The sequence below is a fragment of the Papaver somniferum genome, chromosome 6, assembly GCF_003573695.1.
Source record: "Papaver somniferum cultivar HN1 chromosome 6, ASM357369v1, whole genome shotgun sequence".
Taxonomy (NCBI): domain Eukaryota; kingdom Viridiplantae; phylum Streptophyta; class Magnoliopsida; order Ranunculales; family Papaveraceae; genus Papaver; species Papaver somniferum.
This window is the reverse complement of record NC_039363.1, coordinates 86,795,799-86,867,887: the sequence shown is the minus strand read 5'-3', so window position 1 is coordinate 86,867,887 and position 72,089 is coordinate 86,795,799. Positions and strand designations below refer to the sequence as shown.

Sequence of the window (72,089 nt, the reverse complement as noted above, 5' to 3'; positions counted from 1 at the left end):
GCACAAGTTCAATTAAGAACTCTCCCCTATAAAATGTCATTCCCGAAAGAACAACAAGAGTGACCTTATTTTCGAAAGAAAAGAAGGCTTTCGTTGGACATAACAAATCACATACGAGTATGAATTTGAATCCAAAAATACTCAACTAAATTAACCAAAACAGAACCTATGATTAATTTAATCGGAAATGCTCAACATAAATGAACTTATGGAGACTAAAAAATACTCAATTAGATTAATCACAAGAGAACCCATAATTAATCTAATCGGAATACACAATCAAACTAATCACAAAAAATAATCAATTTAATTGGTCATGCTCGACATAAAGAACCTCACAGAGCAACAACTAAGCTAATCATAAGAAAATAATAAACTCAGTCGATAGTGCTCAACATAAGACACCTTACGGAACAACACGGTATATACAAAAAATATGGATCAGGGAAGATCAATACTAAGGAATACACAAGGATTCATTCTATTTTCAATCACTATTGACAAGTGTCAATAAATTTAAATCAACAACCATGGGTTAGATATTCTAATTGATTGATCTTAGCGCACAACCTGTGATATTTCAATTATATAAAAAAATATAATGTGGAATAGAAATAACACAGACACCATAAATTTTGTTAACGAGGAAACCGCAAATGCAGAAAAACCCCGGGACCTAGTCCAGGTTGAACACCATACTGTATTAAGCCGCTACAGACACTAGCCTACTACAAACTAACTTCGGTCTAGACTGTATTTGAACCCTAATCAATATCACATTGATTCAAGGTACAGTTGCACTCCTTACATCTCTGATCCAAGCAGGATACTACGCACTTGATTCCCTTATCTGATCTCACCCATAACCAAGAGTTTCTACGACTCAAAGTTGAAGACTTTAATAAACAAATCTGTATCACACATAAAATTCTATGATAATAAAATAAATATGTCTCCCACAGATAAACCTAAGATTTTTGTTCCGTATTTTGATAAAATCAAGGTGAACAAGAACCAATTTATAACCCGAACTTATATTCCCGAAGAACATCCTGGAATTATCAATCACCTCACAATAATCTAAATCGTATCGTAGCGAAACTAGATATTGTGGAATCACAAACGATGAGACGAATATGTTTGTGATTTCTTTTTATCTTGCCCTATCGGAGATATAATATCAAGTCAATTATTCAATTGAAATCGTATGATAGAAAATGGCAAGATCAGATCGCTCAACTACAAGAGAATTAGTTTCGTTTGGCTTCACAATCCCAATTATGTTTTTCAGTCGTTAACCTACAGGGTCTCGAGAAGAAACCTAAGGTTAAAGGAGAACCGACTCTAACAAAATCAACTAGTGTCACACAGGAGGTGTGGGGATTAGTTTTTCCAGTTGCTAGATGTCTCCTTTATATAGTTTTCAAATCAGCGTATGCAATCTAAGTTACCTTGGTAACAAAGCATTCAATATCCACCGTTAGATGAAAAACCTGATTCAACCAAGCTAATATCTTTCAACCGTTAGATCGAAAACTTAGCTTGTCACATACAAATGAAATGTATTCATTTAGGTTTGAGTAACCGTACCTAAACGTGTACACTTAGTTGGTTCACAAATAATTAACCAATGGTTAGCCATATGGGTACTTTCATATTAACCGTATTCATCTTTCTCATAACTAGTTCAAATGACTCATAAGAACTAGTTGAAGAGTTGTTCAATTGCTTAGGTCTTTATTCATAGACACAATTGAAATAAAATCGGTTTGATCCAATTGAATCAATTCATGAACAATATAGCCACGGTTTGCAAAGATTGCATTCCTTATAATTTATTGTTTTAAGTTTATGAACTACCGATTTGAGAAATATAACCATCTTGGGTACGCGTATGGGTATGTGTACCTTAGATACCGGATTTGAGTTGGCTTTGGTTTCCAAACTCAGTAGAATTTTTAGGGTAGAAAAGTTCCGTCAGTACGTACCTAAGGTGAATGGTTTATGAGTTCGTAAAATTCAAACTCAGCAGAATTTTCCTGGAGGATAAGTTCCGCCAGTACGCGTATGGGTACGCGTACCTAACCGGTCTCCTTCACCAATACCGCATGCACACACTTGGTTTCCGGCACATGGATTTATACACTAATGTGCGAACACACTATATATATATATATATATATATGCTTATATCCATAGATGGTAATCTCAACTCTACATTTCAATCATTGAAACATTCTTCTATAATGTTATAACAATCGTTATTCACGACTATCGTCATCAAAGCTATTTTCAAGATTGAAACGTCATCATGAATTTCATCATGGGTAAAGATGAAAAGTGGTTAAAGCGAAAGCTTAGCAACACATATTTCGAGAAAAAGATAGGCGAGTAAACTCACCTTGAAATAGCAAATGTGTATGTATGAAAACTATCATACTTATACGACTTTGTCTCAAGAGTAGGAGATGGAGTAGACTTTTGAGTGATAGATAAGTTCAAGTCTCCATATACCTTTTAGTCGGATGAAGTTCCACTGGTTCCTCAAGTATTTCTTCGTCTTCGTAAGATGATCGCCATGGAGTCTGGAGCTCAATTACACTAAACTTTCATAAACCGAGACGCAACTATAAGTAGTCTAAAAATCAAGACATATAGTTTTGACAACTAAACTTGACAAACATGCTTGAGACAGCAACGAATGCGAGTTCGACCGAGCAATGCTCTAACAATCTCCCCCTTTGTCAATTTTAGTGGCAAAACTATCAATACACATGGATTACAAAATAAATAAAACTTCGTAGCTTCTCGTCCACATGCTTGATCTCCTTGGTGCTTCAACATTACTCGAAAACTTCGTATTTTCCAATTACTCCCATGATTCCATATATTTTCAATTCAGCATCATAGTTTTTGAAGATCCATAGCCATAACAATGAGAAAACAAAATCTCTCAATCATTGTTATACAGTGTCATAGTATTATTACACAGTATCAAAGTTCTTATATCACAACTTCGACAATAATACTATGGTGATATGTATCACTCCCCCATAGTCAATACTTTCATCTCAACATGAAAACCACTCCCCCTTACATAATGATCCGTAAAACACGTAAACCATATGTATTTGTAGTGTGAACTACATATTAATTCTCCCCCTTTTTGTCAATAAAATTGGCAAAGGTACGAAAACGGGATCCTAATGAAATTTTCATGGAGACGCTTCAAGACCAAAGGAAAGAAACATATATACTTGTTTAGATGCAATCATAAAGCCGAAGCTAAATGCATTCATCACGGAGTTTATAAAGATACAAGATAACTCCTCAAATGTTCCACATCCACACTCCCCACAAAGATATGGAAATTAAGCGCAAGTTCAAAAGAACTCTCCCCCATTTGATGTCATTCCCGAAAGAACAACAAGAGCGACCTTACGTTTACAAGAAAATAAGGATTTCTTTGGACACCAAAAACCACAAAATGAATTTGTATCCAAAAATTCTCAATTAAACTAATCACAAGAGAACCCGTGATTAATTTAAACGGAATACACAACCAAAATAACTACAAACGAATCTATGATTAGTCTAGTTGGAAATGCTCACACAAGAAAACTTATGGATCCACACAATATATACATAAAATATGGATCAGGGAAGATCAATACTGCGGAATATACAAGGATTCATTCTATTTTCCATCACTATTTGCACAATGACATACAATAGACATAATCCTCGTAAACAAAAGATTTTAACCTATCTTCCATAAAAGAATTGACATAATATGGTAAAATTTTGTTTGTCAAAAGCTCATCGATCTTGTATCAATACATGCATATCGACATATAAAAGAGATAACTTTTGACATTGTATGGGACAATAATAGCTCATGGACGCAAACATACATATCACATAACATATTGCAATATATAAAACCATAAAGATTAATACTGCAAACATCATCTTCCAAATCACTTTAGAATTTAAATAAATAAATCTAAAAACATTGCAAGATGAAAACGTTGGACATAGCTATGTGTACTCACAATAATGGCTATTCCAAACCCTAGTTATCCTTCTTAAACAGAAAACAAGAATAAAATTTCTCTTAAGAAGTTTCATTAGACATTAAGATCTTTGAAAAATTCCTTGTCCTCCCCGAACTCCTTGTCGTCAACAGCCATTGGAACATATGGTTCATGGAGGAAGGAGTCAATACCAATAAAACTTCTTGGATGATGATGTCGAACCAGGGCCTTCTGAATTTCCAATGATCTTAAAACACAATCCTTTATTTGTTGAATCTCTTTTCTTGCCAGCTTCAGCTCTTCAAGAACAACAGAAAACTTCTGAGAGCTTGAAGGAACAACCCTTGGCTTCTTCACATTCCTTATTTTTCTTTTTAAAGTTGGATACACATGAGATTTCTCTTTTTCCTTAGTGATTGATGGCTTAACAATCATATTGATATCTTTCCCATCAGAAGACATGGTGCTTGGAATATCCATGAAAGCACGGTTTTATGAGAGGAGTTCACAATCAAATATCAACAAGCAGTCTTAAGATATAAATAGCATAAGAGAAGGAAAAAGGAATGTAGGGTTTCCAAACCTTTAAAAGGGTTTGTGTACGCACAGCTCATAACCCTATAAAGAGTGGAATTGTCGATAATAACCCTCTACTTTTGGCAAAACGGTCCTTTCCAATATCAACAGTGATATGGAGGAATTCCAAAAACCAAATAACACAAAGCTAAAAACAAAACTAAAAAAAATAATATTTTTAAAGCATGAGGTGTGCAAGATCTTGTCTCTTTTGAACAGGCATATGAGACAAGATGCACATGACAACACAATCAAGTTGTGATGTAGTGAACAACAATTTGTCCACCATGACCCTTTTGGTTGGAATTCATGGAACCCTGCCTTTCCTTATGTTTAGACCATTATTTATTCTCTAATGGTATAAATTTATCTTTGGAAACTAATTTCTTCGATGAAGATAATATCTTACATACCTCAGTTGTTTTTTCCGCTAATTTAAGCTTGGTAGCTAGACGATATGCTCTTCGTTAAATCTTGTTGACATATCTCATCTTGTGTTTGTACTTAAAACACTTTGAAAGTTCATGACCCTTGAGAGAAAAATAGGAGCATATCAATGCATAAGATGATTCAGGCGCCTGTGAAGTGCAAGCTGCTAGGCACAAAGAAGATCCTGAAACATTAAAAATAGAGTTTCTAAAAGAAGGGTCAATTGATTCTTCCATCTTGATTGGGTTCTCTTCTAAAAGATTATCAAGATTGATGTATGTATTGATACAATTATCAAAATCAATATTTTCACATAGAAGAACAACAATTGGTTTTTTATCTTCATCATAATCATAATTTTCAGACATCTCATCAAGTGTCGCAGCAAGACCTTTGTTCCCAGTGTATTTTCTATGATTTGGGCACTCGTTTGCAAAATGACCAAAACCTTTACACTTAAAGCACTGAGGCATATCCTCGTCATCAGTTTCATCAGTGTCACTGTTTTTAGGGGGAATACGATTATGAGGTTTGACTGATGCTTTTGGCTTATCTCTGGAGAACTGTTTACTTCTCTTCAACAGAAGATCTCTAAACTGTCTTGTGATCATCGAGACTGATTTCTAAAGATATTCATCTGATGAATCCGTCTCAGAGTGATCATCTTCAGAGATATACACATTTTTACTTTTATCCAATAATTTTGTGTCTTTCAGTGCTTTGAACGCAATATACTTAGATTTGGATGAATGCTCGTGATCAAAGATCTTAAGCTTACCAACCAACGTATTTCTGGAGAGATTATCAAGGTTATTTCCCTCAACGATGGCATGCTTCTTAGAATCATATCTAGATGGCAGCGATATGAGAATTTTCATCACAATGTCCTTTTCAGGAATAGTCTTACCCAATCCAAAATATGCATTAACAATTTCAGACACTTTGTGATTAAACTCATCAAATGAATCTTCATCTGCCATACGAAGTTTTTCTCAATCGGAATTTAGGTTTTGAAGCCTGGCTTCCTTTTCACTGGTATTTCCTTCGACTATGGTTTCTAAGATATACCACGCATCTTTAGACCTAGTGCAATTTGACACATGGTATTGAAGATTTGGGGTAATGGCATTCAAACCGTCGGAGTTTTGCTTTGCAGCAAGTATCTCAGAAGCATCGTATTCGCCAATATTCTTTGGAACATTAGTGTTACCTATTGCCACAACCGGAGCATCATAGGAATTAACAACATATACCCATGATTGAAAATCACGTGCTTGAAGAAAAGCTCGCATACCAATTTTCCACCATAAGTAGTTTGAGCCATCGAATACTGGTGTACGTTAATAGAGATAGCATCTCTGTCCATAGAGTCAGATCGCTACAAACACAGACTTTTGAGGTCTTAAACGTGTTTGCCTGCTCTGATACCAATTGAAAATGCGGGGGGTCTAACAACCTCACCCAATATTTTGATTAGCAATCTGTATGGACTAACTCCAATATACTTTATAGAGAATCAACTAGACAGTCAGACTCAATCTAGATAAAAGTATATCAAAGAGTTAATATATATCTCAATATATCGATTTGATGTTTACTCAAGCAAATGGAAATATGCGAGTCTTTATCAAATACTAGAGAGATAAACTTGGATGGTACCGAAGACCAATATCCAAGTGTCAATCAAATTAAATCAACAACCAAGGGTTGTATATTCTAATTGATTGATCTTAACGCACAACCTGTGATATTTAAATTATATAACAAAATATAATGCAGAATAGAAATAACACAGACACCAGAAATTTTGTTAACGAGGAAACCGAAAATGCAGAAAAACCCCGGGACCTAGTCCAGATTGAACACCACACTGTATTGAGCCGCTACAGAAACTAGCCTACTACAAATTAACTTCGGTCTGGACTGTAGTTGAACCCTAATCAATGTCACACTGATTCAAGGTACAGTTGTGCTCCTTACGTTTCTGATCCCAGCAGGATACTACGCACTTGATTCCCTTAGCTGATATCACCCACAACCACGAGTTGCTACGACCCAAAGTCGAAGACTTTAGTAAAAAAATCTGTATCACACGGAAAAATCTATGATAATAGATAAATCTGTCTCCCACGGATAAACCTAAGAGTTTTGTTCCGTCTTTTGATAAAATCAAGGTGAACAGGAACCAATTGATAACCCGGACTTATATTCCCGAAGAACATCCTAGAATTATAAATCACCTCACAATAATCTAAATTGTATGGTAGAGAAACTAGATATTGCGGAATCAAAAACGATGAGACGAAGATGTTTGTGATTTCTTTTTTTCTTGCCCTATAGGAGATATAATCTCAAGTCAATTATTCAAATGAACTCGTACGATAGAAAATGGAAAGATCATATCGCTCAACTACAAGAGAAGTAATTTCGTCTGGCTTCACAATCCCAATGAAGTCTTTCAGTCGTTAACCTATAGGTCTCGAGAAGAAACCTAAAGTTAACTGAGAACCGACTCTAGCAAAACCAACTAGTATCACACAGGAGGTGTGGGAATAAGCTTTTCTAGTTGTTAGATGTCTCCTTTATATAACTTTCAAATTAGGGTTTGCAATCTAAGTTACCTTGGTAAACAAAGCACTCAATATCCGTTGTTAGATGAAAAACCTGATTCAACCAAGCTAATATCTTTCAACTGTTAGATCGAAAACTTAGCTTGTCACACACAAATGAAATGTTTCATTTAGGTTTGAGTAACCGTACCTAAACGTGTACACTTAGTTGGTTCACAAATAGTTAACCAATGGTTAGCCATATGAGTACTTTCATATTAACTTTATTCATCTTTCTCATAACTAGTTCAAATGACTCATAAGAACTAGTTGAAGAGTTGTTCAATTGCTTAGGTCTTTATTCATAGACACAATTTAAACAAAATCGGTTTGATCCATTTGAATCAATTCATGAACAATATATCTACGGTTTGCAAAGATTGCATTCCTTATAATTTATTGTTTTAAGTTCATGAACTATCGATTTGAGAAATATAACCAGCTTGGGTACGCGTACCTTAGCTACCGGATTTAATTTGGCTTTGGTTTCCAAACTCAGCAGAATTTTTCGGGTAGAAAAGTTCCGGCAGTACGTACCTAAGGTGACTGGTTTATGAGTTCGTAAACTTCAAACTCAGCAGAATTTTCCAGGAAGAAAAGTTCCGCCAGTACGCGTACTTAACCTGTCTCCTTCACCAATACTGCATTCACACATATGCACGCACTTTGTTTCCGGCACATAGATTTATACACTAATGCGCGAGCATACTATATATGCTTATATCCATAGATGGTAATCCTAACTCTACATTTCAATCGTTGAAACATTCTTCTATAATGTTATAACAATCACTTATTCATGACTATCGTCATTAAAGCTATTTTCAAGATTGAAACACCATCATGACATTCATCACGGGTAAAGATGAAAAGTGGTTAAAGCGAAAGCTTACCAACATATATTTCGAGGAAAAAGATAGGCGAGTAAACTCGGCTCGAAATAGCAAATGTGTATGTATGAAAACTATCATACTTATACGACTTTGTCTCAAGAGTAGGAGATGGAGTAGACTTTTGAGTGACAGATAAGTTCAAGTCTCCACATACCTTTTAGTCGGATGAAGTTCCACTGGTTCCTCGAGTAGTTCTTCATCTTCGTAAGATGATCGCCATTGATTCTGGAGCTCAACTACATTAAACTGTCCTAAACCGAGACTTAGAAATAAGTAGTCTAAAAATCAAGACATATAGTTTTGACAAATAAACTTGACAAACATGCTTGGGATATCAACGCATGCGAGTTCGACCGAGCAATGCTCTAACAACTAGTTGTACACTTAGTTCTTATTTTATAGTACTATTAGTGGAACTCTAGTACGTTAATTTTAATTCAAAACAGTGAACTTTAGATTTCATGCCATAACATTGCAGTGAATTATTTTCTCAGAGGTAGTTGTAACTTGGATAGGACAATCTCTTATTTCCTTTATGGCTAGAGTGTGGTATACTAATCCGACTAAGTAAACAACAAATTAGTTAAGAGCTTTAGAAAAGAAAAGAATCTTAGATTTGATTGTTATTTGTTCATATTCTTGTACACTGGGTCATTTGACCTTTTTTTTTTTTTTTTGATTTTAGCTATTGCATCTTGTTATTTCTATATTACTAGCCTTACTGCCTTTAGTTGTTCCATAACATGTTTTTTCTCTTCTTTTTCAAGATTAGATTATCTAGCCTTAATCTTGCTTTCCCTTCTCTTATATTTGGTGTTTTTCATTTGAATTTAATGTTACCATCCCTATATGATATGTTCTGTGTCTATGTGATTTTAGTTTGAAAGTTAATCTATTTTTGGGTTTATTATTTGACTAGGAAAATGAAGGCTCTTTTGAACCATCATGATGTTGAAACCAATGCTGGATATGTTATCCTGGTTTCTTTTTGGGCTGGTGATCCAAAAGGTGGTATTTTATCGAAGATACAACCTCAACACTCACCAATTAAATCCTCGATTAGCAAGACTCCTTCCTGGACAGGTCGACGTGACACTTCTATCATGCTCGCTAGAAGGGCTTAGGAACCCATCTTGATATCGCTATCTCGAGCAACGGTGCTCACGAAGCATTCCTAGATCTCTGAAATTCAATTATTGTATTGGTTACTCCTGTATGCTTATGTCTATTATATCTTTTAGGACTTGTCGTGTTGTACTCTTTTCCTTCGCCAATCTCCTCGGCAAGGTTTTTAACGAGGCAACATATGTGTGTCCAACACCGCTCCATGTCCCTTTCGATGTTAGTGGTTCTACATTTTACTGCTTTTCTTTGTTTTGTTTTCTTTCTTGTAATAACTCTAAGTAATTCGGCATATTCAATAAATTTCTTTCTTATCAAAAAAAAAAAAAGGCTACCAGTCACCACTCTCCTATAAGGACCGACCGGCTCACCTTTGATGTACATGAAAATCTCCTGGAAGCTTCCTTAAGATGGCTGGTCGCGCTCCTTTTAAGACATTGAGTTTCGCGACTAACCAAGACAGGATCTATACAACGATGCTTCATGAGCCTCGATTATTTTGAGTTGCTTGCTTAAAATCGATGCTTTACATGCATCAATTATAAACGATATTTTATAAATATCAATTTCCCAAAATAACTTAATTACTTAACCTAAAAGCATTACATGTTATTTCCTGCGGCAAGTCTCACAACTTGACTTGTAACATATGACCTCCCGCCTCCTAGCTTGCGCGTGATTGATCAAAATAATTAGGTATCGCAGGCAAGACCCACTCAGCAGCCTGCTACATATTTTCTACAAAAATAATCGAGACATCATGTCACAAGATGGGGGATGTTCATCATGGTATTGGTCTGGCAGTTTACAGCGTGGGGAGTTCAACACGTCCATTATGAGAAAGTGTCAGGAAAGACGGACTGTTAGTGGCAGCAGAGAAGTAGTGGGTGTAAACCGACCTATCTTCCCCTCATAGTAGGGACGTGGTTTTCAACATTTTACACGATGCCCACTTCTCCATCACTCAACTACTTCCACTTCCTATGAGATCAGGGTGCGTTCAACTATGACTTGTATAAATAGGTTTTCAACCTATTTCAAAAAACAAGGTTATCAACACAAGTATCCAGAAAACATAAAAAGAACTAACATCTTACATTCTGCAAGCAAGTTCCACATTCTGATACAATTCATAAAACAACCACACCTTCATAGTTAACCATTCTGATCTCAACACCTTCTTCGCTTCCCTCCCTAAGATCAACCCTTCTCCTTCATTTTGTGACCGAAGCAGGATTGGAACGACCTTTCTTGGTTTAGGCCGGAATTGTACGCATTGATCTATCGAATCTAAAGTACTCTTGTGCAGTACATTTGTTTAGGGTTTAGATTCGTTTCTCGGCAGAACATCCAAATTTACCATTTCCAACAAAATCTGTTTTTATCCCAAAACACCAGTTGCTAGAGTTCTCCCTTATGTAGTCTTAAAATAAGAGTTTGCAATCAATATTACCATGGTAACAATGCATTCAATATTCACCATTAGATGAAAACCTGATTAGACTCAAGCTAATATCTTTCAACCTTAGATCGAACTTAGCTTGCTACAAACAAATGAAAAGTGACTTCATTTAGATATGAGTAACCGTACCTAAACGTGTACACCTTGTTGGATCAACAATAGTTAACCGAAGTTAGCCATATGAACACTTTCATATCAACCTTTTTCATCTTAACCATAACTAGTTCAAATGACTCAAATGAAACTAGTTAAAGAGTTGTTCAATTGCTATATTCTCACAGAAGTATACAAGACACAATTGAAGCAAAATCGATTTTGACTCACTCGAATCAATTCATGAACATTATAGCCACGGTTTTCAAAAAATTGTATTCCTTGATATATAAATGTATTAGTTCATGAACAAACCGATTTTAGAACATAACCTACTCAAGTATGCAAACGGGTACGCATACCTAAATGGACGGACTTATTTTGGGTTCGCTAGTATGCAAACGGGTAAGCATACCTCCAAACTCAGTTGAATTTCCGGACATGAAATTTACGCCAGTACGCATACGGGTATGCATACTAAGTTCCCGGAATTTCATTAAACCAACCAGTACGCATACGTGTATGCATACTGTGGTTCCCAGACTTGGAATAACATGCAACAGTTAGCATACAAGTACGCATACTATGTTATATCCAATCATGGTTAATTGTTCTAAACTACCATTTCAATCATTGAAACATTCTTAGAAGACGACAATAGCTGTCTCACACAAACTATTAGATTCAAAGCAATTTTCAATTGATCGAATGATCAATTCGAAACATTCCAAGTCTACATCAAATTACTGTATCACACAAATCATGTAAGATGTTACTAGGCGATTTTCACATGATAATCTTTTGACTTTCGTAAAGAATATAAGATGAACTTGGTTAAATCGAAAGCTTACCAACTCATATTTCGAGAAATACGTAAGTAAGTTAAACTCAGCTCTAAATATCAAACGTTTATAATCGAAGTCTACATAGCTATACGACTTTTGTCTCAAATAGGAGATATAGTAGATAGACTTTTGAGTGATAGATGAGTTCAAGTCTCTACATACTTTTTGTTGATGAAGTTCCACAAGCTCCCCTTAGTAGTTCTTCGTCTTCAATCGATGAATGCCGTGAAGTCTAATGCTCAACTACAATTATTATCCTAATCTGATACTTAGCTATAAATAGACTAGAAATCAAGACTTATAGTTTTGGAAACTAAACATGACAAACAAGCTTGAGATAGCAACACTTGCGAGTTCGACCGAGCAGTGCTCTAAAACTCTCCCCCTTTGTTAATTTTAATGACAAAACTATCAATACATATTACAAAATAAATAAACATTGTAGCTTCTCATCCAAATGCTTGATTTCCCTGGTTCTTCAACATTACTCGAAATATTAGTCACTTCCAAGTACTCCAGTGATTCTGAACGTGTTCAACTCAGCATCATAGTTGTTGAAAATCCGTAACTATAACAATATATAAAAACAAGATATTTTCGTGTTGTTATACAGTGTCATAGTATTATTACACAGCATCAAAGTCCAATTGTATCACAATTTTTACAATAATACTATAGTGATATATATCACTCTCCCTTAGTCAATACTTCATATCATATGAAAACCACTCCTCCTTACATAATGATCCGTAAACCATATGTATTTGTAGTGTGAACTACACATTAATTCTCCCCCTTTTTGTCAATATAAATTGGCAAAGGTACGAAAACTAGTGGGATCATAATGAAATTCTCATAGAGATTTTTCATGACTAAAAGAAAACATATCAACTTTGTTTCGATGATTTCACATAGTCGTAACTTAGTGTATTCATCAAGAAGTTTATAAAGATACAAGAAAACTCCTACAATATTCCACAGCCGCACTCCCCACAAAGATTTGGAAATTAAGCACAAGTTCAATAAGAACTCTCCCCCATGAAATATCATTCCCGAAAGAACAACAAGAGCGACCTTACTTTTGCAAGAAAATAAGGATTTCTTTGTACATTAACAAATTATATGAAACATGAATTTGTATCCATAAAACTCAATTAACTTAACCACAAGAGATCCCATGATTAATTTAATTGGAAATGCTCAACATAAGAGAACTTACGGAGCTGCACAGTACTTTCACATAGAAGTGGATTAGGGAAAGATCAATACTGCCGAATATTCAAAGATTCATTCTAATATTTGCATAATGATATCATATACTTAATCTTTGTAATCAAAAGTTCATCCTATCTTCCACCAATATTTGCATAATGACACAATATGTTTAACTTTTGACATATATGGGACAATCATAGTTCATGGACGCAAACACACATATCCCATAACAATTTTTGCACTATATGAAATCAATAAAGATTAATACTGCAAAATCATTTTTCAAATAAACTTTATAATTTAAACAAATAAATTTAAAAACATTGCAATATGAAAAACGTTGGCAATACCTATGTGTACTCACAATAATTGTTATTCCAAACCCTAGTTATCCTTCTTAAAACACAAGAATAAATTCTCATAAGAAGTTTCCTAGACATTAAGACATGACAAGAGAGAGAAGTTAATCATCATCTTCATCATCGAAATTCATCCAAGATGCTTGAACTTTTTCCATTTCTTCCTTGATTTCGGGAAAATTTGTAGAAATCACAAGTATTTGTTTTTGCACACATTTTAAATTTGCATTGATCTTACGCACACCCTTGTGAATTTGATGAAGAAAACTCAAGGTGGTAGGATTACAAGAACCGTCAAGGGAATCACGTCTTTGTCTTTTGCAAGCACTCTCCTTCACAAGTTTGAAAGTACAAGGACGGACAAGTTTGCGAGTTCCAAGAGAGTTGCCAATGGGATCAATGGAATGTGCATGACTAATTTGCTCGATTAAGAAAGGAAAGCCTAACTTATTATTGGATGACGTCATCGATACCATTTGAAGAATGATAAATCCACAAATATCAAGACAAGGAGTACCCAGTTCAAGGAAATAGACCAACTCCGCAAACTCACGACTCCACCGAGAATTCTCAATTGTAGAGGGACAAAGAATACCAAGTTTTCCGAAAGACATCAAGGCAAGAATAAGATAATTAGTAGGAAATTTCCCTTCAATCCAATCAACACTCTTGCCACAAAGATCATATGATGGTCTTTCTTTCCTTGGTCTTGGAAGACGAAAGTTACCCAATGGAATTTTGGTAACCCTTGAAACCATATCTCTATCAGCAAGAATCCTTTTTCTATTTATCATGGTCTTGAATTTCATGTCATTAAGATCAACATCATGGATGTTGGCATAGAAGATTCTTGTAAAGGTGTCAAATCCTTCACCAAAACCATTAAAGATGTTTCCAAGATCATATTTTTCAGAACAAATCAAATCTTCTTTATGACCACTAACCAAATCCAATTCTTTTCTAGAATAACACAATTAGAAGAAATTCTTTCAAATATCTTACTACTACAATCACTAACAAATCTAATTCTAGTAGATCTTGGTCCTTAGGTATGATCATGCTAGAAAAATCATGAATTTTTGACATCTTCTTAGAATCCTTATCATCATGATTAATTTTCCCCATGAACCCTAAAATTGAGAGAATAAGAAAGAGAAAATCTTACTTGAAATGCTCCTTGAGAATGATGATAAGCTTTTGTCCCTTATTGAACTCCACAAGTAAATTAATTGAGTAAACTCGTGAACCCTAGAAAATCCCTTGCTCACGAACTCGGACAAAAGGAAGAAGACGAGGAGCACTCGTACACGTACAAGAACTCTTATATACACATTGATGGGCTTGGACCCATTCAAGAACCGCAACTCACGAAAAGAAAGTAGGATTTCCAAAAACGTTCATCAACCAAGGTTTGCACACTGCGAAGAAACATAGTGCAGTAAAAGGATAGTAGTAGAACTACATCACTTTATTTAACCTCAGGTGGACATAAAACTTCTGTCGAACTGGCTTTTTTCTTCAAGGAAAAATAAATCTCAAAAATAAGGCTAACCCATAATACAAAGACACAAAACAAATGAGACAGTTACTTGACCCACTTCCAAGTTATATACAAATGGGGTGAAGCCAATTTTGTTACCAAAAGGCAAGATGAGCAGAGGACTCCTCATGCATCTTCTCCGGTGGATATTTGTGAAATGTGCCAGAAGTATAATCATAGTAATGATGATACTTAGGTTTATTTGAAATTTTTTTCTCCTTTTTCTTATGATTAAAGGAAGAATTCCAATGGCTGGAGCTTGCAACACCACATGTAGGAAACTTTTTATCGTTTTTGACTGAGTTGTTTCCAAAACTTAAACGAGTGTCACGAATGACAGAATTGGAATTTTTACCAGCACAAGCCTTTTCCTTAATCAAGACAAGTCGTCTCAGATATTTAAAAACGTTTTCAAAAGCCATAAATAGATATTTGTCAATTGATCCATCTCGATATAATTCCTCGAAAAGATTAATAAGAAGTCTAGTGAGGTTCCATATCCTTGAGCTTTTATTCACACGTTTCCTGCAACGAACCCTTTTAAGGAATCTTTAACTTTTCCTTTAGATTGTTTTTCATCATCTAGGATTTCTAAAGTCTTAGATGATGTGAGATTATATTGAGAGATCACAAATCTAGACAAGAATAAACTCTGAACAATCTTTGAAGATTTCTGGTATGTGCGACAGATGCCCATAACAAGTTTCCCAAGGAGATTTCCCATAGGGACAGTTTTTGGGAACAATGAAACACAGACTTATTAGGTTTATCGTGTTTTCCTGCTCTGATACCAATTGAAAAAAAGGGTGTCTAACAACACTACCCAATATTCGTTTAGCCAATCTGTATGGACAAACTCCAATATAATTCCAAGAGAATCAACTAGACAGTCAGACTCAATCAATGAAAAGATATCTAATAGTTGTATCTCAATTTCTCAAATCAATCTGCAATCGAACAGATAGAATCTGTGAGCCGGATTAATATGAGAAATAACTTGGATGGTACCAAAGACCAATATCCAAGTGTCAATCAATTTATATTAACAATCAAAGGTTGAATTATAATTGATTGAACTACGCACAAACTGTGATATTTCAATTATACAAACAAATATAATGCGGGAAATAAATAACACGGACACCAGAAATTTTGTTATCGAGGAAATCGCATATGCAGAAAACCCACAGGACCTAGTCCAGATTTGAACACCATACTATACTAAGCCCTTATGACACTAGCCTACTCCAAGTTAATTTGGGACTGGGATGTAGTTTATCCCTAACCAATCTCACACTGATCAAGGTACAGTCGTGTTCTTTGAATCCCAGAAAGACTCTGCTCACTTGATTCCCTTAGCTGATCTCACCCATAACTAAGAGTTACTACGACCCAAAGTCGGAGACTTGATAAACCAATATGTCTCACACAGAAAAGTCCATTGAATAGATAAATCTGTCTCCCACAAAAATACCTATGAGTTTTGTTCCATCTTTTGATAAATCAAGGTGAACAGGAACCAATTGATACACCAGATTTATATTCCCGAAGAACAGCCTAGTAATATCAATCATCTCACAATAATCTTAATTGTATGGTAGCGAAACAAGATATTTTGGAATCACAAACGATGAGACGAAGATGTTTGTGACTACTTTTATCTTGCCTATCAGAGATTAAATCTCGAGCAAATCTTAGAAAAGATAGTACTCAATACTATAGAATAATGCAAGATCAGAACACGTAACTACATAGAAAATAGTTGGGTCTGGCTTCGCCATCCCAATTAAGTCTTCAAGTCGTTAACCAACAGGGTTTTGGAAAAAACCTAAGGTTAAAGAATAATCGATACTATTCGCAACTAGTATCACACAGGAGGTGTGGGGATTAGGTTTCCCAGTTGCTAGAGTTATCCCTTGTATAACATTCAAATCAGGGTTTGCAATCAATGTTACCTTAGTAACAAATCATTCAATATTCACCGTTAGATGAAAACTTGATTAGACGCAAGCTAATATGTTTCAACCGTTAGATCGAACTTAGCTTGCTACACACAAATAAAAAGTGATTTCTTTTAGATATGAGTAACCGTACCTAAAAGTGTGCACCTTGTTGGCTCAACATAGTTAACCGAAGTTAGCCATACGAAAATTTGCATATCAACCTTATTCATCTTAACCATAACTAGTTCAAATGACCCAAATGAAACTAGTTCTAGAGTTGTTCAATTGTTTATATTCTCATAGAAGTATACAAGACACAATTGAAGCAAATTCGATTTTGATTCACTCGAATCAATGCATGAACATTATAGCCACGGTTTGCAAAAGAGTGCATTCCTTATTATATAAATGTATTATTTCATGAACAAACCGATTTTAGAACATAACCTACTGAAGTGGTCGGACTTAGTTTGGGTTTGCCAGTATGAGAACGGGTACGCATACCTTCAAACCCAGTTGAATTTCCGGAACCTGAAACTCACGCCAGTATGCATACTAAGTTCCCAGACTTTCATTAACCAACCAGTACGCATACGGGTATGCATACTATGGTTCCCGGACTTGGAATAACTTGTGACAGTTAGCATACAAGTACACATAACATGTTATATCCAATCATGGTTAATTTTTCTAAACTCCCATTCCAATCATTGAAACATTCTTAGAAGACCACAATAGTTGTCTCACACAAACTATAACTTCAAAGCAATTTTAAAGTGATCGAATGATCAATACGAAACATTCTGAGTCTGCATCAAATGAATGTCTCACACAAAACATATAAGATGTTACAAGGCAATTTTCACATGATCATCTTTTGACTTTTGTCAATAATATAAGATGAACTTGGTTAAAGCAAAAGCTTACCAACACATATTTCGAGAAATATATAAGCGAGTTAAACTCAGCTCGAAATATCAAATGTGTATAATTGAAGTCTATATAGATATACGAATTTTGTCTTAAATAGGAGATAGAGTAGATAGACTTTTGAGTGATAGATGAGTTCAAGTCTCCACATACCTTTTGTTGATGAAGTTCCACAATCTCCACTTAGTAGTTCTTCGTCTTCAATCGATGAACGTCGTGAAGTCTAATGCTCAACTACACTTACTATCCTAATATTAGACTTAGCTATAAGTAGACTAGAAATCAAGACTTATGGTTTTGGCAACTATACTTGACAAACAAACTTGAGATAGAAACTCTTGCGAGTTCGACCGAGCAGTGATCTAACAATCTCCACCTTTGTCAATTTTAATGACAAAACTATCAATACATATGGATTTCAAAATAAATAAACTTTGTAGCTTCTCATCCAAATGCTTGATTTCCTTGGTTCTTCAACATTATTCGAAATCTTCGTCACTTCCAAGTACTCCAGTGATTCCGAACGTGTTCAACTCGGCATCATAGTTATTAAAGAACCATAGCTACAACAATATATAAAAACAAAATGTTTTCTTATTGTTATACAATGTCATAATATTATTACACAACATCAAAGTCCAATTGTATCACAACTTTGACAACAATACTATGGTGATATGTATTACTCCCTCTTAGTTAATACTTCATCTCACATGAAAACCACTCCCCCTTACATAATGATCCGTAAACCATATGTATTTGTTGTATGAACTACACATTAGTTATCCCCCTTTTTGTCAATGTAAATTGGCATAAGTACGAAAACTAGTGGGATCATAATGAAATTCTCATAGAGATACTTAATGATTAAAAGAGACCATATCAACTTTGTTTAGATACAATCATATAGTCGAAACTAAATGCATTCATTAAGGAGTTAATAGAGATACAAGAAAACTCCTACAATATTCCACAACCGCACTCCCCACAAAGATTTGGAAATTAAGCACAAATTCAATTAAGAACTCTCCCTCATAAAATGTCATTCCCGAATTGATGAGCAACCAATGAATGCGCAAGAAAAATTATGAGCAGCTTAGTGTCTCAGCTAAAATCTTAAGGAGAATTGAAAAATAAAAAAACCAAGAGAAAAAAGGCACGGGTAAGCATATTCCTTATTACTTATAGGTCTGTTTTGTTTTGATTTGTGCTGAATTTCTATGTTGCTCGTTTATAACAGTATTTTTGATCAGGTGTGTTTAACATCATCTAAGTAATTTTGATTAAGTATATAGTTCCTAATCAAATTTAAGTATCTCATATTTCTTTACCATCTCAACTGCACTCTACAGAAATCTCCTATTAAACAGAAGTATCTTATGTCCGAGGCCCCTGTTAGAAGCAATTCTCCGAATGAAAGGCAGGAATCTAATAAAAATAGCAAGTACCCTGAATGTCAACACGCATCTCAGTTTACGACATCGAAAGACAATTTTGAACTCCAAGTGGTATGTTCTTTTTGTAGGTATTTAAATATATAGTGTTTTGAGAGTTCCATAGGTTGATTTTAATATATTATATGTGTTTGCATTCTGGAAAATACAAACAAAATTCTCTTGCATATGAGCGTCTGCCCCTTAACTCTCCGGACAAATTAACTAAAAGACCTGACGGAACTTTCAACGGTATGTCCTTTTCGCAGGTATTTAAACCCTTGGATTTTTGAGAGTTGAATCTGTTGATGTCAATATAGCATATATGTTTTGCAGATTGGTAAATACAAACTGGCTCATGCTTCACTGAGAAACGTCATTGCATTGGGTATTGTTCTTCCATCGGGGCCAGGTCAGTTAGTCAATGGAGATCCACTCAAGGATGATTTTGTCAGAGTGTCGGTTGAAAAATCTATATTAAACAATCATTGTTTACAAGTCCCATCTACTCATCTCAAAACAGTAGAGGATGCTGAAGGATCTGTTGTATCTTGGCCCAAAGAGTTTGTGATCTCTTGCTCTACTGTAAGTTGCTTTATTCCTGAATTTAGTCTATCTGTTATAACAAAAATATGGAACCATATACATGCTTGTGTAGCTTTATCTTCAGCTCAGAACATGCTGGACTCAACTGAATTTTATGTTCTGTAATGTAGCTTAATGCTATAATGTTGTGTGTTGTGTGATACCTGGGTGCAATTACTAATCTCTTTGCATTCTAACTTTGGCTTGAAACCAATACTAGAAAATATGAGATAACTGTATTTTGTCCCCGCTGCACGTGTTTTCCCATAATTTGCTCATGAGCATATAATTGTTACCATAATACTTTTTACGTGTTTTGAGGCGGTTACCGGAGAAAATTTAAGTTATTACCTTATGCATCCTGAGCATATAACTGTTAACATGGTTTGTTGCCTTATACGTCCACTTGCTTTCTGCAGAGCCTGCCACTTTCAGGCCCCGATGAACATGATGCTGACCTAAACACTAAGAAGAGAAGGAAGAAGAAACCTTCAGATACGAAGAGTGGGGAATTGAAGTCTAGAAGATCCAGCAAGAGACTCAAGATTGCAGCCTAATTATTAAGAGAAATAGTCGTGGACTGTAGAATTTGGATGTTTAAACTTTTAAATCTCCCTTTGAAATTTTGTTACCTTAAGGTTATTGCACAATCATCAGATATTGAGACGTTTATCATATTGTTAATAAAAATTATTTTGGTTCAATTCTAATTGTTGGCTGATTAATTTTTATGGATGGTTATTTATGTGAGTTTTGCTACAGATGATAAAAGAGGTGGCCGATAGGTCCCTGAAGACCCGATATAGTGGCCAATACTGCATTCACGTGGTTGAATATAAAATACGGCCACCATTTAGATCTTAAACCATGGCTAAAGAATAAATTGAGCTATAAATTGGGTGGTTAAAAGCTAATATTTGCCTGGTTGAATACGTTTTGTGTCATTCTATGAAGGTTATCGCCATGGTTTGTGGTATACTCTATGTCCAAAAGGTGGATAATATCTACATTGAAAACCCTTGATGTGTTTCTGGAAAAATTTTAGCCACGGTGTTACAAATTCTTAGTAACCATAACTTAATAATTGGCCATGTAAAATGCTTATCACGTGTCTAAGAATATGTGTGGCAATGGTACTATAGATTAAACATGACTAAAAGTCATGTATTGGTCATGCTAATTATTTCTGTGTGTCCAAATGATAGAGATGGCCATGGTTAAGAAAAATTAGTGTGGTCGTAAGGTAAGTGCGACTCATGAATTGGCCATGATAAAATGAATTTTGAGTGTCCAATTTGTTAGAGCATTGCTCGGTCAAACTCGCATGCGTTGCTATCTCAAGCATGTTTGTCAATGTTAGTGATCAAAACTATAAGTCTTGATTTCTAGTCTACTTTAGCTAAGGTCTCGGACTAGGATAGAAAGTGTAGTTGAGCTCAAGGACTTCATGGCGATTCATCATATAAGAAGAAGAACTACACAAGGAACCGGTGGAACTTCTCGAAAAAAAGGTGTGTGAAGACTTGAACTTATCTGTCACTCAAAAGTCTATCTACTCTATCTCCTACTTCTTGAGACAAAAAGTCGTATGCTATATATAGACTTAGATTATACACATTTGGTATTTCGAGCCGAGTATACCCCGCCTATCTATATCTCGAAATATATGTTGGTAAGCGTTTTGCTTCGACCATGTTTATCTTTACCTAGTGACGAAAGTCATGATATGTTTCAATCACTTTGAAAATTGCTTTGACGAGAAATGGTGTAACAACTATATAACATCCTCTAAGAATGTTTCAATGGTTGGAATGAGAGTTTAGATTACATAACCAATTATGGACATAAGTATTGTTGTGGAAACACATATGTGCATAAGTCCTATCCCTTGAACCAAAGTTTGCGAACTTTGTTGATCAAGAGAAACCGGAAGAATGGCTTGTTGCCAAGTCCGCGAACTCATTCCGCGAACTGCCGAACTTCTCATCCTGAGAAATTCTGCTGGAGTTGACAAACTTGTTGCGTGAGTACCAGTCCGCAAACCCAGTCCGCGAACCGGCGAAAAGTCTTTGCCGAGATTTTCTGCTGGAGTTTGTAAACTCTGCCCGGTTGCTTAAGTCCGCGAACCTAGTGTGCTAACTTAAGAAGGTTATATATCTGAAGATGATTTCTGAACTTAAACTTATAAAAACTAAGGAATGCAATTTGCAAACCGTGGGTATAAAGTTCATGAACCGATTCGAGTGAATCAAATCATATTTGCTTCAATTGTGTCTTGTGTAGTACATAATATTTCCTTGCAATTGAACAACTCTCTAACTAGTTCAATTGAGTCATTTGAACTAGTTATGGTGAAGAAGAGTATGGTTGGTATGAAATGCTCACATGGATAACCTTTTGGCTAACTATTGTTGAACCAACAAATGTACACGTTTGGGTACGGTTAACAAACCTAGAAGTGTGCATTTCATTTGTGTATAACAAGCTAAGTTTTCGATCTAACGGTTGAGAAATATTAGCTTGAATCAAAATCAGGTTTTCATCTAACGGTGGATATTGTTTGCTTTGTGACCAAGGCGAAACCCTGATTTGAAAGACTATATAATAGGACATCTAGCAACTTTGCAAAACTAATCCCCACACTTCACGTGTGATACTAGTTTGCGTGCTAGAGTCGTTTCTCCTTTAACCTTTGGTTTTCTTCTTCCAAAACCAGGTTAACAACTTAAAGACTTCATTGGGATTGTGAAGCCAGACCGATACTATTTTTATCATAGTTGTGTGATCTGATCTTGCATCTTCTATCGTACGAGTACAATCAGATTGATTGGATTGAGATTAATATCTCCAATAGGAAAGATATAAAAAGTAGTCACAAACATCTTCGTCTCATTGTTTGTGATGCCGCAACATCTTGTTTCGCTACCATACGATTAAGATTGTTGTGAGGTGATTGATTTATCTAGGATGTTCTTCGGGAATATGTTCACCTTGATTATTATCAAAAGACGGAACAAAAACTTTAGGGTTTTTTCTGTGGGAGACAGATTGATCCTTTGATAGACTTGTATGTGTGAGACAGATTTATTTATTGTCAAATCCTGCGATTTTGGGTCGTAGCAACTCTTAGTTGTGGGTAAGATCAGCTAAGGGAATCAAGTGCGCAATATCCTGCTGGGATCAGAGGCGTAGAAGCATAACTGTACCTTGGATCAGTGGGATATTGATTGGGGTTCAACTACAGTCCAGTCCGAAGTTATCTTGGAGTAGGCTAGTGTCTGTAGCGGCTTAATACAGTGTGTGTTCAATCTGGACTAGGTCCCGGGGGTTTTCTGCATTTGCGGTTTCCTCGTTAACAAAATCCTGGTGTCTTTGTTATTTCTATTTCTGCATTATATTGTTTATCTTTATAATTGAAATAATACAGGTTGTGCGTTGTAGATCATCAATTAGAATATCCAACCTTTCGTTGTTGATTTAAAATGATTGATCCTTGGATATTAGTCTTTGGTACCATCCAAGTTATTCCTTGTGTTTGATTAAAGACTCGTTGATTTCTATTAGCTCGAGTAAATCAAAACAAGAGAGAGATATTAACTCCTTGGGATACTTTTACCTAGATTGAGTCTGACTGTCTAGGTGATTCTCTAGAAAGTAATTCGGAGTTAGTCCATACAAATTGCTAAGCGAAATATTGGGTGGTTTTGATAGACCCCCGCTTTTTCACAATTGATGACAAACGCCACGGATAAAATATAATTCACATGAATTTAAGGTAAATTGTAGCCACATGTAATCAAATTATGTGTCTATAAGGATCCTATGGCCATGGTGATAGTGAAAATGCTTAGCTACCAAAAAAAATAATGAGTACCATATAGAAGCGGTTATAGAGTTGTGGCCATGGTAAATTATATTTTATAGTCATTCAAAGTTTATGTATTCATAAAATTACCTCTTTGTCACGGCACCCGATGCCACATTTTTGGACTGAAAAAAATCCATGATCAAAAGCCTATGGACACTATGATTAAGTGTGGCCAATGTGAAGATTTGTACTAGTGTAAGAGCGACCTTACTTTTACAAGAAAAGAAGTATTTCTTTGGACATTAACAAATTATATGAAACATGAATTTGTATCCAGAAAACTCAATTAAATTAACCACAAGAGAAACCATGATTAGTTGAATCGGAATGCTCAACATAAGAGAACTTAGGCAATCGCGTAGTACGTTCACATAGAAGTGGATCGGGGAAAGATCAATACTACGGAATATACAAAGATTCATTCTATTTTTCATCAATATTTGCATAAAAACATATAATAGAAGAAAATGCGTGGGTCTAACAACCACACCAACAATTCGTTTGGCAATCTGAGAGGACTTACTCCAATATACTTTCTAGAGAATCAACTAGACATTCAGACTCAATCTAGAGTAAAGTATATCAAAGAGCTTAATATCTCTAACTCTTAATTCAATCCGCAATCAGCAAGTAGAAATATGCGAGCCCGATTGAATATAAGAGGAGTTACTTGAACGGTACCAAAGACCAATGTTCAAGTGCTAATCAATGTAAATCAACAACCAAAGGTTTGATATTCTAATTGATCTTAACGCACAACCTGTGATATTTCAATTATATAAAAAAATATAATACGGAAAATAAATAACACAAACACCAGAATTTTGTTAACGAGGAAACCGCAAATGTATAAAAACCCCGAGACCTAGTCCAGATTTAAACACCACAATGTATTAAGCCGCTACAGAGTCTAGCCTACTACCAATTAACTTCGGACTGGACTGCAGTTGAACCCCAATCAATTTCACACTGATTCAAGGTACATGTGCGTTCCTTACGTCTCTGATCCCAGCAGGATACTACGTACTTGATTCCCTTAGTTGATTTCACCCACAACCAAGAGTTTCTATGACCCACAGTCGAAGACTTGATAAACAAATTTGTCCCACACAGAAAAGTCTATAGATTGAATAAATCTATCTCCCACAGAAATACCCAAGAGTTTTTGTTCTGTCTTTTGATAAATCAAGGTGAACATGAACCACTTGATAAACCAGAATTATATTCCCGAAGAACAACCTAGTATTATCAATCACCTCACAATAATCTTCATCGACTAGCGAAACAAGATATTGTGGAATCACAAACGATGAGACGAAGATGTTTGTGATTACTTTTATCTTGCCTATCAGAGAAATTAATCTCGAGTCAATTATTTCAATTGTACTCAATATGATAGAATCGGGCAAGATCAGAACATGCAACTATAAAGAAAATAATTGGGTCTGGCTTCACAATCCCAATGAAGTCTTTGAAGTCGTTAACCTACAGGGTCTCGATGGAAACCTAAGGTTATAGGAGAATCGACTCTAGTTTATGTAACTAGTAACACACAGGAGGTGTGGGGATTAGGTTTATCAATTGCTAGAGTTCTCCTTTATATAGTTTTCAAATCAGGGTTTGCAATCCAAGTTACCTTGGTAACAAAGCATTCAATATTCACCGTTAGATGAAACACCTGATTCAACCAAGCTAATATATTTCAAACGTTTGATCGAACTTAGCTTGTTACACACAAATGAAATGTACCCTGATTTAGGTTTATGTAACCGTACCTAAGTGTGTACACCATGTTGGTTCACAAATAGTTAACCGAGGTTAGCCATATTATTACTCTCATATCAACTTTATTCATCTTAACCATAACTAGTTCAAATGACTCAAATGAAACTAGTTAAAGAGACGTTCAGTTGTTATATTCTCATAAAAGTATACAAGAACACAATTGAAGCAAAATCAGTTTGATTCACTCGAATCAATACATGAACATTATATCCCAGGTTTGCAAAGATTGCATTCTTTATTTTATAAATGTTTAGGTTCATGTATACAACCGATTTTACAAAGTAACCCTTAAGTATGCATACGGGTATGCGTACTTAAGTAACCGGATTTGAGTTTGTTTTGGTTTTCAAACTCAGCAGAAATTCACGGACGTGAACTTTACGCTAGTATGCGTACGGGTATGCATACTTTGTAACTGGTTTGAGTAGGTTTTTATTTCCAAACTCAGCAGAAATTCACGGACGAGAACTTCCGCCATTATGCGTACGGGTACGCGTACTTATCCAGTCTCCATCAACCATTTAGTACACACACAAGTATGTAGACATTTGGTTCCCGGTTTTGGACTTATACACAAATGTGGGAACACGCTATATGCTTATATACAAAAATGGTTACATGATTCTAAGCTCTTTATTTCAATCATTGAAACATTCTTATAGGATGACCATAGTCGTTTTCACACACTATTAGCATCAAAGCAATTTTCAAGATATTGAAATAATCATTACTCGACAATTTTCACATGATATAAGATGAACTTGGTCGAAGCAAAAGCTTTCCAACACATATTTCGAGAAATATGTAAGTGAGTTAAACTCAGCTCGAAATCTCAAATGTGTATATGGAAAACTATATCGTAATACGACTTATGTTTCAATATAGGAGATAGAGTAGAAATAGACTTTCCAAGTGATAGATGAGTTCAAGTCTCCACATACCTTTTGTCGATGAAGTTCCACAAGCTCCCCTTAGTAGTTCTTTGTCTTCAAATGATGAACGCCGTGAAAACTAAGCTCAACTACGCAATCTATGCCCTAGTCCTAGACATCTATAAATAGGCTACAAATCAAGATTTATAGTTTTTATCACTAACATTGACAAATATGCTTAAGATAGCAACGCATGCGATTTCGACCAACCAGTGCTCTAAAAATCTCCCCCTTTGGAAATTTTAGTGACAAAACTATCAATACATATGGATTACAAAATAAATAAAAATTTGTAGCTTCTCATCCAAATGCTTGATCTCCTTGGAATCTTCAACAAGACTCGAAAACTTCGTCACTTCCAAGTACTCCATGATCCTAAACGTGTTCAACTCAGCATCATAGTTGTTGAAGATCCGTAGCGGTAACAATGAGAAAACAAATGCTCTCAATCATCGTTATACAGTGTCATAATATTATTACACAACATCAAAGTTCAATTGTATCAAAACTTTGACAACAATACTATGGTGATATGTATCACTCCCCCTTAGTCAATATTTCATCTCAACATGAAAATCACTCCCCCTTACATAATGATCCGTTAACCATATGTATTTGTAGTATGAAACTACACATTAATTCTCCCCCTTTTGTCAATATAAATTGGCAAAGGTACGAAAACTAGTGGGATCCTCATGAAATTTTCATAGAGATACTTCATGACCAAAAGAGAATAGTATACCAACTAATTTAGATGCAATCATAAAGCCGAAGCTAAATGCATTCATCAAGGAGTTTATAAAGATACAAGATAGCCCCTATAATATTCCACAGCCGCATTGCCCACAAAAATTTGGCAATTAAACAAAAGTTCAAAAAGAACTCTCCCCCATAAAATGTCATTCCCGAAAGAACAACAAAGGCGACCTTGCTTTTACAAGAAAAGAATGATTTCTTTGGATAAAACCAAATCACATGAAAACATGAATTTGTATCCAAAGAATCAAATTGAAATAACCACAAGAGAACCCATGGTTAGTTCAATTAGAATACACAACTAAATTAACCACAAAAAAAGTGATCAATTCAATTGGCGATGCTCGACATAAGAGAACTTACGGAGCAACACAGTATGTGCACAAAAATGTGGATCGGAGATCGACCAATACTGCGGAATACACAAGGATTCATTCTATTTTCCATCACTATTTGCACAATTACATACAATAGACATCATTCTTGTAAAAAAAAAGTTTTATCCTTTCTTCCATCAAATAATGACATAAAAGGCTTTAACTTTTGTAAGTCAAAAGTTCATTCTATCTTTTATCAAACTTTCATACCGATATAATAGAGATAACTTTTGAACTAGTATGGGACAATCACAGGTTCACGGACGTAAACAACATATCCCATAACAATTTGCAATATATAAAATCATAAATATTAAAATTGCAAAAAAAAATCATCTTCCAAAAACTTAGAATTTAAATAAATAAATCTAAAAACATGAAGATGAAAACGTTGGACATAGCTATGTGTACTCACAATAATGGCTATTCCAAACCCTAGTTATTCTTCTAAAAATACAAGAGATAAATTCTCATAAGAAGATTTACTAGACAAAAAAAAACAAAAAAAAAACAAGGCAAAACGAACTCTAAAAACCAATCATGATCACAAGCACTAATCAGAGTTCAGGTACGGAAGCTTCACTGGTTCCAAAATCTCCAAGCTTGTGAAAAACTGTATCAACTACATCTTCGGAGAAGATATCCTCATTGAGAAGATCCTTAACATGTGACTTCATGAGAACAAGGTCAGAGTTAACCTTTTTCAATTCAGTTCGTAGCATGTTAAGATCTTTTACCGAGTTCTCAATCTTCCATTGGGTCTTCCCAAGGTCATTGAGAAAACCATGAACTACTTCAGCAGAGACCATCTCAGCATTTTCTCCATCTTGATGAGAAAACGCATAATAGCATGAGGCACAAGATTCGAGTTCGTCATCTTTAGCCAGGGTTCTTTTCTTCTTTAAAATAAATTTCAAGTAAACTGAATCATCAATTGAATCAGTTGGTAACTTCCAAGAGTTTGAAGGAGACCCCATTCTTTAAAACTAGGAAGAGAGAGTCTGCGAACTCAAGAGAAACTTTGAGAATTAAATCTAAGGTGTGTTGAAGACGAATGATAGAGTTCATTCAACCTGGGTTTCTTCTTTTGTTCAATACGAACTTTTGAATTACAAAAGAGACATACTTTCTGATCACTTGAGTGATCACAGTGAACTGACTCAATACTATCACTGGGAGCCTTCTTCCTTTCATGTGATGTGGACATTCCTTGGTTAGAGGAAGACACATGCACATCTGTTTTAACAGGAAGAGATTTTAATTTTTCTTATGAACCAGATATTTTCCCAGTTAAGACAGAAGCAATTGGTATAGTGGACTCGTTGGAACATTCTTGAATAGAGAGTTTACTCAAAAGAAGTTCAGTTTCCAAAGTATCCTTTTTGAGTTTTCCCACATGCAAGGTCTGTGAAGGACCGACAGAGGTGTTTTCCTCACGAAGGATATTTAGAAGAGAGTCACGTTCATTTACCATACCAATAAGAACATTGACTTTGTGTTTCAACCGATAGACATTATCAGCCTTGATTCTAGCAAGTTTTAAAATCACTGTTGTTAGAGCATTGCTCGGTCGAACTCGCATGCGTTGTTATCTCAAGCATGTTTGTCAATGTTAGTGATCAAAACTATAAGTCTTGATTTCTAGTCTATTATAGCTAAGTCTCGGACTAGGATAGAAAGTGTAGTTGAGCTCAAGGACTTCATGGCGATTCATCATACAAGTAGAAGAACTACTCAAGGAACCGGTGGAACTTCTCGACAAAAAGGTATATGAAGACTTGAACTTATCTATCACTCAAAAGTCTATCTACTCTATCTCATACTCTTTGAGACAAGAAGTCGTATGCTATATATATAGACTTGGATTATACACATTTGGTATTTCGAGCCGAGTATACCTCGCCTATCTATATCTCGAAATATGTGTTGGTAATATTTTCGCTTCGATCAAGTTTATCTTTACCATGTGACGAAAGTCATGATATGTTTCAATCATCTTAAAAATTTCTTTGACGAGAAATGGTGTGACAACTACATAACGTCCTCTAAGAATGTTTCAATGATTGAAATGAGAGTTTAGATTACATAACCAATGGTGGAAATAAGCATTATTATGGAAACACATTTATGTATAAGTCATATTCCTTGAACCAAAGTTTACGAACTTTGTTGATCAAGAGAAACGGAAGAATGGCGTGAGCCAAGTCCGCGAACTCAGTCCGCGAACTGCCGAAGTTCTCAAACCCAAGAATTTCTGCTGGAGTTGACAAACTACTTGCGTGAAGCTAAGTCCGCGAACTCAGTCCGCGAACCCAGTCCACGAACCAGCGAAGTTCTCATACCCGAGAATTACTGCTGGAGTTTGTAAACTCTACCCGGTAACTTAAGTTCGCGAACCTAGTCTGCGAACTTGAGAAGGTTATATTTCTGAAGATGATTTCTGAACTCAAACCATGTCTATAAAAGTTCATGAACCGATTCAAGTGAATCAAATCATCTTTGCTTCAATTGTGTCTTGTGTAGTACATAATATTTCCTTGCAATCGAACAACTCTCTAACTAGTTCATTTGAAGTCATTTGAACTAGTTATGGTGAAGAAGAACATGGTTGATATGAAATGCTCATATGGGTAACCTTTTGGATAGCTATTGTTGAACCAACAAGTGCATACATTTGGGTACGGTTAACAAACCTAGAAGCGTGCATTGTCAAGTGTGTGTAACAAGGTAAGTTTTCGATCTAACGGTTGAGAAATATTAGCTTGAATCTAAATCAAGTTTTCATCTAACGGTGAATATTGAATGCTTTGTTACTAAGCTAACATTGATTGCAAACCCTGATTTGAAAGACTATATGAAGGAGACATCTAGTATTATGCAAAAATAATCCCCACACCTTACGTTTGATACTAGTTTGCGTACTAGAGTCGATTCTCCTTTAACCTTTGGTTTTCTTCTTCTAAAACCAGGTTAACGACTTAAATACTTCATTGGAATTGTGAAGCCAGACCGATACTACTTTTATCGTAGTTGTGTGATATGATCTTGCATCTTTTATCGTACGAGTACAATCATATTGATTGGCTTGAGATTGATATCTCCGATAGGCAAGATATAAAAAGTAATCACAAACATCTTCGTCTCACTGTTTGTGATTCCGCAACATCTTGTTTCGCTACCATACGATTAATATTATTGTGAGGTGATTTATAACTCTAGGTTGTTCTTCGAAAATATAAGACCGGATTATCAATTGGTTCCTGTTCACCTTGATTATTATCAAAAGACGGAACAAAACCTTTAGGGTTTATCTATGGGAGAAGGATTGATCCTTTGATAGACTAGTCTGTGTGAGACAGATTTGTTTATTGTCAAATCCTGCGATTTTGGGTCGTAGAAACTCTTAGTTGTGGGTGAGATCAACTAAGGGAATCAAGTGCGCAGTATCCTGCTAAGATCATAGACGTAGGAGCATAATTGTACCTTGGATCAGTGGGAGATTGATTGGGGTTCAACTACAGTCCAGTCCGAAGTTAGCTTGGAGTAGTCTAGTGTCTGTAGCGGCATAATACAGAGTGTGTTCAATCAGGACTAGGTCCCGGGGGTTTTCTGCATTTGCGGTTTCCTCGTTAACAAAATTCTGGTTTCTGTGTTATTTCTATTTCCGCATTATATTTTTTATCTTTATAATTGAAATAATACAGGTTGTGCGTTGTAGATCATCAATTAGAATATCCAACCTTTGGTTGTTGATTTAAATTGATTGATCCTTGGATATTGGTCTTTGGTACCATCCAAGTTATTCCTTGTGTTTGATTAAAGACTCGCTGATTTCTATTAGATCGAGTAAATCAAAACAAGAGAGAGATATTAACTCCTTGAGATATTTTTACCTAGATTGAGTCTGACTGTCTAGTTGATTCTCTAGAAAGTATTTTGGAGTTAGTCCATACAGATTGCTAAGCGAAATATTGGGTGGTGTTGTTAGACCCCCGCTTTTTCAATTGGTATCAGAGCAGGCAAACACGTTAAAGACCTTATAAGTCTGTGTTTGTAGTGATCTGATTATGGACGAGTCTATCTCTAATAACGTACCAGTTCAGAAATTACCAGATGATTCTAAAAGTTAGGATTCACCTGAGAGAACTATCACATCTAAGTCAATATCTAAGCATTCTCTTGATGTAAAAACTGTTGATTGGGAAACTCTCCTAGAAGAACAGTTGGATGAACTTTCTGATGAAGGTGTTTCATATATTGATAGAGATGTTGATGAGGAAGTCTCAGAGTATGTTAAGTTTTTGGATTCGTGGAAGATGAAGAAGATTACAACTTCTCATGTCTCACCTCTTCTGACTCCTCTCTGTCGAGAAAACAAGAAATTGAGAAGATGTTACGCAGGTGTTTATTTTTCGAATCGTTCTAACGAATCGATCCTCAAGGTTTCTGAGGAAAACCTACATATGAAGTCACTTGAATGTGATAATATTTGTCAAAAGTACTTTTTGTTGGAAGAGAAACTTGTAGAATCTGAATCAAGGTTTAACTCTCAATAAATTAGTTTTGATGACAGATAAAGTGCTTGTCTCGCTCGAGAAAAACGCCTTGAGGCTGATTTAGCTGCTGCTCTTGATAAAATCAAGATGTTGGAAGATGACTTGAAAAAGTTCAATACTAGTTCAATAAAATTAACCACTATGCTAGGAGCAAGTAAAAATCATCGTGATACACGAGGATTGGGCTATAAGGGAATAGATGCTCCAAGTATTAGCAAAGAGGTAAAATTTGTTAAGGCTAGTGATTCTTCTCAACAAAAGGTTTCCACTGATGGAAAAAGTGAAATACCTTCACCAGAAGTTAAAGTTTGAAAGACCAAAGTATATCAACCTCCCAAGTCAGCACACACGGATCGAGGTAAGAACATTCCTTATGTTTGCCACTATTGCGGAAATAAAGGTCACCTGGAAAGGAGATGTCGTTTTCGTATAAGGAATAAGAAACTCCATGATGTTCTTGTTACATCACAAGAAGTTGTGAAACCAAGATCATATGCTAAGGCCAATCCCCTTAACATTACAGGTTGTAACTTTCCAACCTTTATGCAAAGAAATCGTTGCTGTGATAAACCTAGATTTGTCTATAAACGTTATATAAAGCCTTTTCACAATCATAATGGTTATCAAAAGGATAACTTTTTAAAGACGAAGACAAGACTCGATGCTCCCAATTGGAGAAAGACTAACTTGCAAAAGAATAGTCAATCCAATTATCTTCCGAGAAATCTTAAAGAGAGTAATGGGAAGAAGGTTCTGGTTGTTCCTAAATGCACTTAGAAGTGGGTACCAAAGAAATCTAATGATGCTTTGAGTATGAAAAGGAATGGTCTTCCAGAAAATTCCATGACTATGGAGAAGGCAGTATCCATGATGTTGGAACTTAACAAGGTTCTTCTTTGAAAATCTTTTTATAGGCCTTTGGTAGATATTCTTTGTATAAATCTGGGCGAAAAAGATTGATTCTACTCTCTAAGGACAAATCATCTTATATGTGCATTACGAGTTTGTCTTGATGCCTAGGAAACTTCTATGAGAATTTATTCTTATTTTTGAGAAGGATTACTAGAGTTTGGAATAACAATTATTGTGACTACACATGGCTGTGTCCAACGTTTTCATCTTCATGTTTTTAGATTTATTTGTTTAAATTCTAAAAACTATTTGAGAGATGATTTTTGTAGTATTAATCTTTTTGATTTGTTATATTGCAATTTGTTACGGGATATTGGTGTTTACGTCCGTGAACTATTTTTATCCCATACTTTATCAAAAGTAAAGTCGTTCGGTATTCATGTATTAATTAAAGAATGAATGGACTTTTGACATATACAAAAATTAAGCCTATATTATCAATCTTTGATGGAAGATAGGTTAAAATCTTTTGTGACAAGGATGTTGTCTATTGATTGTTGTTATGCAAATAATGATTGAAGATAGAATGAATCCTTGTATATTCCGCAGTATTGATCATCCCTGATCCATATTTTATGTGTATGCTGCATTACTCCACAAGTTTTTCTTGTGTTGAGTATATGAACGGTTAAGCTAATCATTTTCTATGGTTAACTTAGTCGTATCTCCGTAAGTTCTCTTATGTTGAGCATAATCAATTAAATTGATAACTTTTTGTGTTTAATTTGGTTGGGTATTCCGATTAAATTAATCATGGGTTTACTTGTGATTAATTTGATTCTGTTTTTGGATATAGAAAATCATTCTCATGGTTTTTGGTGTCCAATAAAATCCTTCTTTTCGTTTGAAATTAAGGTCGCTCTTGTTTTTCTTTCGGGAATGACATCAAATGGAGGAGAATTCTTGTGAACTTGTGTTTAATGGTCATATCTTGAGGGGTGTGCGGCTGTGGAATTTAAGAGGGGTTATCTTGTATCTTTAAACTCCTTGATGAATGCATTTAGTTTCGGCTTTATGATTGCATCTAAATTAGTTGGTATGTATTTTTTTCCTTTTGTCATGAAATGTCTCTCTCGGAAATTTCATTATGATCCGGTTCTTGTACCTTTGCCAATTTTATTGACAAAAAGGGGGAGAATTAATATGTAGTTCATACTAAAAATACATATGGTTTTCAGATCAATATGTAAGGGGGAGTGGTTTCCATGTGAGATGGAGTATTGACTAAGGGGGAGTGATACATATCACCATAGTATTATTGTTGAAGTTGTGATACAATTGAACTTTGACGCTGTGTAATAATACTAGGTTCCGGGGTTTTTCTGCATTTGCGGTTTCCTCGTTAACAAAATTCTGGTGTCTGTGTTATTTCTATTTGCGCATTATATTGTTTATCTTTATAATTGAAATAATACAGGTTGTGCGTTGTAGATCATCAATTAGAATATCCAACCTTTTGTTGTTGATTTAAATTGTTTGATCCTTAGATATTGGTCTTTGGTACCATCCAAGTTATTCCTTGTGTTCTATTAAAGACTCGTTGATTTCTATTAGTTCGAGTAAATCAAAACAAGAGAGAAATATTAACTCCTTGAGATACTTTTACCTAGATTGAGTTTGACTGTCTAGTTGATTCTCTAGAGAGTAATTCGGAGTTAGTCCATACAGATTGCTGATGTGTTTTGTAGATAGTAGTAAAAAGTGATTCGATTCTCGAACTTGTGAAGGATAACTTTAGACTTAAATTCAAAACTAAATAGAAAACTCGCTAATAATTATAACAAACACCGACAAAGTTGGTATCAATATTAAAAGAACACTGAGGCTAAGATTCCACTATTTTCCAAGTTCGAAGTGATTTGGTCCAAATATTTATATTCATGCAATTTTCTCGTTTAATTTGATTCTACTATTGCAACTAATAAATTTTCAAAAGTAATAATTGTAAATACCAAGTATGAAGCATCAAGAGTCTATAAACTAAGCATACTCCATCAAAATAGATCACAATCACTCAAATAAAAATCATATTCAATAATAGTTCAAGGCAAATAATCATAGTAATAATTGCAATAAATTAAATAAAATAGATTGTACCGCTTTTTGTTGGAAAAATAGCTTCCTCTATCGCCTCAGCAATGGGGTTTAGCTCCTCATATTAATCATGATCTCAAAGTAATTGTTTATGGCTCAAAAGATGATTAAAAAGATGAAAGGAGATAATATAGACGATTCGCAATAGTTTGTTGGTGTTGCAGAATCACTGTTACAGGGAGAAATAGTAACTAAAGACCTAATGCAACCGCTGTGATGAACGACACATAGGTACTGCTGTGAAACAACGATAGTTTGCTGCGGCAGTTGCTTGTGCGTCAATGTTCTTCGTGTTCTTCCTCTTCAGCAGCAGCAACAGAATATTGTATTTTCCTGCAACTCGATCTCTGGAGCTCTCTATTCTCCTCTAAACTTCTCCTAAGGTTTCGTACCCCTTATATGAGACTCGAAACAACTTATATGTACTCTACAGGTGACGATATTTCGAGAAAGATTTCAATTATCTTCCCGTTATCTTCTCTGCAAGTCACGGACTTTTCTGCCTTTCCTTTTTCTTCTACGCGTAAACTGAGTTGTCCAAGCCTCTAGAACTCTCTCAAGACCCTAATAAAATCTTTATAAAATATCTTATTTCCATCCTTCCACGTAACTTCCACATATTGAAACAGAAAAATACCCGATATATTATCATCTACTCTGTTTTAAGAAATCTTCTTTCTTTCCATGAATAAATCCCCCAACTTCCCTGTTTTGATAAAACAGGCCAATCACCGTATGATCCCGTGAAAAACTCCATGAAAATCTCTCTTCAATCTTTCCCAGGACGCGAGAAAACTATCCTCCCCTGTGTTGTCGAGAACTGATTATCTATCCCATTTCAATCGATCCAAACTCTCATAATAAGCATGTCTGCTCTTGATAAGTCATCCCATCAAAAATCAACCATTGAATCTCGTTATTTCACGTCCAACTGATGCTCCCAAATTCACGCAGGTAATAATATAGTTTCCCGCCAAAATTATGTTTAAACGATGAAGAAAAAGGGGATGCCCCTATCCTCTGATGGGGTGTAAATAGCATGTGACAGCAAATAGTAAAGAGGATACCACTTATCAGTAAGTGCCCCTTAGTAATATAAGTGCCCCTTATCCAAATTGAGAGTCTGAATAGTAATTTTCTCCCACTAGCGCAAATACCACTTTTCGAGCCAGTTTTCCCGCAAAAGCTTATTTCTCCAAAAACACCTACAAAAACATAAAACACCATAATAAGTACAAAAATGAGCCCTAACAATATATAGAATCGAGACAAATCGGACACAAAAATGTGTCTATCAAATACCCCCAAACCTATTATTTGCTAGTCCTCGAGCAAAAATAAAATAAAAATAAAATCCTAACTCACTGTCGCAGGCATCGTCGATTGCATTTAGCGTATGCAGTAAGCCTTTAAACCTCTAGGTGTCTCTAGTGGTGGAGTGTTGTCTCCGGCGGGCTTACCAGAGGTATACCCACAAAACCTTTATACTCCAGACCCTAGCTATCTACACAGAACCTTGGAAGGCACTAAAGAATCTCCTTGGTTGGCATACTTATTGATTACATGAGGAAGTACCCTGATGCGAAATTCCAATTATTGTACACGAGTTCGCACTCAGGCATACTAAATTCATATAAAGTGACAGAGCTCTACTCAGATAATCGAATCCAAACTCAGAATCAAACAAATCACATGGATAGATTAAGAAGATAGATATAGAAAAACATAGATGGTTTTGATGTTGACTAAGGTGAACGGTGTTTCTCATATCTGTCTGAAGGCCACTTCCATAATGAACCTACCCTAATGGACTGAGATACCGGTCTAACTAATATCAACACACTGGCATATACAAGGGTACCAGTGTTCGATAATCCTAACTCTAGGTCAACACAACTGGCATATACAAGGGTTCCAGTGGTCGACTTTATTGAATTTATTCCAGTTGGTATGATGGTCTGGTCTCAATTTCTTCTTTTTTTTTCAACTTTTTTTTTCTTTTTTTTTTTTTGGAAATCTCAATCACTCTATTTCACCCTAGCAATGGTAACAACTTGAATCGTGAGCCCCACCTAATCACTTAGAGAAACATATTTTAAAAATAAAAAAATAAAAATAGAAGTGAAAAGGACTCAATGAGACATGGCGAAACTACCATGTTATTTCTAACACCTGAGCTCCGTGCTTTTATGAATAGACTCTTTAGATGTTTCCATCTAATCAGATTGGTCCCTCAACTCCTACAACCAAAATGCTTCCATCCACTTAGATTGGGTAGTGCCATCCTTAATAAGGATAAATTTCTAGGTTCTGGAGTTTATTTATTGCAACGAAAAGGTAACAAAAAGTTCTACCCACCCCCAAACTTAAATCTAACATTGACCTGAATGTTTCTAATTAAAGAACAGTACCAAAAATATAAGTAACATGAGGAAATAATAAAGAGAGAAGTCGGAAAGAAAGTACCTGGGTGAAGTGTAACCAAAAACCTACAAAAATAATGTACAACATACAAAACCGCCTCGATGGTCAATCAAGTTAAACAGGGTCCTCCAGAGGGACCTCCTCAACATCACCTGTAGGAAAAGGCTCTATAAAGGGCTTCAATCGCTGACCGTTAACCTTCGAAGAACTACTACCATCTGGTGTCTCAATCTCAACAGCGCCATGAGAAAAAACAGTACGGACCACAAAAGGACCGGTCCATCGAGAGCGCAACTTCCCGGGGAATAGATGCAACCGAGTGTCAAATAGAAGAACTTTTTGACCTGGATAAAATGACTTTCGTAAAATATTCCTATCATGCACACGTTTCATTTTGTTCTTATACTCCTTAGCACTATCGTATGCATCTCTACGAATCTCGTCCAACTCATTGAGCTGGAGCTTTCTTTGAGCTCCTGCCTTGTCAAGTGAAAAGTTTAAGTTCTTAATAGCCCAATAGGCTCGATGCTCTAACTCAACAGTCAGGTGACATGCCTTGCCAAATACTAAACGATAAGGTGACATTCCAATGGGTATCTTAAACGCAGTACGGTAATCCCATAAGGCATCAGTAAGCCTCGATGACCAGTCTTTCCTAATTGGATTAACTATTTTCTCTAGAATACGTTTAATTTCCCTATTGGAAACCTCTACCTGACCACTAGTCCCTATTTGGATTTACTTTATGGGTAATACCGTATTGTTTCATTAAAAGAGCAAACGGTCTATTACAAAAGTGTGAACCTCCATCACTAATTATAGCTCGCGGCGTACCAAAACGTGTAAGTATATTCTCTTTCAAAAACTGGACTACGACCCTGTGGTCATTTGTTTTACACGGAACCGCCTCAGCCCACTTAGACATATAGTCTACAGCGACAAGTATGTAAAGATAACCAAACGAAATAAGAAATGGACCCATAAAATCAATGCCCCACACATCAAAGACCTCAATCACTAAAATAGGGTTCAAAGGCATCATATTTCTACGGGAAATGGTTCCTAACTTCTGGCAACGCTCACAAGAAACACAATGACTATGGGAATCTTTAAACAACGAAGGCCAGTAAAATCCACACTGCAAAATCTTAGCAGCAGTCTTCTTAGCACTAAAATGACCCCCACATGCATGTTCATGACAAAAGGAGATAATACTAGACTGGTCACTCTCAGATACACATCTCCTAATAATCTGGTCCGGACAATACTTAAACAGATAAGGATCGTCCCAAAAGAAATGCTTAACCTCGGCTAAAAACCTAGAACGATCTTGCTTACCCCAATGTTGAGGCATTCGACCAGTAACAAGATAATTCACTATATTTGCATACCAAGGTGATTGGGAAACAGAGAACAATTGTTCATCAGGAAAACTATCCCTTATAGAAGGGAATTATTAGGGGAACTAACAACTAGCCTAGACAAGTGGTCTGCTACCACATTCTCTGCACCCTTTTTGTCTCTAATGTCTGGAAAAATTCTTGTAACAAAAGGATCCATCTAATCAATCTAGGTTTGGTATCCTTCTTAGACAAAAGGTATTTCAAAGCAGCATGATCAGTATAGATTACGATCTTAGAACCTAATAAATAGGATCTAAACTTATCCAAGGCAAACACGATGGCTAGCAATTCCTTCTCGGTAGTTGTATAGTTCATTTGGGCATCATTCAGAGTTTTGCTAGCATAGTAAATCACATGGAGTAATTTGTTTTCTCGCTGACCTAGCACAACGCCTATAGCATAATCTGAAGCATCACACATAATTTCAAAGGGTAGGTTCCAGTTAGGTGCCTGGACTATCGGGGCAGTAGTGAGTAAAGTTTTAAGCTTATCAAAAGCCTTTAAGCAAGCATCATCAAAGACAAACTTAACATCTTTTGCAAGCAAATTGCAAAGAGGTCTAGAAATCAAGCTAAAATCCTTAATGAATCGACGGTAAAAACCTGCATGCCCTAAGAATGACCTAATATCTTTTACGGTTTTTGGGACCTGTAGAGTCTTAATAAGGTCAATTTTGGCTTTGTCTACCTCTATACCCTTTGAAGAAACGATGTGCCCTAAGACAATTCCTGATTCAACCATGAAATGGCATTTTTCCCAATTAAGCACTAAATTCTTTTCCTTACACCTAGTCAACACTAATGTCAAATGATGCAAGCACTCATCAAAAGATGAACCAAATACTGAAAAATCATCCATAAAGACCTCTAAAAACCGTTCTACCATATCAGAAAATATGCTCATCATACAACGCTGAAAAGTCGCAGGGGCATTACATAACCCGAAAGGCATGCGTCTATACGCAAAGGTACCAAAGGGACAGGTAAAAGTGGTTTTCCTTGGTCTTCTGGGGCAATAACGATCTGTATAACCGGAGTAGCCATCTAAGAAGCAATAGTGACTATGTCCAGCTAATCGCTCTAGCATTTGGTCGATAAAAGGAAGGGGAAAGTGATCCTTCCTTGTGACCTTGTTCAATTTCCTATAGTCAATACACACACGCCATCCCGTGGTCACTCGGGTTGGGATTAATTCATTATTATCATTCTGGACTACAGTGATACCTGATTTCTTGGGGACAACCTGAACAGGGCTGACCCACTTACTGTCTGAAATTGGGTAAATAATACCCGCATCTAACAACTTAAGCACCTCTTTTCGAACTACCTCTTTCATGTTAGGGTTCAGTCGACGTTGCATCTCCCTAGAAGGTTTGGAGTCTTCCTCTAAATGAATCTGATGCATACACACAGTAGGACTTATACCCTTAATGTCTGCTATAGTCCACCCTAAAGCTTCCTTATTGTCTTGAAGTACTTTTACTAGCCTACTTTCCTGATCACTATCCAAATCGGAAGCTACAATCACAGGTAAAGTCTCAGATGGGCCTAAAAACACATACTTTAGAGTATCGGGTAGTGGTTTAAGGTCCAACTTTGGGGGCTCTTCTAAAGAAGGAATTAGGGTAGTCTCAGAAACTGGTAACGGTTCGAACCTAGATTTCCATCTATCAGTGTCTAACACAGGGGTAGAATCTAATAGAGCATTCACTTGTTCAATAGTGCTATCGTCATCAAAATCTAAACCAAAATGGGATAGACAACTTTCTAATGGGTCTTCAAATAAAATGTTTGGTAATGACTTCTGAACTAAGGCTTCTATCATGTTCACCTCTTCAACACATGTGTCATCTAGCTCATAAGGTAGCTTACTGACATTAAAAATGTTCATCTCTAGTCATATTACCAAAAGATAAATTCATCACACCATTTCGACAGTTAATGATCGCATTCGACGTAGCTAAAAACGGGCGACCTAAAATCACAGGTATCTGGTTCTCTGGGTCAGGGACAGGTTGAGTATCTAGGACCACGAAATCCACTGGATAGATAAACTTGTCGACCTCAATAAGGACATCCTCAATAACACCTCGAGGAATTTTAACAGACCTATCAGCTAACTGCAGTGTTATCTGAGTAGGTTTCATTTCACCAAGTCCTAGCTGTAAGTACACATGGTACGGAAGTAGGTTCACACTGGCTCCTAAGTCAAGTAAAGTTTTTCTACCCGGCGTTTACCTATTGTACAAGCAATGGTAGGGGAACCTGGGTCTTTGTACTTTGGAGTTGTAGTGTTTTGAATAATTGAACTTACGTGACTAGCTAAAAAGGCTTTCTTATGGACGCTAAGTTTTCGCTTTCGCGTACACATATCCTTAAGGAACTTGGCATAAGCAGGAATTTCCTAATTGCATCTAATAAAGGAAGGTTTATGGTAACTTGCTTAAAAACCTCCAATATGTCATTAAAGTTCGATTCCTTCTTTGTTGGTACTAATAGCTGAGGAAATGGGGCTCTAGGCACAGAATCAGACCTCTCAGGAACTGAGTTGGCATCATCAGAAATTTTATCAGTTTCCTTAGCTAGTGGTCCTGAGGGGTGAACTACAGTATGTTCACTATCGGGCATGGTTACCTGATTGTCTACTATTCTACCACTCCTAAGGGTTCTAATAGCATTCAATTGATTCGATGGTTTTGTACCTACTTCATGAACTCCTCTAGGATTGGGATTAGTCTGACTAGGGAACCTACCATTATCTCTCTCACTTAAGGTCTTAGCTATTTGGCCGACTTGAAGTTCTAACTTAGCAAGGCTCTGAGCATTAGTTTGAAAATTCTGCTTGGTTTCCTGTTGAAAACTAACATGGCTCTGTGCTAACATTTCCTGAGTTTTTGCTAACATCTTAATAGATTCCTCTAAGCTAGTCGTTTTATTTTCTGGGCCTGATGTATTCCTAGTGTAGCCAAAACCTGGGGGAGCATTAGAATTATTAGACTGACCCTGACTCTGGCCCTTAGACCATGAAAAGTTCGGATGGTTTCTCCAACCAGGATTATAGGTTTCTGAATATGGGTCAAACTTCTGACGATTATCAAACCTAGTGTTATTATATAGAGCATTGGCTTGCTCTTCATTATTCTGGCCTTCCCAAAAAGGCTCCAATCTACCACTAGTGTTACCCACTTCTAAAGCTTCTAACCTTTTCGCTATAGCAGCAATTTTGGCATCTGATTCATAGCCTCCTTCTACCCTATTAACGTTTCCTCTGCCGAGAAGAATTGTTTTCTGGGGTCCCCTACTACTTTCCCATTGTTGGGTCTTTTCGGCGACTTCATGCAAATATGTCATCGCGTCATCAACTGTTTGGTTCTCAAATCCACCAGTACACATAGATTCTACTGTGGTTGTGGTGGGATAATCTAAACCCTCATAAAGGATCTGAACTAACCTAACCTTCTCTAAACCATGATGAGGACATTGGGCTAATAAATCATTGAACCTTTCCAAATACCTATACAAAGTTTCTCCCTCCTGTTGAGAAAACGTGCAGATTTGCGTCCTAATAGACGATGTTTTGTGCCTAGGGAAAAACTTGTTCAAAAAGGCAGATGTAAGTTGTTCATACGTTTCGATTGACCCGGAAGCCAAACTATAGCCACGATTTAGCTTTATCTTTCAGGGAAAAGGGGAATAACCTAAGTTTCAAAGCATCATCATCTAGGTTTCTAATCCTGAGGGTACTACAAATTTCCTCAAAGTCCCTAACATGGAAATAGGGGTTTTCATTTTCTTTCCCTAAAAAGATTGGGAGCAGCTGTAAGGTCCCAGGTTTAAGTTCATAAGTTGCTTCCGTCTCAGCTAACCTGATACATGAGGGACGAGTAGTCCTAGTTGGATTCAACAAAGCTTTCAAAGTTGCCATTTCTGGCGCTATCGGAGCAACATGGATTCTCTCCTCAGTCAAAGGACGTTCAAAAACAGACTCTTAAAAAGTACTCTCTAGATTAAGGTAATCGAGACGCTTAGAACTACTAGGTTTCTCTTTAACAAATCTACCTAGTGCGTCTCTTTTACGTTCAGGCATACAATAGAATTTTCTAAATTGGAAGGGTAAGCAAACACAGATCAAGGCCGACTCAACCAAATCAAACCTATTGATTTCTAGCAAACAAAAAGCATGATGGCTCCACTTAGATTGTTTCTAGACCAGCTTCTAATCCTTCGAACGGGAATTCGTTACAATTTAAGCAAACCCCTCTGGAATCAATCCGAGTTAAAGTAAGTTGAATAGAGGCGAGGGAAGCTCGGTGGAGCTTTGATACCCAAGGCCTCACCGGTATTACAAGGCGGCGCAGTCACGCATTCAACTTACAGAAACCGTCAAGAACTTCGAAGTATGCTTAAAAGAGTAACCAATATTTTTCGAATGACTTTCCTGTTAAGCTCGTTACCCTATCGGTCTCGTTCTAGTCAAAATTTTAGGCTTAGGTTCGCGTAGGTTACGTGTTCCTAAAGCGGGCAAGAAGAGAACGGTGATGAAATCCGAACCCTTATCTTGTATGGCCAGGCCTTGCCCTTTACTAGAAAAATAAATGTCGTATTCAGTCCTCAACATATATGCATACGAAGGAGTCCAGTAACTCGCTGACAGGGGATTCGCGAGTGTTTAGAATCTTACCTCCCGTTCCAGACGGGGGATGAATCGGTTGTAGTCGACTCGGGCCACTGACTCCGATGTCAAGTGTACGAACCCAAGGTGCAGAGACAATATCGTAATTGTCCTCCTTCTCTGCAAACAGTTTATATTTAAAGTACCCTTCCGTAGGGTAATAAAAAAATAATGTCCCAAAGTCCAAAAGTCCAAAAAGAAAAGAAAAATTACAAAAATAATAAACCCTAATACAGTTTTTTTTTCTAAAAGAAAATAAACAAACCCTAAACTAAAATTGTCTAAAATAAAATTGTTCTTTTCTGTTCTTTTTGCTTTAATCTTTAGCTCCAAGTCTTTATGAAATCACCAAACTCTTTGGCTCAATTTTCTTTATGATCCAGAACCTGTAGACACAAGATAAATACCCAAAAACATAAAAAAGAACAAAAATAACAAAAAAAATAAAAAATAAAAATAAAATAAATCTAAAACCCTAAAAACAAGTCCGCGTCGGCGGCGCCAAAAGTTGATGTGTTTTGTAGATAGTGGTAAAAAGTGATTCGATTCTCGAACTTGTGAAGGATAACTTTAGACTTAAATTCAAAACTAAATAGAAAACTCGCTAATAATTATAACAAACACCGACAAAGTTGGTATCAATATTAAAAGAACACTGAGGCTAAGATTCCACTATTTTCCAAGTTCAAAGTGATTTGGTCCAAATATTTATATTCATGCAATTTTCCCGTTTAATTTGATTCTAAAATATTGCAACTAATAGATTTTCAAAAGTTATAATTGTAAATACCAAGTATGAAGCATCAAGAGTCTATAAACTAAGCATACTCCATCAAAATAGATCACAATCACTCAAATAAAGATCATATAAAATAATAGTTAAGGGCAAATAATCATAATAATAATTGCAATAAATTAAATAAAATAGATTGTACCACTTTTTGTTGGAAAAATAGCTTCCTCTATCGCCTCAGCAATGGGGTTTAGCTCCTCATATTAATCATGATCTCAAAGTAATTGTTTATGGCTCAAAAGATGATTAAAAAGATGAAAGGTGATAATACAGACGATTCGCAACAGTTTGTTGGTGTTGCAGAATCACTGTTACAGGGAGAAATAGTAACTAAAGACCTAATGCAACCGCTGTGATGAACGACACATAGGTACTGCTGTGAAACAACGATAGTTTGTTGCGACAGTTGCTTGTGCGTCAATGTTCTTCATGTTCTTCCTCTTCAGCAGCAGCAACAGAATATTGTATTTTCCTGCAACTCGATCTCTGGAGCTCTATATTCTCCTCTAAACTTCTCCTAAGGTTTCGTACCCCTTATATGAGACTCGAAACAACTTATATATACTCTACAGGTGACGATATTTCGAGAAAGATTTCAATTATCTTCCCGTTCTCTTCTCTGCAAGTCACGGACTTTTCTGTTTTTCCTTTTTCTTCTACGCGTAAACTGAGTTGTCCAAGTCTCCAGAACTCTCTCAAGACCCTAATAAAATCTTTATACAATCTCTTATTTCCATCCTTCCACGTAACTTCCACATATTGAAACAGAAAAATACCCGATACATTATCATCTACTCTGTTTTAAGAAATCTTCTTTCTTTCCATGAATAAATCCCCCAACTTCCCTGTTTTGATAAAACATGCCAATTACCGTACGATCCCGTGAAAAACTCCATGAAAATATCTCTTCAATCTTTCCCAGGACCCGAAAAACTATCCTCCCCTGTGTTGTCTAGAACTGATTATCCATCCCATTTCAATCGATCCAAACTCTCATAATAAGCATGTCTGCTCTTGATAAGTCATCCCATCAAAAATCAGCCATTGAATCTCGTTATTTCACGTCCAACTGATGCTCCCAAATTCACGCAGGTAATAATATAGTTTCCCGCCAAAATTATGTTTAAACGATGAAGAAAAAGGGGATGCCCCTATCCTCTGATGGGGTGTAAATAGCATGCGGCAGCAATTAGTAAAGAGGATACCCCTTATCAGTAAGTGCTCCTTAGTAATTGAAGTGCCCCTTATCCAAATTGAGAATATGAATAGTAATTTTCTCCCACTAGCGCAAATACCACTTTTCGAGCCAGTTTTCCCGCAAAAGCTTATTTCTCCAAAAACACCTACAAAAACATAAAACACCATAATAAGTACAAAAATGAGCCCTAACAATATATAGAATCGAGACAAATCAGACACAAAAATGTGTCTATCAATTGCTAACGAAATAATCGGTGGTGTTGTTAGACCCCCGCTTTTTCAATTGGTATCAGAGCAGGCAAACACGTTTAAAGACCTTACAAGTCTGTGTTTGTGCGATCTGATTATGGACGAGTCTATCTTTAATAACGTACCAGTTTAGAAATTACCAGATGATTCCGAGAGCTTGGATTCACCTGAGAGAACTGTCACATCTAGGTCAATATCTAAACATTCTCTTGATGTAAATATTGTTGATTGGGAAACACACCTAGAAGAACAGTTAGATGAACTTTTGGATGAAGGTGATTCAGATATTGATAGAGATGTTGATGGGGAAGTTTCAGAGTATGATAAGTTTTTGGATTCGTTGAAAATGAAGAAGATTACAAATTCTCATGTCACTTCTCTTCTGATTCCTCTTTGTCGAGAAAACAAGAAATTGAAAAGGATTTATGGAGGTCTTTATAGTTAGAATCGCTCTTGGGAATCGGTCCTCAAAGATACCGAGGAAATCCTGAGTAGAAAGTCACTCGAGTGTGATCGTGTATATAAAAAATACTTCTTGTTGGAAGAGAAACTTGCAGAAACTGAAGGAGGGATTATCTCTCAGCAAGCAAGTTTTGATGACAAAGAAAGCGCGTTTCTCGCTCGAGAAAAACACCTTGAGGCTGATTTAGTCGTCGCTCTTGATAAAATCAAGGTGTTGGAAGATGACTTGAAAAAGTTAAATACTAGTTCAAGCAAACTAACCACTATGTTAGGAGCAAGAAAAATCATCGTGATACACGAGGATTGGACTATAAGGGAATAGATGCTCCAAGTATTAACAAAGAGGTAAAATTTGTCAAGGCTGCTGATTCTTCTCAACAAAAGGTTTCCACTGATGGCAAAAGTGAAATACCTTCACCTGCAGTTAAGGTTCAAAAGAGCAAAGTTTATCAACCTCCAAAGTCAACACACACAGATCGAGGTAAGAACATTCCTTATGTTTGCCACTATTGCGGAAATAAAGGTCACCTGGAAAGGAGATGTCGTTTCCGTATAAGGAATGAAAAACTTCACGATGTTCTTGTTTGGGCATCACAAGAAGTTGTGAAAACAAGATCATATGTTAAGACTAATCCCCTTAACGCTACAGGTTGTAATTGTCCAACCTTGAATGTTCACGATCATCCTATGTGAACTATGGTGCATGGTCGTTATTGACTTTGTATGTTCTTATTTGTTAAGAAAATCTTTTTATACGCCTTTGGTAGCTATTATTGGTGTAAATCTGGGCGAAAAATATTGATTCTACCCTCTAAGGACAAATCATCTTATATGTGCATTATGAGTTTGTCTTGATACCTAGGAAACTTCTTATGAGAATTTATTCTTGTTTTTGAGAAGGATAACTAGAGTTTAGAATAGCTATTATTGTGTTTACACATAGCTATGTCCAACGTTTTCATCTTCATGTTTTTAGATTTATTGGTTTAAATTCTAAATTTGTTTGGAAGATGATTTTTGCAGTATTAATCTTTATGGTTTCATATATTGCAATATTGTTATGGGATATGTGTGTTTACGTCCGTGAACTTGATTGTCCCATACTTTGTCAAAAGTAAAGTCGTTCGTGAGTTGATATGTATGTATTGATGAAAGAATGAATTGACTATCGACAAATACAAAAGTTAAGCCTATTATGTCAATGTTTGATGGAAGATAGGTTAAAATCTTTTGTGTTCAAGGATTATGTCTATTGGATGTCATTGTGAAAATAGTGATGGAAAATAGAATGAGGCCTTGATTATTCCGCAGTATTGATCTTCCCTGATCCATATTATTTTGTACATACTGTGTTGTTCCATAAGGTGTCTTATGTTGAGCTCTATCGACTGAGTCATTTTTTGGCATAGTTGTTGTTCCATGAGATAATTTGTGTCGAGCATGACCAATTAAATTGATTAGTTTTGTGATTAGTTTGGTTGTGTATTTCGATTAGATTAATTATGGGTTTTCTTGTGATTAATCTAATTGAGTGTTTTTAAGTCTCCATAAGTTTACTTGTGTTGAGCATTTCCGATTAAGTTAATCATGGGTTCTCTTATGATTAATTTAATATTTTGGATTCAAATTCATACTTTTATGTAATTTTTTATGTCCGAAGAAGTCCTTCTTTTCCTTTTGAAATTAAGTTGCTCTTGTTGTTCTTTCGGGAATGACATCAAATGGGGGAGAGTTTTTTTGAACTTGTGCTTAATGGTCATATCTTGAGGGCTGTGTGGTTGTGGAATTTTAAAGGGGTTATCTTGTATCTTTAAACTCCTAAATGAATGCTATTAGCTTCGGCTATATGATTACATCTACATTAGATGTTATGTATTTTCTTTTAGTCATGAAATGTCTCTTACGGAAATTTCATTATGATCCCCTTCTTGTACCTTTACCAATTTTATTGAAAAAAAGGCGGAGAATTAATATGTAGTTCACACTACAAATACATATGGTTTTCAGACCATTGTGTAAGGGGGAGTGGTTTCCATGTGAGATAGAGTATTGACTAAAGGGGTGTGATACATATCATCATAGTATTATTGTTGAAGTTGTGATACAATTGGAATTTGACATTGTGTAATAATACTATGACATTGTATAATAATGATCGAGACCGATGCTTTCTCATTGTTATAGCTACGGATCTTGAACAACGGTGATGCTAAACTCAACCTTTGGGATCATTGGAGTACTTGGAAGTGACGAAGATTTCGAGGAATGTTGAAGATTAGACATGTGGAATAGGAGCTACTAAAGTTTCTTTATCTTTTTTTTTTTATTCCATATGTATTGATAGTTTTGTCACTAAAATTGACAAAGGGGGAGATTATTAGAGCATTGCTCGGTCGAACTCGCATGCGTTGCTATCTCAAGCATGTTTGTCAATGTTAATGATCAAAACTAAAAGTCTTGATTTCTAGTCTACTATAGCTAAGTCTCGGACTAGGATAGAAAGTGTAGTTGAGCTCAAGGACTTCATGGTGATTCATTATACAAGAAGAAGAACTACTCAAGGAACCGGTGGAACTTCTCGACAAAAAGGTATGTGAAGACTTGAACTTATCTGTCACTCAAAAGTCTATCTACTCTATCTCCTACTTCTTAAGAAAAAAATTCGTATGGTATATATAGACTTAGATTATACACATTTGGTATTTCAAGCCGAGTATACCTCGCCTATCTATATCTCGAAATATGTGTTGGTAAGCATTTCGCTTCGACCATGTTTATCTTTACCTAGTGACGAAAGTCATGATATGTTTCAATCACTTTGAAAATTGTTTGACGAGAAATGGTGTAACAACTGTATAACGTCCTCTAAGAATGTTTCAATGGTTGGAATGAGAGTTTATATTACATAACCAATGATGGACATAAGTATTGTTGTGGAAACACATATGTGCATAAGTCCTATCCCTTGAACCAAAGTTTGCGAACTTTGTTGATCAAGAGAAACCGAAAGAATGGCTTGTTGCCAAGTCCGCGAACTTCCGAACTTCTCATCCCGAGAAATTATGCTGGAGTTGAAAAACTTTTTGCGTGAGTACCAGTCCGCGAACCGGCGGAAAGTCTTTACCGAGATTTTCTGCTGGAGTTTGTAAACTCTGCCCGGTTTCTTAAGTCCGCGAACCTAGTGTGCGAACTTAAGAAGGTTATATATCTGAAGATGATTTCTGAACTTAAACTTATAAAGACTAAGGAATGTAATTTGAAAACCGTGGATATAAAGTTCATGAACCGATTCGAGTGAATCAAATCATTTTTGCTTCAATTGTGTATTTTGTAGTACATAATATTTCCTTCCAATTGAACAACTCTCTAACTAGTTCAATTGAGTCATTTGAACTAGTTATGGTGAAGAAGAATATGGCTGGTATGAAATGCTCATATGCTAACCTTTTGGTTAACTATTGTTGAACCAACAAATGTACACATTTGGGTACGGTTAACAAACCTAGAAGCGTGCATTGTCAAGTGTGTGTAACAAGGTAAGTTTTCGATCTAACGGTTGAGAAATATTAGCTTGAATCTAAATCAGGTTTTCATCTAACGGTGAATATTGAATGTTTTGTGACCAAGGCGAAACCCTGATTTGAAAGACTATATAAGGGGACATCTAGCAACTCTGCAAAAATAATCCCCACACTTCACGTGTGATACTAGTTTGCGTGCTAGAGTCGTTTCTCCTTTAACCTTTGGTTTTCTTCTTCTAAAACCAGGTTAACGACTTAAAGACTTCATTGGGATTGTGAAGCCAGACCGATACTATTTTTATCGTAGTTGTATGATCTGAGCTTGCATCTTCTATCGTACGAGTACAATCATATTGATTGGTCTGAGATTAATATCTCCGATAGGCAAGATATAAAAAGTAGTCACAAACATTTTCGTCTCATTGTTTGTGATTCCGCAACATCTTGTTTCGCTACCATACGATTAAGATTGTTGTGAGGTGATTGATTTATCTAGGATGTTCTTCATGAATATAAGATCGGATTATCAATTGGTTCATGTTCACCTTGATTATTATCAAAAGACGGAACAAAAACTTTAGGGTTTTTCTGTGGGAGACAGATTGATCCTTTGATAGACTTGTCTGTGTGAGATAGATTTATTTATTGTCAAATCCTGCGATTTTGGGTTGTAGCAACTCTTAGTTTTGGGTAAGATCAGCTAAGGGAATCAAGTGCGCAGTATCCTGCTGGGATCAGAGGCGTAGAAGCATAACTGTACCTTGGATCAGTGGGAGATTGATTGGGGTTCAACTACAGTCCAGTCCGAAGTTATCTTGGAGTAGGCTAGTGTCTGTAGCGGCTTAATACAGTGTGTGTTCAATCTGGACTAGGTCCCGGGGTTTTTCTGCATTTGCGGTTTCCTCGTTAACAAAATCCTGGTGTCTTTGTTATTTCTATTTCCGCATTATATTGTTTATCTTTATAATTGAAATAATACAGGTTGTGCGTTGTAGATCATCAATTAGAATATCCAACCTTTGGTTGTTGATCTAAAATGATTGATCCTTGGATATTAGTCTTTGGTACCATCCAAGTTATTCCTTGTGTTTGATTAAAGACTCGCTGATTTCTATTAGCTCGAGTAAATCAAAACAAGAGAGAGATATTAACTCCTTGAGATACTTTTACCTAGATTGAGTCTGACTATCTAGGTGATTCTCTAGAAAGTAATTCGGAGTTAGTCCATACAAATTGCTAAGCGAAATATTGGGTGGTTTTGATAGACCCCCGCTTTTTCACAATTGATGACAAACGCCACGGCTAAAATATAATTCACATGAATTTAAGGTAAATTGTAGCCACATGTAATCAAATTATGTGTCTATAAGGATCCTATGGCCATAGTGATAGTGAATTATATAGAAAGGGTTATAGAGTTATGGCCATGGTAAATTATATTTTATAGCCACTCAAAGTTTATGTAGCCATAAAAGTACCTCTTTGTCACGACACCTGATGCCACATTTTTGGAGTGAAAAAAATCCATGACCAAAAGCCTATGGACATTGTGATTAAGTGTGGCAATGTGAAGATTTGTACTAGTGTAAGAGAAACCTTACTTTTACAAGAAAAGAAGGATTTCTTTTGACATTAACAAATTACATGAAACATGAATTTGTATCCAGAAAACTCAATTAAATTAACCACAAGAGAAACCATGATTAGTTGAATCGGAAATGCTCAATATAAGAGAACTTACGGAGTCGCGTAGTACATTCACATAGAAGTGGATCAGGGAAAGATCAATACTACAGAATATACAAAGATTCATTCTATTTTTCATCAATATTTGCATAAAGACATATAATAGATGAAAATGAGGGGAGTCTAACAACCACACCCAACAATTCATTTGGCAATCTGAGAGGACTTACTCCAATATACTTTATAGAGAATCAACTAGAAAGTCAGACTCAATCTAGAGTAAAGTATATCAAAGAGATTAATATCTCTAACTCTTAATTCAATCCGCAATCAGCAAGTAGAAATATGCGAGCCCGATTGAATATAAGAGGAGTTACTTGAACGGTACCAAAGACCAATATTCAAGTGCCAATCAATGTAAATCAACAACCAAAGGTTGGATATTCTAATTGATTGATCTTAACGCACAACCTGTGATATTTCAATTATATAACAAAATATAATGCGGAAAAGAAATAACACAGACACCAGAATTTTTATTAACGAGGAAACCGCAAATGCAGAAAAACCCCGGGACCTAGTCCAGATTTGAACACCACACTGTATTAAGCCGCCACAGAGTCTAGCCTACTACCAATTAACTTTAGAATGGACTATAGTTGAACCCTAATCAATCTCACACTGATTCAAGGTACAGGTGTGTTCCTTACGTCTCTGATCCCAGCAGGTAACTACGCACTTGATTCCCTTAGTTGATCTCACCCACAACCAAGAGTTGGTATGGCCCAAACTCGAAGACTTGATAAATAAATATATCTCACATAGAAAAGTCTATAGATTCAATAAATCTGTCTCCCACAGAAATACCCAAAAGTTTTTGTTCTGTATTTTGATAAATCAAGGTGAACAGGAACCAATTGATAAACCAGACTTATATTCCCGAAGAACAGCCTAGTATTATCAATCACCTCACAATAATCTTCATCGACTAGCGAAACAAGATATTGTGGAATCACAAACGATGAGACTAAGATGTTTGTGATTACTTTTATCTTGCCGATCGGAGAAATTAATCTCGAGTCAATTATTTCAATTACACTCAATACGATATAATCGGGCAAGATCAGAACAAGCAACTACAAAGAAAATAGTTGGGTCTGGATTCACAATCCCAATGAAGTCTTTGAAGTCGTTAACCTACAGGGTCTCGATAGAAACCTAAGGTTAAAGGAGAATCGACTCTAGTTATATAATTAGTAAAACACAGGAGGTGTGGGGATTAGGTTTCCCAATTGCTAGAGTTCTCCTTTATATAGTTTTCAAATCAGGGTTTGCAATCCAAGTTACCTTGGTAAAAAAGCATTCAATATTCACTGTTATATGAAACACCTGATTCAACCAAGCTAATATATTTCAAACGTTAGATCGAACTTAGCTTGTTACACACAAATGAAATCTACCCTCATTTACGTTTATGTAACCGTACCTAAGTGTGTACACCATGTTGGTTCACAAATAGTTAACCGAGGTTAGCCATATGATTACTCTCATATCAACTTTATTCATCTTAACCATAAATAGTTCAAATGACTCAAATGAAACTAGTTAAACAGACGTTCAATTGTTATATTCTCATAGAAGTATACAAGAACACAGTTGAAGCAAAATCAGTTTGATTCACTCGAATCAATACATGAACATTATATCTACGGTTTGTAAAGATTGCATTCCTTATTTTATAAATGTTTAGGTTCATGTACAGAACCGATTTTAGAAAGTAACCACTTAAGTATGAGTACGGGTATGCGTACTTAAGTAACCGGATTTGAGTTTGTTTTGTTTTTCAAACTCAGCAGAAATTCACGGACCTGAACTTTCCGCTAATATGCGTACGGGTACCCATACTTTGGTAACTGGTTTGAGTTGGTTTTGATTTCCAAACTCAGCAGAAATTCACGGACGTGAACTTCCGCCAGTATGCGTACGGGTACGCATACTTAGCCTGTCTCCATCAACCATTTAGTACACACTCAAGTATGTATACATTTGGTTCCCGGTTTTGGACTTACACACAAATGTTCGAACACGCTATATGCTTATATTCAAGGATGGTTACATGATTCTAAGCTCTTTATTTCAATCATTGAAACATTTTTAGTGGATAACAATAGCAGTTTTCACACACTATTAGTATCAAAGCAATTTTCAAGATATTGAAATAATCATTACTCGACAATTTTCACATGATATAAGATGAACTTGGTCGAAGCAAAAGCTTTCCAACACATATTTCGAGAAATATATAAGTGAGTTAAACTCATCTCGAAATCTCAAATGTGTATATAGTTTTTGTCGATGAAGTTCCACAAGCTCCCCTTAGTAGTTTTTCGTCTTCAAATGATGAATGCCGTGAAAACTAAGCTCAACTACACAATCTATGTTCTAGTCCGAGACATCTATAAATAGGCTAGAATCAAGACTTATAGTTTTTATCACTAACATTGAAAAATACGCTTGAGATAGCAACGCATGCGATTTCGACCAACCAGTGCTCTAACAATCTCCCCTTTTGTCAATTTTAGTGACAAAACTATCAATACATATGGATTACAAAATAAATAAAAATTTGTAGCTTCTCATCCAAATGCTTGATCTCCTTGGCATCTTCAACACGACTCGAAAACTTCGTCACTTCCAAGTACTCCATGATCCTAAACGTGTTCAACTCAGCATCATAGTTGTTGAAGATCCATAGCGATAACAATGAGAAAACAAATGCTCTCAATCATCGTTATACAGTGTCATAGTATTATTACACAACATCAAAGCTCAATTGTATCACAACTTTGACAACAATACTAAGGTGATATGTATCACTCCCTCTTAATCAATACTTCATCTCAACATGAAAATCACTCCCCCTTACATAATGATCTGTTAACCATATGTATTTGTAGTATGAAACTACACATTAATTCTCCCTCTTTTGTCAATATAAATTGGAAAAGGTACGAAAACTAGTGGGATCCTCATGAAATTTTCATAGAGATACTTCATGACCGAAAGAGAATAGTATACCAACTAATTTAGATGCAATCATAAAGCCGAAGCTAAATGCATTCATCAAGGAGTTGATAAAGATACAAGATAACCCCTATAATATTCCGCAGCCGCACTTGATAGACACATTTTGGTGTCTAATTTGTCCTCAATGTTCTGTATTGTTGGTACTCGATTTCGTACTTATTATGGTGTTTTATGTGTTTGTAGGTATTTTTGGGAAATAAACATTTTTGGAAAATTCGGCTCGAAAAGTTGATCGGAACACCCCGAAAAAGTATTAAAGGCACCCTCATTTTGGATAAGGGCCACCCCAGGGCACCCCAACTGTTAAAGGCACCCCTGTTTTGGATCGGGGCACTCCATCTTCCACCTTTTGAATTATCAAATATGGCGGGAAACTTAAGAAGTCACCTATGTAACTTTTGATTCGAGTTTTGGGACAGTTCGGAGGAGATTCAATCACGGATTTTGTGTGGTTTGGTCTTATTAAGACTTCACAGGGTTAGTAAGTCCAACATAATCAATCAAATATGGCCATTTCATCGAGCTTGGCTTAACAGGGGAAGAACGTATTCTGCGTGAATTCTTGGGAAGAATTAAGACGAGTTTAGCTTGAGGTTTGCAAGGGATTGGACTCATATCAACCTGTTTAACCATAACAGGATTGGTAAGAGCTTTAAATTCGATTGAACGAGAAGATTTCACATAATCTCGACTAAACAGGACAAGCACATATTATCGGGAAACTTCTGAGTTAGTTTGGGAGGGTTTGTACGTTTTTTATGCGTGCTTAACTTCTTATGGAGTGTGTATAAGAATGTTAGGAGTGTATAGAATACATGTAGACGTGTGCAGCAGATAAAAACGGAATATTATTCCCGTGTCTCTCTAAGAAAGGAAAGAAGATCACCGAGGAGTTATTGTTGTTATTCGAAGGGCATGTTGAGTATAAATGAGTTACTGTGGTGTCAGAGAAGTTGATGGAGAGTTTGGGGAGCAGTTAGAACGAACAGAGAGTCGAGAAATCAAAGTTGCAGGAAACGCCATTTCTGCTGCTGCATAGCTGAAGAACACGAAGAACAGACCAACCAAGACAGTCGTTTATCAACAGTGATAACGACACACAGGCGTGGGTCTTAGAAGCTACAGTCTATTATTCTTCTCCTATTTCATTATTGTGAACACCCTTTTGAGCAATGGAAAATTCCTTTGAGTGTATTTTCACCATGCGGAGCTAGAACCCATCACTGGGACGACGGAGGAAGTTGTTTTTCACTCATGTGGTAATTAAATTAATTCTTTTATAATTATTTGCATAGAATTTAATTGTTTTATGATTTCTATTAATTATTTGTTATTTTGTCTGATGTCGCATGCTTAGTTTTAATTACTTTTGATGCGTCATGCTCACAATTTACAACTAATGTTTTATGAAATCTACTTTGGAAAAGAATAGAGTTAATATTTCTTTTATTTTGAGCTATAATTGCTTAGGATTAATTTCTGAACCACTTGAATATGAAAAACAATGAAATCCTGAGTCCCAGTAAATTCTTCATCCTGTGGCAATATTTTGTATATATTTTTCTTTTATTTTAGTTTATTAATTCTTGAAATCAATCTCATCAAGTCCGAGCGAACGACAACTCTACTTACCAATATATAAAACACGATCAATTTTTGGCGCCGCCGACGCAGATTTGTTTTTAGGTTTTATTTTATTTGTTATTTTTCACGCGTTTTGGTATTTTTGTTTGCTTTAAGATTTAGAGCTAAGCTAAAGGAAAAAGAGAAAGTGTTGGAAAAAAAAAGGAAAAGCCCAAAAAGGAAAGAAAAGAGAAATCCAAAAGGAATGAAGAAGAAGATTTTGTAAATAATTTTTTTTCTTTTGGAAACTGTAATTAAGGTTTTTATTTTTGTAATATTTTATTTTTGGACATTTTTTTTTCTTTTCTTTTGGACATTAAACATTGGACTTTATTTTTAAAACCCTAAGGAAGGGTTAGTTTAAATATAAACTGCACAGGGAAGGACGGCGATTACGATATCGCCTCGGCCCCTCGGGTTCGTACACTGACATTGGAGTCGGTGGACCGAGTCAACTTCAACGGTTCATCCCCCGTCTGGAACGGGAGGCAAGAATTCTAAACACCCGCGAATCCCCTGTCAGCGGGTTTACTGGATGATTTTGTCTGCATACATGTTGAGGACCTGAAATCGGATTTAATTTTCTAGTAAAGGGCAAGGCCTGGCCAAATCAAGATAAGGACTCGGATTTCATCACCGTTTCCTTCTTACCCGCCTTAGGAACACGTAACCTACGCGAACCTAAGCCTTAAAATTTGGACTAGAACGAGACCGATAGGGTAACGAGCTTATTAGGAAAGTCGTTCGAAAAATATTGGTTACTCTTTTGAGCATACTTTGAAGTTCATGATGGTTTCTGTGAGTTGAATATGCCGCGTTGTAACGCCAGTGAGGCCTTGGGTATCAAAGCTCCACTGAGCTTCCCTTGTCTCTATTCAACTTACTTTAACTCGGATTGATTCCAGAGAGGTTTGCTCAGATTGTAACGAATTCCTTTTCGAAAGAATAGAAGCTGGTATAGAAACAATCTAAGTGGAGCCATCATGCTTTTTGTTTGCTAGATAAAATAGGCTTGTTTTGGTCGAGTCATCCTTGTTTGTGCTTGTTTAGAATTCCCTTGCAGTTAGGATGTCGAACTGGTATAGCCAATACAATGATTATTCAACTGAACAACATGGACGTTACTCTTTTTATGATCATAGTGCGAATAGTGGTTGGGCATGCCAACCTTTTCAAGGTTTTGGGGCATACCATGGTGAGCCAAATTACTATCCACACGTGCATCGGTCATACGGTCAAGAAGATTATAATACTAGTTCTTCGTCTTTAGAGGATACAATCAAACTATTGAAAAGTATTCCTTTTTATGATCCTTCAGTTCCTATTCCTTCCCTAGAAGAGTCTCTCAGGAATTTAGCTGAGTCATCACATAAGTTAGCTGAATCGACATACAAATTAGATGAGGTGAACAACGTAGTTATGGACGAAAGAACTGCAGCAACGACTGAATCTTCTTTGGAAGATATCCTCAATAGGTTAAGTGAAAACTTAGATCCAACACTTAGGGAGCTTTCTTTAGAAGAGACCCTTGAGAGGATAGTTGAGTCGACACGTAGACTTGAGTTAGAGACGAATGAAAGTATTGCTCGAAATGACTTGAATTTCCAATATAGTGTATCCAATAATACTCTTGAAAATGAGGATAGTTATTTGCATAATCAAGATATCGAGGTTAGAATTGGTGACACTCCCTGTGTAGATGAGGTTCAACCATTTCCATGTTATGATAATGATGAGTATGATGTGGACAATGTTGATGAAGAATCTGAAATATTTAGGCATGGTGATCAGGAATTTGTTACTCCTATTGAACTTGATAATGATAATGATATTTCTGGTTCAAATCCCGATAATTTTAATTATTATCCACCTATTCAAAAGGACGGGGATTTGACTAGAGATAATACCGTTTTAGACGAAGTTGTACTTCCTTTTGATTACGAAGCCAATGATGGTTTAGAGGAACTAATTTATCCTGAGAATATTGTTTTCGAGTCTAAAAATTTAGAAACTCTACTCTTAGAAGAAAATGAACTCGTAGAGATGAGTGAGGATGAACCTGACTTAGAAGAATCAATTGACCATTTCCAGGAATCTGATGACCTAGAAATTAGGGAAGTTGTGACTAGTCTTTCTAGAGACACTGAAAACTCTAAGTTTGGGGGTGATCATCATTCTCCATGTGCTTTAACTCTTATAAAGGTCCCTCACTTGGGACTTGACATATGTGCCTCAACCATTTTACAAGATTATCTTCATACGCGTTTTCCCGAACCTAATAATGTCCAGGAAGAAGTTCAGTTGTTAGAAACCCATCCTATGGTTGATGTGGTTTACCCAGGCTATGATACTCAGATTGATTTTGTTTTCCCACCAAAAACTTTTATTCCAATTGTGGGAACGTTTGAATTTGAAATGTGTCAGTTATTGAGTTTTGAGACTAAACCTAATTACTTTAGGAGATTAGGGTCGACACATTTGTTTAAGGAACACCACCACTCTCATTTTGGTCAGATGTGTGAATCAACTATGATTGACTTAGAGGATCCCCAGTTATTCAGGTTATTATTATGTGCTTCTAAGTTTGTATTTGAGTTTTTCTAGACTCTGGAACCTGAACATTCGGATCTAACTTATGAGGAAATGCAACCCATGGAAATATTTTATCTAGACCCTGTTATAGAACCTGAACCTGAACCACAACTAGATGTAGTTGTCTTAAACAGGAAACTAGACAAGGTTGTGCTTTATTTGTTAATTTTCTTGGCATGTTGCAGATTCCTTTTACTTGTGATAGCTCTATTTGGTTTTGGTGATCCGCAGTTATTCCGGATATTACTTTATGATTCTATGAGGTGATTAATTCCTTCCGATGTCTGGCTGAAGACTTTAAACTTAGCACTTCTTGGGAGGTAACCCAATCTCATGCAACACGGTAATATCTTTCCTTAACTCTTTTGCTTCGAGTGGTAACAGTTTCTCCTTGTTCATGCTTTTAATTTTATCTTTAGAACACTGAGGACAATGTAAGATTTAAGTTTGGGGGTATGGGAGAAACTTTTTAGTTGCAATAAATAAACTCCAAAGCCTAGAAATTTATATTTAATAAGGATGACACTAGACAATCTAAGTGGATGGGAACATCTTGGTTATAGGAGTTGAGGAACCAATCTGATTAGATGGAAACATCTAAAGAGTCTATTTATAAAAGCACAGAGCTCAGGTGTTAGAATTAAAAAAAAACATGGTAGTTTCGCCATATCTCGTTGAATCCTAATCCCTTCTGTTTTTATTTCTTAAATGATTTGGTGGGGCACACGATTCAAGTTGTTACCATTGCTAGGTGAAATAGAGTGATTGAGATACAAAAAAAGAAAAGAAAAGGAGACCAGACCATCAGACCAACCAGAATAAATTCAATAAAGTCGACCACTGGTGCCCTTGTATATGCCAGTTGTGTTGACCTAGAGTTAGGTTTATCGACCACTGGTCCCCTTGTTTATGCCAGTTGTGTTGATATTGGTCAGACTGGTATCTCAGTCCATTAGGATAGGTTCATCTTGGAAGAGGCCTTCAGACAGATATGGGAAACACCGTTCACTTTAAACCATCTACTTTTCTTTTTATCCATCTTCTTAATCTTTCCATGTGATTGGTTGACTCCGGTTATGATGTCCAGAAACTATCTGAGTAGAGTTCTGTCACTTATATATGAATTTTGGTATGCTGAGTGCAAACTCGTGTACAACAATTGGAATTTCGCATCAGGGTACTTCCTCCTATAGTCAATGTTTGTATGCCAACCAAGGAGATTCTTTAGTGCCTTCCAAGGTTCTGCATAGATAGCTAGGGTCTGGAGTAAAGGTTTTGTGGGTACACTTCTGGTAAACCCTCCCGAGATTAACTCGGTCGCTAGGGCCACCTAGCGAGTTAGGATTTTATTTTTCTAGATTAGTTTTGCTCGAGGACTAGCAAATAATAAGTTTGGGGGTTTTGATAGACACATTTTTGTGTCTAATTTGTCCTCAATGTTTTGTATTGTTGGTACTCGATTTCGTACTTATTATGGTGTTTTATGTGTTTGTAGGTATTTTTTGGAAATAAACATTTTTGGAAAATTCGGCTCGAAAAGTTGATCGGGACACCCTCGAAAAAGTACTAAAGGCACCCTCAATTTGGATAAGGGCCACCCCAGGGCACCCCGGCTGTTAAAGGTACACTTGTTTTGGATCGGGGCACTCCATCTTCCACCTTTTGAATTATCAAAATATGGCGGGAAACTTAATTAGTCACCTGTGTAACTTTTGATTCGAGTTTTAGGACAGTTCGGAGGAGATTCAATCACGGATTTTGTTTGGTTTGGTCTTATTAAGACTGAACAGGGTTAGTAAGTCCATACAGAATCAATCAAATAGGGAAGTTCATCGAGCTTGGCTTAACAGGGGAAGAACGTATTCTGCGTGAATTCTTGGGAAGAATTAAGACGAGTTTAGCTGGAGGTTTACACGGGATTGGACTCATATCTACCTGTTTAACCATAACAGGATTGGTAAGAGCTTTAAATTCGATTGATCGAGAAGATTTCACATAATATCGACTAAACATGGCAACCACATATTCTCGGGAAACTTCTGAGTTAGTTTGGGAAGGTTTGTGCGTGTTTTATGCGTGCTTAACTTCTTATGGAGTGTGTATAAGGTTGTTGGGAGTGTGTAGAATACATGCAGACGCGTGCAGCAGATAAAAACGGAATATTATTCCCGTGTCTCTCTAAGAAAGGAAAGAAGATCACCGAGGAGTTATTGTTGTGATTCGAAGGGCCTTTTGAGTATAAATGAGTTACTGTGGTGTCAGAGAAGTTGATGGAGAGTTTGGGGAGTAGTTAGAACTAACAGAGAGTCGAGAAATCAAAGTTGCAGGAAACGCCATTTCTGCTGCTGCATAGCTGAAGAACACGAGAAACAGACCAACCAAGACAGTCGTTTATCAACAGTGATAACGACACATAGCCGTGGGTCTTAGAAGCTACAGTCTCAGCGACTGTTGCGCAGTAGTCGTTTTGCTACAGTGACAACGACAGTTAATAGTTATCGTTCTCTGTAACAATTGAGTTTGTAACAAATATAAGTGTTACAACCCGGTTTTTATTATTCTTCTCCTATTTCATTATTGTGAACACCTTTTTGAGCAATGGAAAATTCCTTTGAGTGTATTTTCACCATGCGGAGCTAGAACCCATCACTGGGACGACGGAGGAAGTTGTTTTTCACTCATGTGGTAATTAAATTAATTCTTTTATAACTATTTGCATAGAATTTAATTGTTTTATGATTTCTATTAATTATTTGTTATTTTGTCAGATGTCGCATGCTTCGTTTTCATTACTTTTGATGCGTCATGCTCACAACTTACAACTAATGTTTTATGAAATCTACTTTGGCAAAGAATAGAGTTAATATTTCTTTTATTTGAGCTATAATTTCCTAGGATTAATTTCTGACCCACTTGAATATGAAAAACAATGAAATCCTGAGTCCTAGTAAATTCTTCATCCTGTGATAATATTTTGTATATATTTTTCTTTTATTTTAGTTTATTAATTCTTAAAATCAATCTCATCAAGTCCGAGCGAACGACAACTCTACTTACTACTATATAAAAAATACGGTTCCCCACAAAGATTTGGAAATTAAGCACAAGTTCAAAAAGAACTCTCCCCCATAAAATGTCATTCCCGAAAGAACAACAAAGGCGACCTTGCTTTTACAAGAAAAGAAGGATTTCTTTGGATATAACCAAATCACATGAAAACATGAATTTGTATCCAAAGAATTCAATTGAAATAACCACAAGAGAACCCATGGTTAGTTCAATTGGAATACACAACTAAATTAACCACAAAAAAAGTGATCAATTCAATTGGCCATGCTCAACATAAGAGAACTTACGGAGCAACACAGTATGTGCACAAAAATGTGGTCGGAGATCGACCAATACTGCGGAATACACAAGGATTCATTCTATTTTCCATCACTATTTGCACAATGACATACAATAGACATCATCCTTGTAAAAAAAGTTTTATCCTTTCTTCCATCAAATAATAACATAAAAGGCTTTAACTTTTGTAAGTCAAAAGTTCATTCTATCTTTTATCAAACTTTCATACCGACATAATAGAGATAACTTTTGAACAAGTATGGGACAGTCAAGGTTCACGGAGGTGGACAACATATCCCATAACAATTTGCAATATATAAAATCATAAAGATTAAAATTGCAAAAAAAAATCATCTTCCAAAAACTTAGAATTTAAATAAATAAATCTAAAAACATGAAGATGAAAACGTTGGACATAGCTATGTGTACTCACAATAATGGCTATTCCAAACCCTAGTTATTCTTCTAAAAACACAATAGATAAATTCTCATAAGAAGATTTACTAGAAAAAAAAAAACAAGACAAAACAAGACAAAACGAACTCTAAAAACCAATCATGATCACAACCACCAATCAGAGTTCAAGTACGGAAGCTTCACTGGTTCCAAAATCTTCAAGCTTGTGACAAACTGTATCAACTACATCTTCTGAGAAGATATCCTCATTGAGAAAATCCTTAACATCTGACTTCATGAGAACAAGGTCAGAGTTGACCTTTTTCAACTCAGTCCGTAGCATGTTAAGATCTTTTACCGAGTTCTCAAGCTTCCGTTGGGTCTTCCCAAGTTCATTGAGAAAACCATGAACTACTTCAGCAGAGACCATCTCAGCATTTTCTCGATCTTGATGAGAAAACGCATAATAGCATGAGGCACGGGATTCGAGTTCGTCATCTTTAACCAGGGTTCTTTTCTTCTTTTAAACAAATTCCAAGTAAACCGAATCATCAATTGAATCAGTTGGTAACTTCCAAGAGTTTGAAGGAGACCCCATTCTTTAAAACTAGGAAGAGAGAGTTTGCGAACTTAAGAGAAACTTTGGAATTTAAAGGTTTCACAAGAAACAGAATTTAGGGTTTCCTAAGTTGGTCTGTGACAAATAAACTGGATATCCGTAGGAACACAACCTTGACCCATAAAAATATAAAAGATCAAAGGGATCAAACAACCAAGAACGTTGTTCCTTCATCAAGAATTTTTTCTACGTGAATAAATTCACAGGCTCACTAAACATTATATTCTTACAAGAGAAGAATTCAGATCAAATAAAAGTATCAATTTTGGACACAACAAAGAAATACTTATGCATGACCGTTTATGAATGATAATCCATCTAAGAACGATAATAAAATGGCATAGAGAATCAGAAAACATTTTTCCATAAGTATGCCTGAAACTTATCTCACTCAACCAGGAATTTTTGTGAATGAGAATACGTTCTTGTGATTAATTAGCAGAAGTATGAGCCTTGATCTCATTAACTGAACGTTGTTTTTGGTTAAACCTCTTTTTCCTGATCTTTTAAGGAAAACCATGTGAAAAGTTATCATAAAATTTACTATCATCAAAATAAGACGCATAGTTTTGATTCTTACTGGAATAAATTTGCCCAGAGGGAAGTGACATCCTGTCAATAATATTTTTATATCCTTTAATAAAAAAAATAGATTGTCATTCATACCTCCATTTTTGCTTCCTTCTTCTGGTACCTTTTTCACATCATGTAACATTATCTCCCTTTTTGACTGAAGAAAAACCATGAGTTCTTCTTGACTGAAAAAAATTGTGGAGTCTGCGTAGTTCTTGAACATTTGAAGAACACCTCGAACTAACTTTCCTGGTGGAATACACAGGGTTATTACTAAAACCAATTGGTTTAGACATATGAATGTCAGTTACACCTTTGAGAATTAAATCTAAGGTGTGTTGAAGACGAATGATAGAGTTGTCATTCAACCTGGATTTCTTCTTTTGTTAAATATGACCTTTTGAATTACAAAAGAGACATACTTTCTGATCACTTGAGTGATCACAGTGAACTGACTCAATACCATCACTGGGAGCCTTCTTCCTTTCATGTGATGTGGATATTCCTTGGTTAGAGGAAGACACAGGCACATCTTTTTTAACAGGAAGAGATTTTGATTTTCCTTCTGAACCAGAGATTTTTCCAGTTAAGACAGAAGCAGTTGGTATAGGGGACTCGTTGGAACATTCTTGAATAGATAGTTTACTTAAAAGAAGTTCAGTTTCCAAAGTATCATTTTTTTAGTTTTCCCTCGTGCAAGGTCTGTGAAGGACCGACAGAGGTGTTTTCCTCACGAAGGATTTTTAGAAGAGAGTCACGTTCATTTACCATACCAATAAAAACATTGACTTTGTGTTTCAACCGATTGACATTATAAGCCTGGATTCCAACAAGTTTTAAAATCACTTTTGTTAGAGCATTGCTCGGTCGAACTCGCATTCGTTGTTATCTCAAGCATGTCTATCAATGTTAGTGATCAAAACTATAAGTCTTGGTTTCTAGTCTATTATAGCTAAATCTCAGACTAGGATAGAAAGTGAAGTTGAGCTCAAGGACTTCATGGCGATTCATCATACAAGTAGAAGAACTACTCAAGGAACCGGTGGAACTTATCGACAAAAAGGTATGTGAAGACTTGAACTTATCTATCACTCAAAAGTCTATCTACTCTATATCCTACTCTTTGAGACAAGAAGTCGTATGCGATATATATAGACTTGGATTATACACATTTGGTATTTCGAGCCGAGTAAACCCCGCCTATCTATATCTCGAAATATGTGTTGGTAAGCTTTTCGCTTCGATCAAGTTTATCTTTACCATGTGACGAAAGTCATGATATGTTTCAATCATCTTGAAAATTGCTTTGACGAGAAATGGTGTATCAACTATATAACGTCCTCTAAGAATGTTTCAATGATTAAAATGAGAGTTTATATTACATAACCAATGGTGGACATAAGCATTGTTTTGGAAACACATTTATGTATAAGTCATATTCCTTGAACCAAAGTTTGCGAACTTTGTTGATCAAGAGAACCGGAAGAATGGCGTGAGCCAAGTCCGCGAACTCAGTCCGCGAACTGCCGAAGTTCTCAAACCCGAGAATTTCTACTGGAGTTGACAAACTACTTGCGTGAAGCTAAGTCCATGAACTCAGTCCGCGAACCCAGTCCGCAAACCGGCGAAGTTCTCATACCCGAGAATTTCTGCTGGAGTTTGTAAACTCTGCCCGATAACTTAAGTCCGCGAACCTAGTCTGCGAACCTAGTCTGCGAACTTGAGAAGGTTATATATCTTAAGATGATTTTTGAACTAAAACTTAAGGAATGCAGTTTGTAAACCGTGGCTATAAAAGTTCATGAACCGATTCAAGTGAATCAAATCATCTTTGCTTCAATTGTGTCTTGTGTAGTACATAATATTTCCTTGCAATTGAACAACTCTCTAACTAGTTCATTTGAAGTTATTTGAACTAGTTACGGTGAAGAAGAACATGGTTGATATGAAATGCTCATATGGCTAACCTTTTGGTTAACTATTGTTGAACCAACAAGTACATACGTCTGGGTACGGTTAACAAACCTAGAAGTGTGCATTGTCAAGTGTGTATGACAAGGTAAGTTTTCGCTCTAATGGTTGAGAAATATTAGCTTGAATCTAAATCAGGTTTTCGTCTAACGGTGAATATTGAATGCTTTGTTACTAAGCTAACATTGATTGCAAACCCTGATTTGAAAGACTATATAAAGGAGACATCTAGTATTGTGCAAAACTAATCCCCACACCTTACATGTGATACTAGTTTGCGTGCTAGAATCGATTCTCCTTTAACCCTTTGGTTTTCTTCTTCTAAAACCAGGTTAACGACTTAAAGACTCCATTGGGATTGTGAAGCCAGACCGATACTACTTTTATCGTAGTTGTGTGATATGATCTTGCATCTTATATCGTACGAGTATAATTAGATTGATTGGATTGAGATTGATATCTCCGATAGGCAAGATATAAAAAATTATCACAAACATCTTCGTCTCATTGTTTGTGATTCCGCAACATCTTGTTGCGCTACCATATGATTAAGATTGTTGTGAGGTGATTTATATCTCTAGGCTGTTCTTCAGAGATATAAGACCGGATTATCAATTGGTTCCTGTTCACCTTGATTATTATTAAAAGACGGAACAAAACCTTTAGGGTTTATCTATGGGAGACAGATTGATCCTTTGATAGACTTGTCTGTGTGAGACATATTTGTTTATTGTCAAAGCCTGCGATTTTGGGTCGTAGCAACTCTTAGTTGTGGGTGAGATCAACTAAGGGAATCAAGTGCGCAGTATCTTGCTGGGATCAGAGGCGTAGGAGCATAATTGTACCTTGGATCAGTGGGAGATTGATTGGGGTTCAACTACAGTCCAGTCCGAAGTTAGCTTGGAGTGGGCTAGTGTTTGAAGCGGCTTAATACAGTGTGTATTCAATCTGGACTAGGTCCCGGGGTTTTTCTGCATTTACAGTTTCCTCGTTAACAAAATTCCGGTGTCTGTGTTATTTTTATTTCCGCATTTATATTGTTTATCTTTATAATTGAAATAATACAGGTTGTGCGTTGTAGATCATCAATTAGAATATCCAACTTTTGGTTGTTGATTTAAATTGATTGAACCTTGGATATTGGTCTTTGGTACCATCCAAGTTATTCCTTGTAATTGATTAAAGACTCGCTGATTTCTATTAGATCGAGTAAATCAAAACAAGAGAGAGATATTAACTCCTTGAGATACTTTTACCTAGATTGAGTCTGACTGTCTAGTTGATTCTCTAGAAAGTATTTCGGAGTTAGTCCATACAGAGTGCTAAGCAAAATATTGGGTGGTGTTGTTAGACCCCCGCCTTTTGAATTGGTATCAGAGCAGGAAAACACGTTAAAGACCTTATAAGTCTATGTTTGTAGTGATATGATTATGGATGAGTCTATCTCTAATAACGTACCAGTTCAGAAATTACCAGATAATTCTAAAAGCTTGGATTCACCTGAGAGAACTATCACATCTAAGTCAATATCTAAACATTCTCTTGATGTAAAAACTGTTGATTGGGAAACTCTCCCAGAAGAACGGTTGGATGAACTTTCTGATGAAGGTGATTCAGATATTGATAGAGATGTTGATGAGGAAGTCTCAGAGTATGTTAAGTTTTTGGATTCGTGGAAGATCAACTTCTCATGTCTCACCTCTTCTGACTCCTCTCTGTTGAGAAAATAAGAAATTGAGAAGATGTTACGCAGGTGTTTATTTTTCGAATCGTCCTAACGAATCGATCCTTAAGGATTCTTAGGAAAACCTACTTATGAAGTCACTTGAATGTGATAATCTTTATCAAAAGTACTTTTTGTTGGAATAGAAACTTGTAGAATCTGAAGCAAGGTTTAACTCTCAACAAATTAGTTTTGATGACAGATAAAGTGCTTGTCTCGCTCGAGAAAAACGCCTTGAGGCTGATTTAGCTGCTGCTCTTGATAAAATCAAGATGTTGGAAGATGACTTGAAAAAGTTCAATACTAGTTCAAGCAAATTAACCACTATGATAGGGCAAGTAAAAATCATCGTGATACACGAGGATTGAGATATAAGGGAATAGATGCTCCAAGTATTAGCAAAGAGGTAAAATTTGTTAAGGCTAGTGATTCTTCTCAAAAAAAGGTTTCCACTGATGGAAAAAGTGAAATACCTTCACCAGAAGTTAAAGTTTGAAAGACCAAAGTATATCAACCTCCCAAGTCAGCACACACAGATCGAGGTAAGAACATTCCTTATGTTTGCCACTATTGCGGAAATAAAGGTCACCTGGAAAGGAGATGTCGTTTTCGTATAAGGAATAAGAAACTCCATGATGTTCTTGTTACATCACAAGAAGTTGTGAAACCAAAATCATATGCTAAGGCTAATCCCCTTAACATTACAGGTTGTAACTTTCCAACCTTTAGGCAAAGGAATCGTTGTTGTGATAAACCTAGATTTTCCTATAAACGTTATACGAATCCTTTTCACAATCGTAATGGTTATCAAAAGGATAACTTCGTAAAGACGGAGACAAGATCCGATGCTCCCAATTGGAGAAATACTAACTTGCAAAAGAATAGTCAATCCAATTCTCTTCCGAGAAATCTTGAAGAGAGTAATGGGAAGAAGGTTCTGGTTGTTCCTAAACGCACTCATAAGTGGGTACCAAAGAAATCTAATGATGCTTTGAGTATGAAAAGGAATGATCTTCAAGAAATTTCCATGACTATGGAGAAGGCAGTATCCATGATGTTGGAACTTAACAAGTTTTTTGGAAAAATGGAATTGGATGTGAAAGGCTCTATAAGTGATACCTTTCATGATAATCCAAAGGTCAATTGTGGTGAACAAGACATTTTTCACCCCAACACAACTTGATTGTGTTGTAAGTGCATCCTCACCAAGGAATGCCCTGCAATGTATACGGTGAGGGAAGCACGGAAATTGGGGCGCACAAATTATGTTCGGTAAGGCTGTAGAATTCAATTGGATTCATCTAAAAAGGTATGTCTATAAACATGAGCAAGATTTGTGCTTTTATTTTTTTATAGAACTTATAATGATTCACGTACCTTTCTTATCGTTCTTTTCTACCTAACTTGATCTGTGTTTAAGGTTCTTAAATGTTTAGGTTTGAAAATAGTAGTTCGGGATGTTTGGACTTCATGGTACACCAACCATGTATGCATAACATCTTTTAAAATAAAAATCCAGGGGTTTAAGTTCGCGGACTTAAAAATTCGTTTGCAAACCCGTATGCATACTTGACGTCGATATTCGGTAAACTTGATTTTGCCGTAACTTCTTTGTCCGAACTCGGAATGAACTCATTCTTTTTGCATTCTCCCCCTAAATGGAGACTAGAATTATTGATTTTGGATGAGTTAAGATTGGTATTTGTCATGTCTCTTGTTTTTGAGTGTTTTGCTCCGTTTCGTTGCACTTGTTCCACTTCTCTTGGACTTGGGCACTTGGATTCATGGAGTAGTATTCTTCTAAGCTCATTTGTAACTTTTACAAGAATGTTGTTGGTGAATCACAAAGAAGGAAGTTCAAGAATATGCAGTAGTACGCATTACTATGGGATTCTTGAATGTTCACAATCATTTTATGTGAACTATGGTGCATGGTCGTTAATGACTTTGTATGTTCTTCTTTGAAAATATTTTTATACGCTTTTGGTAGCTATTCTTGGTATAAATCCGGGCGAAAAAGATTGATTTTACTCTTTAAGGACAAATCATCTTATATGTGCATTACGAGTTTGTCTTGATGCCTAGGAAACTTCTTATGAGAATTTATTCTTGTTTTTGAGAAGGATTACTAGAGTTTGGAATAGCAATTATTGTGACTACACATGGCTATGTACAACGTTTTCATCTTCATGATTTTAGATTTATTTGTTTAAATTCTAAAAACTATTTGAGACATAATTTTTGCAGTATTAATCTTTTTGATTTGTTATATTGCAATTTGTTATGGGATATTGGTGTTTACGTCCGTGAACTATGTTTATCCCATACTTTGTCAAAAGTAAAGTCGTTCGTGATCGGTATTCATGTATTAATTAAAGAATGAATGGACTTTTGACGAATACAAAAGTTAAGTTTATATTGTCAATCTTTGATGGAAGATAGGTTAAAATCTTTTGTGACAAGGATGATGTCTATTGATTGTTGTTATGCAAATAATGATTGAAGATCGAATGAATCCTTGTATATTCCGTAGTATTTATCATCCCTGATCCATATTTTATGTGTATACTGCATTACTCCATAAGTTTTTCTTGCGTTGAGTATATGAACGGTTAAGCTAATCATTTTCTATGGTTAACTTAGTCGTAGATCCGTAAGTTCTCTTATGTTGAGCATAATCAATTAAATTGATCACTTTTTGTGTTTAATTTGGTTGCGCATTCCGATTAAATTAATCATGGGTTTACTTGTGATTAATTTGATTGAGTTTTTGGATATAAAAAATCCTTTTCATGGTTTTTGGTGTCCAATAAAATCCTTCTTTTCGTTTGAAATTAAGGTCGCTCTTGTTGTTCTTTAGCGAATGACATCAAATGGGGGAGAGTTCTTTTGAACTTGTGCTTAATGGTCATATTTTGAGGGGTGTGCGGTTGTGGAATTTTAGAGGGCTTATCTTGTATCTTTAAATTCCTTGATGAATGCATTTAGCTTCGGCTTTATGATTGCATCTAAATTAGTTGGTATGTATTTTTTCCTTTTGTCATGAAATGTCTCTCTCGGAAACTTCATTATGGTCCCGTTCTTGTACCTTTGCCAATTTTATTGACAAAAAGGGGGAGAATTAATATGTAGTTCATACTACAAATACATATGGTTTTCGGATTAATATGTAAGGGGGAGTGGTTTCCATGTGAGATGGAGTATTGACTAAGGGGGAGTGATACATATCACCATAGTATTATTGTTGAAGTTGTGATATAATTGAACTTTGACGCTGTGTAATAATATTATGATACTATATAACAATGATCGAGAACTATGTTTTCTCATTGTTATAGCTACGGATCTTCAACAGGGGTGATGCTAAACTTACAACCTTTGGGATCATTGGAGTACTTGGAAATGACGAAGATTTCGAGGAATGTTGAAGATTAGACATGTGGAATAGGAGCTACTAAAGTTTCTTTATCTTTTTTGTATTCCATATGTATTGATAGTTTTGTCACTAAAATTGACAAAGGGGGAGATTGTTAGAGCATTGATCGGTCGAACTCGCATGCGTTTCTATCTCAAGCATGTTTGTCAATGTTAGTGATCAAAACTATAAGTCTTGATTGTTAGTCTATTATAGCTAAGTCTCGGACTAGGATAGAAAGTGTAGTTGAGCTCAAGGACTTCATGGTGATTTATCATACAAGTAGAAGAACTACTCAAGGAACCGGTGGAACTTCTCGACAAAAAGGTATGTGAAGACTTGAACTTATCTATCAGTCAAAAATATATCTACTCTATCTCCTACTCTTTGAGACAAGAAGTCGCATGCTATATATATAGACTTGGATTATACACGTTTGGTATTTCGAGCCGAGTATACCTCGCCTATCTATATCTCGAAATATGTGTTGGTAAGATTTTCGCTTCGATCAAGTTTATCTTTACCATGTGATGAAATTCATGATATGTTTCAATCATCTTGAAAATTTCTTTGACGAGAAATGGTGTAACAACTACATAACATCCTCTAAGAATGTTTCAATGATTGAAATGACAGTGTAGATTACATAACCAATGGTGGACATAAGCATTGTTTTGGAAACACATTTATGTATATGTATTATTCCTTGAACCAAAGTTTGCGAACTTTGTTGATCAAGAGAACCGAAAGAATGGCGTGAGCCAAGTCCGCAAACTGCCAAAGTTCTCAAACCCGAGAATTTCTGCTGGAGTTTACAAACTACTTTTGTGAAGCTAAGTCCGCGAACCCAGTCCGCGAACCGGCGAAGTTCTCAAACCCGAGAATTTATGCTGGAGTTTGTAAACTCTGCCCGGTAACTTAAGTCCGCGAACCTAGTCTGCGAACTTGAGAAGGTTATATATCTGAAGATGATTTCTGAACT

The 72,089-nt window shown here is 36.0% G+C and overlaps 1 pseudogene; it reads left to right on the top strand.

Moving 5' to 3' along the window:
• Nucleotides 1-42,640: 42,640 nt before the first annotated feature.
• Nucleotides 42,641-42,740, top strand: LOC113292035 (annotated as a pseudogene).
• The last annotated feature ends 29,349 nt before the right edge of the window (nt 42,741-72,089 follow it).